Source organism: Vitis vinifera, chromosome 1, assembly GCF_030704535.1.
Source record: "Vitis vinifera cultivar Pinot Noir 40024 chromosome 1, ASM3070453v1".
NCBI lineage: Eukaryota > Viridiplantae > Streptophyta > Magnoliopsida > Vitales > Vitaceae > Vitis > Vitis vinifera.
Window position 1 is genome coordinate 25,882,843 of NC_081805.1, and position 58,751 is coordinate 25,941,593.

General features: G+C 32.6%; 6 protein-coding genes and 1 non-coding gene across 17 annotated transcripts in view; 4 read left to right on the forward strand and 3 right to left on the reverse strand.

Moving 5' to 3' along the window:
- The first annotated feature begins 1,853 nt into the window (after nucleotides 1-1,853).
- Nucleotides 1,854-8,696, forward strand: LOC100247122 (histidine kinase 3). 2 transcript variants are annotated; one of them, XR_786824.3, is made up of 11 exons: nucleotides 1,854-3,203; nucleotides 3,650-3,931; nucleotides 4,257-4,426; nucleotides 4,642-4,854; nucleotides 5,211-5,397; nucleotides 5,490-5,541; nucleotides 5,676-5,905; nucleotides 6,027-6,125; nucleotides 6,465-7,600; nucleotides 7,729-8,099; nucleotides 8,191-8,696. XR_786824.3 is itself a non-coding variant. In XM_002276925.4 (10 exons), the coding sequence occupies exons 1-10, from the start codon at nucleotides 2,718-2,720 to the stop codon at nucleotides 7,991-7,993; spliced, it is 3,120 nt and encodes a 1,039-aa protein (XP_002276961.1). In that variant the 5' UTR covers nucleotides 1,854-2,717; the 3' UTR covers nucleotides 7,994-8,696. The 2 variants fall into 2 exon arrangements, 1 of the variants encoding a protein (XP_002276961.1); XM_002276925.4 differs by having other exon boundaries at nucleotides 7,729-8,696.
- A 3,959-nt stretch (nucleotides 8,697-12,655) lies between these two features.
- On the forward strand, nucleotides 12,656-12,737 carry TRNAS-UGA (transfer RNA serine (anticodon UGA)). The gene has a single exon. It is a non-coding gene; the product is annotated as a tRNA-Ser (tRNA).
- A 5,007-nt stretch (nucleotides 12,738-17,744) lies between these two features.
- On the forward strand, nucleotides 17,745-21,586 carry LOC100252245 (nuclear transport factor 2-like). Its single transcript, XM_002276805.5, has 2 exons — nucleotides 17,745-18,260; nucleotides 21,222-21,586. The coding sequence occupies exons 1-2, from the start codon at nucleotides 17,964-17,966 to the stop codon at nucleotides 21,294-21,296; spliced, it is 372 nt and encodes a 123-aa protein (XP_002276841.1). The 5' UTR covers nucleotides 17,745-17,963; the 3' UTR covers nucleotides 21,297-21,586.
- Nucleotides 21,587-24,383: 2,797 nt separating this feature from the next.
- Nucleotides 24,384-26,927, reverse strand: LOC100245446 (uncharacterized). Its single transcript, XM_002276751.4, has 2 exons — nucleotides 26,591-26,927; nucleotides 24,384-25,075 (listed from the first exon to the last, which is right to left on the reverse strand). Exons 1-2 carry the CDS (start codon nucleotides 26,699-26,701, stop codon nucleotides 24,596-24,598), a joined length of 591 nt encoding a protein of 196 aa, XP_002276787.1. The 5' UTR covers nucleotides 26,702-26,927; the 3' UTR covers nucleotides 24,384-24,595.
- A 2,946-nt stretch (nucleotides 26,928-29,873) lies between these two features.
- On the forward strand, nucleotides 29,874-32,377 carry LOC100250573 (LRR receptor-like serine/threonine-protein kinase GSO1). The gene is made up of 3 exons (XM_059737076.1): nucleotides 29,874-29,943; nucleotides 30,199-31,896; nucleotides 32,016-32,377. Exons 1-3 carry the CDS (start codon nucleotides 29,874-29,876, stop codon nucleotides 32,375-32,377), a joined length of 2,130 nt encoding a protein of 709 aa, XP_059593059.1.
- Nucleotides 32,378-33,096: 719 nt separating this feature from the next.
- Nucleotides 33,097-38,927, reverse strand: LOC100257379 (uncharacterized). 2 transcript variants are annotated; one of them, XM_002276662.5, is made up of 5 exons: nucleotides 38,705-38,834; nucleotides 37,977-38,076; nucleotides 37,761-37,898; nucleotides 33,325-33,382; nucleotides 33,097-33,228 (listed from the first exon to the last, which is right to left on the reverse strand). In XM_002276662.5, exons 2-4 carry the CDS (start codon nucleotides 38,065-38,067, stop codon nucleotides 33,366-33,368), a joined length of 246 nt encoding a protein of 81 aa, XP_002276698.1. In that variant the 5' UTR covers nucleotides 38,068-38,076; nucleotides 38,705-38,834; the 3' UTR covers nucleotides 33,097-33,228; nucleotides 33,325-33,365. The 2 variants fall into 2 exon arrangements, with proteins under 2 accessions (XP_002276698.1, XP_019077791.1); XM_019222246.2 differs by having other exon boundaries at nucleotides 33,097-33,382; nucleotides 38,705-38,927.
- Nucleotides 38,928-47,374: 8,447 nt separating this feature from the next.
- The window catches only part of LOC100260828 (calmodulin-binding transcription activator 4), a 14,818-nt gene continuing 3,441 nt past the window's right edge, over nucleotides 47,375-58,751 (reverse strand). For 2 of the 9 annotated variants that reach the window (XM_002270829.5, XM_059735694.1), the window contains exons 4-13: nucleotides 57,922-58,010; nucleotides 57,604-57,649; nucleotides 56,486-56,984; nucleotides 55,220-55,353; nucleotides 54,866-54,956; nucleotides 54,555-54,772; nucleotides 51,592-52,274; nucleotides 50,009-50,570; nucleotides 49,036-49,329; nucleotides 47,375-47,750 (exon numbers count right to left, since the gene is read on the reverse strand). In XM_002270829.5, the coding sequence (XP_002270865.2) occupies nucleotides 47,628-47,750; nucleotides 49,036-49,329; nucleotides 50,009-50,570; nucleotides 51,592-52,274; nucleotides 54,555-54,772; nucleotides 54,866-54,956; nucleotides 55,220-55,353; nucleotides 56,486-56,984; nucleotides 57,604-57,649; nucleotides 57,922-58,010 (2,739 nt within the window). In that variant the 3' untranslated portion in view covers nucleotides 47,375-47,627. Of the gene's footprint in view, nucleotides 48,944-49,035; nucleotides 49,330-50,008; nucleotides 50,571-51,591; nucleotides 52,275-54,554; nucleotides 54,773-54,865; nucleotides 54,957-55,219; nucleotides 55,354-56,485; nucleotides 56,985-57,603; nucleotides 57,650-57,921; nucleotides 58,011-58,751 lie in introns of all 9 variants that reach the window. The other 7 variants (XM_010657741.3, XM_059735691.1, XM_059735710.1 and 4 more) reach the window with 5 other exon arrangements.

The following is a 58,751-nucleotide window of genomic DNA, read 5'->3' on the forward strand; positions in this document are numbered from 1 at the left end:
TATATTTATTTAAAATAAAATCGTATTAATAATTTTTAATTTTGAATAATTATTTTTAATTTTTAACAAAATAAATTAATTATGTTTATAAGATGTTAATATTCCTATTTTTATAATATTTATAAAAGTATATAGATAGTATTAGAAATTATTAATTTTAAATTATTTATTTTTAACCAAATAAATCAATTAATTTAATATCTATATTTTAATAATATTTATAAAAATATAATATTCATATTTTATTAAAAACTATTTATTTTAAATTTATTTTTAATTAAAAAACTATTTTTTATTTTTTATAATACGTGAATTAAATTTAGTTTATGTTATATAAATTATATAATTTGAATATACAATTTGTTTTTTTCTATAGAATCAAAATAAAAAATAATTTATCTAAAAATTTCTTTAGTTTTTTAATTTTTTTTTTAAATAACTTAATTAAGGAATCAAAATATCGAAGAAAATTGAAATCCCACTTATAGTAGGATTTTATTTTTATTTAAATAACTTCTAATTCTATTCCAAGTTTAAGTTATTCAAATATAAGAATGAAAAAAATAAATAAATGAGATGTCAATTCTCATTCCCAAGTACCAAATATGCCCTAAATGGTATCTAAGAGAAAAAAAAAATTATAGTTCATAGTATAAATTAAATTAATGATTGGAAATAAATAATTTGAATGATGTAAAGTTGGTCCACGAGCTATATGGGCATTCAAGAATAAGATTTATGGATCTAGATCCACTCTTTAATTGAACTTCACTACAAGACAAAACATATAAATATTTGACAATATTTTTTAAAAGCAACTATCAAAATTATTTTTTCAAAGCTATTTTGAAAAATAACTTTTTGTCAAATATATATTCTAATTTAGAAAAATAATTAAAAAAAAAAGGGATGAATATTAACCTTTAATGAAATTGAATTAAAGATATCGTTGATAGATGCATGAATAGATCTAGATCTACTCTTTGATCAAATTTTGCTACAAGACATAACATATAAATACTTTAAATTTCATAAAAGAATATATGATATATTTTAAAGTATGCTTTTTAATCATAGAATATTTGAAAATCATGTGATCCCATGTTGATGGGTATGTCAAATTTTTTTTTTTTAAATTATCAAATTTTAATTAAAAAATTATAGTAAAAATAATTATGTCTAATAAAAATAAAATTTTGAATATAGTTGAAGGTTGACATATATGGGCTATATATATATATATATATATATATATATATATATATATTTGAAAGTGATTATACCAAAAGAAAGGATCATGAAGGGAATCATGATATAAATTTCAAAGTAAATATACCATTTCTGTGGAACACCAAGAGGTGAGAGCATGGCAAGTAGCCACAGGCATTGAGATAGATTCCAGAAGAGAGAAAAAAATAATGATAATAAAAATGAAAAATAAAATAAAAAAGAGACATAATAACACCTTGAGAGGTATCAATCATGGGGCCTGATCTCCACCTACTCTGTGGCCCATCATCCTCTCGTGGCAATTTGGGAAAAAGCATGGGCATCTAATGCCATTAAGCATAAGAACAGAGAGGGAGAAGATAAATATGCAGCATATGAATGGGGTACTTTTGTCAACCAAACTACAAACTACACATCCATAAAAACAACACAGCTTAACGACTTAGCGTGTACAACTTGTCTACTACTGGTATTTGGATGGATAGGGATGTGAACACAAAGGAAAGTTGAAAAAAAAAAAAAAAAAGCAGTGATTTCTGCTCAGTGGGAGCATGCCCCCTTTTGCCCTTAATTAATAATTTTGCATAGTTGGGGATGTATATGTATGCGGGTGTAGAGAGAGAGATAAATATAAATTTGAATTTTAAAATGGGAAATATTTTTGGGGTGGAATGGATAGAGATAATGGGGTATGCTAGCAGACATTTCTACCACCATATTCTTCTCATCTCTCTTTCACAGATTCTTCTTTCTTAGTGTCCATGAATCCACTCTTTCAAACTTCTTTTTCTTCCTCTTCTTGGGCTGCTCTCTTGTGTAGTAGTTGTTCTTCTTGTGTTGCTTCTTTGTTGCCCATATCTCCACATGGGAGCTTGGTTGGGAGTCAAAGTTTAACAAACACATAGATTTATTTTCTCTTTTGGGGGGTTTTATGTTTGTTGATGTTTTGAGTTCAGGAATTTAAGGAGGCTTGTGAAGTAGATTTCGTGTCAGATTCTTTGCCGGGATGTTCTGATTTGATGAGTTAATTTGGAATCTGAGTTGGTGATGTTTGGCCCATTTCTTGTTCTGGGTTTTGGTTGGTAGCTGAGAGGATAATTAGCAAATTCTGTTTGGAATTGGAAGTTCAGAATCTGGGGATTCTTTGATTCTTTTTTGGGGCGTGGTGAATTTCTTTACTCAAATTTTTGGGACTTGTTTGCCATCTGATTTTGAGGCTCTTTTGGTGGATAAGATAGCATCTTGCTCACTCTGACCTCCCTTTTCATTCCCTTTGTTTGTAGTGATTTTGGAAGTGGGTTGGGTTTGGCTCTTCCTCTTCTCTTCCCTTCCCTTCCAAGTTTAGATTTTTTTTTCTTTTTTCTTTTGATGTTGGTTTTCAGTAGACAGTTTCTGTAGATTTGATAGTGGCTCTTTCTCTCTAGAAGAAGTCAGACCCACTTCTTCTTGTAAATGTTTCTTGTAGACGGTGTTGGACACTGTTGTGGATGAGTTTTCTCCATGTGTTGGGGTTTGGTCTGAAGGTGGGACATCTCCTTTTGATGCTATGTTGCTGGATTATATCTGTGATCCCTGTGAACTGGTTCATTAATGGTGGAGTCATGGAAACCAAGGCTGGTTTACTTAGTGATGGTGGAAAGATATGGATGAGATTGTGGGAGAAGATGTTTGGGAACAGTGGTAAGATCCCCCATCACTGGTACCAGAAGTTTTGGTCCAAGAAGGTTGGAAAGACATGGTGGAGAAAGCTTTTGTTTACATGGGTTCTGATGTGGATCATGGTGTCTTTGTGGATCTTCTCGTATCTGAGCCTACAAGCTTCTGAAAAGAGGAAGGAAACCCTTGGAAGCATGTGTGATGAGAGGGCTAGGATGTTGCAGGATCAGTTTAATGTGAGTATGAACCATGTTCAGGCCATGTCCATTTTGATCTCAACCTTCCACCATGGCAAGAACCCATCTGCAATTGATCAGGTAATATAATCGTCTCTCATCTCTGAGCTATATAGGGTCATAAATCAGGTTGAAATTCATCATGCTCCATTTTCAATTCTCAATTGTCTTACCCTGACCTTGTTCTTGACATGGGTGTTGAATCTAGAATGCTAATTTTGATAAATTAAGCTTAACCCAGAACTAGATTTGAGTTTTATGCCCTGTGAATTCATTAATTTTGGTAAATTAGGGTTCTAAATCTGGTACCTATCAGTGGTTTTTCAATTCCATTGCCTGGTTGAGTCATTCTGTTTCTGTCTTTCACGTGGATTCTAGTTCAGAATGCTGATTTGGTGCATTTATATGGGGTTTCAGTTCAGATGTTAATGTTAGTGCTTTTAGCTCAGTCCAGAACCAGATCTGAGTATTAATTTCTGAGCTTTTACTTCCAGTCAACCAAACAAGCTAACTTTCTGAACCTCTAGGGGACTTTTGCGAGGTACACTGAAAGAACTGCTTTCGAGAGGCCCCTCACAAGTGGCGTGGCATATGCGGTGAGGGTGCTCCACTCGGAAAGAGAACAATTCGAGAAGCAACAAGGGTGGACTATTAAGAGGATGGATACGCCTGAGCAAACGCCGGTTCACGAGGATAACCATGCCTCGGAGAACCTGGAGCCCTCCCCAGTTCAGGAAGAATATGCCCCTGTCATTTTTGCACAAGATACTGTCTCACATGTGATTTCGCTTGATATGCTGTCAGGAAAGGTAAATTCCTTTTTCTTTATCTCCCTGTCTGTTTATCTTGATTCCATAAATTATCAGCTTTTCATTAGATTTGACTAAAGCTTTTCCAATTTTGTAATAACTAGGATTTAGTGTATGTTTTAGAAACCGAAATTTGGTGAAGTGGGTTGAAAGATCACCTCTTTTTCTAGCAAGTTCGAAAATTTTGAGCTTGAGCTGCTTTTCAATAGTCCGAACAAAGCTCTATCTTAACATTGTATAAATCATACAGCTGCTCTATCTATAAAAAGTTTAATTTCATGAAACATGATTTAAAATGTTCTATCTTAAAACTTGTGTACAACAGGAAGATCGTGAAAATGTGTTGCGTGCAAGAGCATCAGGAAAAGCGGTTCTCACCGCTCCTTTCAGGCTATTCAAAACCAACAGCCTTGGAGTTATATTGACATTTGCTGTCTACAAGTCAGATCTCCTCTCAAATGCAACACCAAATGAGAGGATCCAAGCGACCCATGGGTATGCTTTTTTTTTCTCATCAGAATAGAAGTTGGTTCTGACATGGAATTGCTAAAAAGCTGTATTTATTACTGCTACCGTCTCTTTGTGATTAGCTGATCTTATGTGAGAAACGCAACACATAATTTGTGAATTGAACTAAAACAAAATTGGATGCTGTCAGTTGATAAGCTGTTCAACCGGCCCTTAATGTTTCTGCTGCTGCTGCCAAGCAGGTATCTTGGTGGAGTCTTTCATATTGAATCACTCGTGGAGAAGTTACTTCAACAGCTTGCAAGCAAGCAAACTATCCTTGTCAATGTGTATGACACAACTGATACTGACCACCCAATCAGCATGTATGGTTCAAATGTATCGGATGATGGCTTACAGCATGTTAGCGCCCTTAACTTTGGGGACCCATTCAGAAAGCATGAGATGCGCTGCAGGTGATCAATGAAACTCTTTCTTATTTATGTGTATTTTGGGTTGGGCTTGTGGCTGATACAAACCTTCCTCCTGGTTGTTATGTCTCTGATTATAGTGCCTTATGAATGCACACTGGCTTGATTCAGTCATGTCATGTAAAAGGAGGATAATCTTAGGAATTCCACTGTTTTTTTCTTTTCTTTTCCTTTTTCTTCCTGTCTATGAAATTGACTGGCGCATCTCCCCATATCTTGATGTGGTGTGGTGTAATCAGTACTTGGCATGGCCAACTAAGTCCATACCCAAGAGGAGTCAAATCCAACTCAATGTAAAGTAGTTGAAATCGGTGCTCAAACTGGATATTTTCATGGCGCAGATTCAAACAAAAAGCACCATGGCCATGGCTAGCAATAACAACTTCAACTGGCATACTTGTAATTGCATTGCTTGTTGGGCATATATTCCATGCGACAGTGAACAGAATTGCTAAAGTCGAGGAGGATTACCGGGACATGATGATGCTCAAAAAGCGAGCAGAGGCAGCTGATGTTGCAAAATCTCAGGTATTTGATGCTTTTAGTCAACTTACTGAAAGCTTGTTTTGGCTTAACCTATCACAGTGATTTAGTTCTAATGAAAGTTCAACGTTCTATAGTTCCTTGCCACTGTTTCTCATGAGATCAGAACCCCAATGAATGGTGTTCTCGGTGAGTTTTCTTAAATTTATGCTCTATTCACTTCAGTCATGTCTAGATATCGCCTCACCTTTGATCAGAAATAAATTATGGGAACACTGAAAAGATTTTGGAGCCATGACAGTCTAAATATGTTCATCTTGCAGGAATGTTACATATGCTTATAGACACGGATCTAGATGTAACTCAACAAGACTACGTGAGAACTGCACAGGCTAGTGGAAAAGCTCTAGTCTCACTTATAAATGAGGTTTTGGACCAGGCAAAGATTGAATCTGGTAAACTTGAGCTTGAGGAATTACAGTTTGATCTGCAGGCAATTTTGGATGATGTCTTGTCCCTCTTTTCTGGAAAATCTCAAGAAAAAGGAGTGGAGGTAATTAATTTTATAGCTTTGCATGATTCTCTCCATATGCCATGTTCAAATCCTTTATATTTTCTTCTGCTAATATCTGCACATTTGTAATTTGAATTTTCCAATTTTTGGGGGAGGGCAGTTGGCAGTTTATATTTCTGATCGAGTTCCCAAAATGCTAATCGGTGATCCGGGGAGGTTTCGCCAAATCATCACCAATCTCATGGGAAACTCAATCAAAGTAAGTATTTAGTAGATTCTCAAATTCAATTGAATAAATCAGAAGAGAGAAACATGATCAATTATGGAAATCTATTCAATCTAGATTCTATGTAAAGTGATTGACAATATATGAGTATCATGTCTTGAGGGTGAGATATTCTTTCTACCACTCAAGAGCGAGAGTAAAATAATGGGTTGGAATAGACTTCAAACGGTTGAGGTATTTAGAAAATTCCTATTCCTGTTGTTGTTAAATGACCTATAGGCATAAATAGGGTCATACGTTATCAAAGATTGTACACAAACTTCTATTTTAGGCACAAGAAGCGACCTGACCAAGAATTGATTCTTTTGGCAGTTTACAGAGAAAGGGCACATCTTTGTTACCATTCATCTTGTGGAGGAGTTGATGGATTCAATAGAAGTTGAGACAGAGTCATCATCTAAAAACACCTTAAGTGGTCTCCCTGTAGCAGATAGACGCTGCAGCTGGGAAGGATTCAGGACTTTCAATCAAGAGGGACTCACTAGTCCTTTCTCATCATCCTCCTCCGACCTCATCCATCTAATTGTATCAGTTGAGGATACAGGTGTAGGTATCCCTGAAGAAGCTCAATCTCGTGTTTTCACTCCCTTCATGCAGGTGGGTCCATCCATTTCTAGAATACATGGGGGCACAGGTATCGGGTTAAGCATAAGCAAATGTTTGGTTGGCCTTATGAATGGAGAAATCGGGTTTGTAAGTAGACCCAATGTTGGATCCACTTTCACTTTTACTGCTGTCTTCTCCGGTGGATGCTCCAAATCAAATGAGTACAAGTGCCAGCCAACTAACAACCAGTCTAATGCTGTCTCGTCAGAATTTCAGGGCATGGCAGCATTAGTTGTGGACCCCAACCCTGTACGGGCCAAGGTGTCAAGGTATCATATCCAGCGGCTGGGGATCCGTGTTGAAGTCACTTCAGATTTGAATCAAGTTTTCTCCAGCATAAGCAGTGGGAATACAGCTATCAACATGGTCCTAGTTGAACAGGACGTTTGGGATAAGGACTCAAACCTTTCTGCTCTCTTTGGTAATAAATTAAAGAAACTTGATCTGGAGGTTCCTCCTAAACTGTTTCTTCTAGCTAATTCCATCAGCTCTACCAGAAATAGTGCTGCAATTTCTGGGGTTTATAATCCAACTGTCATCATGAAGCCTCTGAGGGCCAGTATGCTGGCTGCATCTCTACAACGAGCCCTGGGTGTTGGGAACAAGGGGGTTTGCCAGAATGGAGAGCACCCCAGTTTGTCTCTCCGCAATCTTCTTCGTGGGAGAAAAATTCTAGTTGTGGATGACAATAATGTGAACCTCAGAGTAGCTGCTGGTGCATTGAAGAAGTACGGAGCTGATGTCGTCTGTGCAGACAGTGGGAAAAGTGCAATCCCACTGCTTAAACCTCCCCACGACTTTGATGCCTGTTTCATGGATATCCAGATGCCAGAAATGGACGGGTATGTATGTCGCCATGGTATTTGATGCGATTTGCTTACATCAAATTTTCTATCAAACTCCTCTCTACTGCATCTATCTATGATTTTCGTTTGAGCTTGTCTTTATAAATGTGAATCTCCTCCCACAGGTTTGAAGCTACTGGGATAATTAGGGAAATGGAACGGAACGTCAATAGTCGAATCCAACACGGAGAAGTTTCTGTGGAAGCTTATGCAAATATTTCGAACTGGCACCTACCCATTTTGGCCATGACTGCAGATGTCATCCAGGCCACACACGAGGAATGCCTGAGGTGCGGAATGGATGGATATGTATCAAAACCATTTGAAGCTGAACAACTTTATCGCGAGGTTTCACGCTTCTTTCAACCACCTCCAGAACAGAACCAATAGAGGATTTCCACAAGTCTACTACAGGCTTGCTGATGACATAAAGCTCAGGTGACCCATCTTCAGGATTCTTTTGAATTCTCAAATGGGATCAACTTTTTCCCCAAGAGTGAGTTCTCTTTCAACCAGAACTTCGTACATCTGTTTGTTTCAAGCCCTTCCCCGTTGCCTAACACTCGCTATGTTTGAAATTTTCCCAGGAAAATAACTTGTTTGGTTAACAAAGACTGTACATACAAGCCATGCCTGATGGGTGGAGATTGGATTTGGATTGATTGCTTGACAACCCAGATACCATAACAGATTCATTTTTTCTCAGAAAATATTGATCTCATCTTCCAAGCCTTCCATCAGGACCTTTACTCGGGAGCATGTGGAAGTAAAAGTTCTTCAAAGGGACTTCACCATCTGGAGGGATCAGAGGGACTCGGGTCTTTTCCCCGCAAGAATAATGAAGAAAGGCCTCCTCCTCACCCCTTCCCTATTTTTTTGTCCTTCACATAAATCACTGCTTGTATAGATATGAAAGGTAGCATAGCAGCCACAGGGGATGATGCTTCTTGTATATTACAATTTTCAATAAAGATGATGGGCATGGGCTCAAACTGGCCTTCTGATTCTACCAATGCCAATGGTTTGTTTTATTAGGAGTTGATGTAACCAAAACTACAATTCGAATTTTGAGTAATCCCATGTGATTTTTTTCCTTGTTTTGTACATTATTCACTGCTAGTTTGATTGTTATAATATTTGTCTTTTGCCCGTATTGGTAATTGTTTTTAAAAATAGTTTTTTGTTTTAAAAGGAAAAAAAAAAACAAAAAAGATGAATTTGATAATTTGAAAACGAAAAATAATTTTTTGTTTTTAAAAACAGTTTTTTTTTAGAAAAAAAAAACAGAAAATAAAATATTTTTAAATTATTTTAAGTTGTTTTTATTTTTTTTAATGATTGTTTTAAAAAATATTTATAAAAATATAAATAATTAAAATTAAAATATTATATATAAAAATTATTTTTAAAACATGAAAAATGGAATTAAAACATTTCAAGTTTCAAACATTTGTTCTATAACATATCACAAAACAATCTTAAAAAAATATTCTTAAAAGTTGCTTTTTAGAATTGTTATTCAAAACAATTACTCAACAAGACTTGAAATTTTTGAGATAAGTTGAAGTAACTTGTGGATAATTTTTCTGAAAATAAGTTAATATATAATACATTACCAAAATATTATCATTTTTTTTTGTTTATATTCAAAAATCAAGATTTTTTTTTTAATTTAAGTAGAATCATTCCCAAAAGGGTTAATTTTAGTAATCAAATTTTAGTATAACTTTTTCCCTTATTTTTTTCTTCTAGACTTTTACATTGGAGTTGGTGCTTCATATCACCAAAGGTTTCTATTTTTTAAGATTTTTTAATTATCATTTTAACTTGGTTACATTTCATCACAAGCATTGAAGGAAAATCTTGTTAATAATTAAGTTAATCTCAAAACTAAATCGAGTGTTTTACTTATCCATGTTGGACAAAATTTTGTAAAAATTATTTTTGTGTCATAAAATAAAGCATATAGATGATAATTAAGAGAATGAATGGATTTTTTCTCCTCTAATATCTCAATTGTCAAATCTAATCTCCCCGTCATAACATTAGTTATATTGTAAGGATTGTATAGTTTGCTTGATAAATATTCATGTGAAGTCTTATGTAAAAATGTTAAAGAAATAAGAAATCTTGTCTATGAAAATGAATGAGTTTTTTTTTTTTTTTTTTTGGGAAATTTTGATTTTACATGTTTGTGAAAGGAAAAGGATTATGGGGGCACTTAGATGGTTCTATTTCAAGGTCTCATGAGATGGTATGAAAATGGCATAATGACATCTAAACAATGCGAAAATAATTACCCAAATCTTAAGATCCATAGATGCTCGTATTATTCTTAGTTTATATCTTTTCATTGTGCCAAGGATATGTGAAATTATTTAAAGAAAGTTCATAAATAAGAAAACCCTACAAGACATTATAAACTTGAATTAGAGGTATCTAAATATTGTCAAGAAAACTTATTCATACAAGATTACTACTCTAGGTTTATGAATTTGTGGGTTGAATACAAAAAAATTGATTTATGCAAATATTTCCATGAGGGTTTATCAACTTTGCAAAAAAATGCATGAAATTTATCAAGGGGGTTGGTTTCTCATGAAATTGAGACATGAATTTGGACCTATTCATGCCCATTTGATGAGTAGAAGTTCTTTCCATCCTTGGATATGTGATTTGTTGAGCTCCTTTGTGAAAAACAACAACGTATCACTCAAAGTGTCATTGAATTGCATAATCAAGTATCTAATCCCTTGGAGGTAGTTCATGCAACTCAAGCTAAGTCCAAAGACAAAAGCAAAGTGCAATGTTATAGTGAACTAAAGTAAGAACAACTTCTACAACTGCTATAAGAAGCCTAGACATGTGCTTGCTAACTATTGACAATGACCTCAAAATTGAACATTTCAAACATTGCAAATTGCCAGCCTAACTCCTACTTGAGAACCTAGATCCACTAGTCTCATTTTTGAGGTTATGCAACAAATGATTCCTTCGCAACTATCTGCTCTGGTATTTCAGGTAAACATGCTTTTTTTTCTCTTTATTACATCGATTTCAATGCTTTTTTATCCTATACATACATAATTTATTGAGATCTCATTATTTTCAAGTATTCATATTCATTCAAGGTTATTTGTTAAATTCTAACCGACATATAATAATAAATGTTTAGAAATAATTTACTAGCATTATCGAGACATATTGTCTTAATTGGATAATCTATAAATTGTGTTCATAATTGAATTATTTGTGCATAGAATGTTGGGAATAGCTAGAATGCTCCATTTCTAGCCTTGGACTGATAGGGGGTGCACGCAAAAACATCATAAGACTCTAAATCTAACTAGTGGAAGTATAGACATGTTAAAATCTTAGGACTTAGAGGTTCAGAGTGCTTCTATTATGTAATCAACGGATATACTTTAACTCATGAGATATTATAGTATCTATTTTGAGTATACTTATTACCACTAGCCTTATGAATTGTGGCTCAATCATAGGGAATATATGACCACCATAAGGGTATGGTGGATGGATAGACTAGCATATGTCCTTATGTATTCTTTCTAAAGAAAATAAGTAATTCATATATGACTTTAGTAAAAGATAGTCTAACTATCAATCTACCTTGGAAGCAAAGAGTACATAAATATTCATTAGGTAAAAGAATCTTTTGGTTTTTTAAATGGATACCCATATGGGTGTTTTATCATTAGATGCATCATTGAGGACCCCAAGTGATCTGGTTGGGTATGCCAAAGTATAAAAGTATTTGGATCAATGAACTTCTGGTCTACGACAACCTATGATTCAATGAGCCCTATGGTTGTATGATACAAATCAAATGAGAAAGTCAGGTGTTTTTCCAATACATGTTTTTAGCCACAAATGATAGATGTAAAAACATTCTACACTTCATTCATAATTTCAATGTGACACCCATTTCTACAAATATCTTTTAAATGTTACCAAATTTCTTTTGGATTTTCTATAATATAAAGCATCATTTATATTGAATCTACTTTCACTCGATAACTTTATATTTATTCTTCCAAAGCCTTCAATCAAGTTTTAATATCTTATATGGCATTTACATTAACTTTTGTTAATGTCAAATTAAAGAATATCCTTTATCTTAAAGAACTATGTGTATGATTGTATTGTCTACAAGACATACATCTTCCCCGTTCATTTTGAGACCCAATAACATATGTATTTTAGATATAAATAATATCTAAGTTTTTAAATTTTACTAACCAAGAAAAAATGTCAACGGAGAAAAAGTGCAAACCCAATACAATAACCAAAAACAACTTGTACAAATTGCTGGAGTGACAATAAATTATTAGGGTTATAAACAAAGGGGAATGTCACAAAGAATGCTAAAATTCAATTTTTTTTTCCCAGATATTCTTGGTTACCAATAATCACATCAAGAATTTTACATGAAAAAAATTTAAAAACAACAATATATTACCTTTTATCTTGATCTCCATCTCTTGAATTGAAGGTGAAACCAAAAATAAAAAAAGTGTCCAAATAACCAGAGTCTTCGGAAATTAACCTCAACTTACCCTAACGAAAAAAATCTTTAAAAAGACATGAAAAAAAACCATAAACCTTATTTTTAGCAAAACTTAGACATGTTTTCTTTAATTATTATTCAAATATGTTTCAATATTAATAAAACAAAGTACAATCTTTTCAAGGTCAAATAATTTAGTTGAGATAACATTAAGCTTATTGTTACCAACATATCTTAGATACGTCTCTATGGCTTAAGTTGTACAAAACATTATAATATTAATGATAAAGGTCACAAGTACCAACTTAGAAAGCCATATATAAACGTTAATAAAATTATACAAAATCTACTCTATATTAACAACTATGAATCAAGGTCAGGAGAATTACCTTTGAAACAACTTGTAGTAATAACGTGTATTATAAAATGAGAAATAAACAAAGACTTTTCTTTTCGGTTAAGTAGGCAAGACTGAAAAATATTAAATTAGATTTTAATTAAAAAATTTCAAAATTATAACAAGCGTCGATATGTCCGAGTGGTTAAGGAGACAGACTTGAAATCTGTTGGGCTTCGCCCGCGCAGGTTCGAACCCTGCTGTCGACGATTTTCACTTTTGTGTTAGTGCTAACAACGACGTCGTTTTCGGTTTGTTTTGGAAACGGCATTTTGTAGGTGGTGACGATGACTTCCAGAATGACAGCTGTGATAATAATTGAAATAAAGAATATGATAGAAGCAATATCTGCAAATAAAATAATTATTAAATATGTCTTATAAAATGACACCCATCACTACACTCACACACAAAAACACAATGCTTGCAAACAAATATATCTAATCTTATATTAAATTAGAAAAAAAAAATCCAAAAATTAAGGATACCTTTGGTATTTCTGTTCTTCAGAATAAAAAATTATGCACTTTTATAATCAAAATTTATTTTCACAACAAAAAATAGTGTTTTTAAAAAATATTTTTTAGTTTATTTATACTGTTTTAATTTGGTTTCTAAGAATTATTTTAAAAAATAATTATATAAATATTAAAAATAAAACATTAGACATAAACATTATTTTTAAAATATATTTAAAAAAATCATCTAAACAAACTTTTATTCTACAAAATGCCAGAGAACAATTTTCAAAAACTGTTTTTTCATAACTGTTTTCAAAAACAGTTACCAAATGAACCTTAAGGCTGAAGGCAAAGAAGTGCTTTTAAAAAATAATTCTTAAAAAATAGTTTTTGAACATATTCTTTAATATTTTGTGGAACCAAATATGTATTTGGAAGCTAAAATGTTCTTTCTCTTTTTCTTTTTCTTTTTTCATGTTTTTAAATATATTTTAAAAATAAATTTTACATTTAGTACTTTATTTTTAATCATTATGCATATTTATATAATTATTATTTAAAATAATTTTTAAAAATAAATAAAAATAACTAAGAATGTTTTTAAAAAACAACATATGTTTTGCTTTTAATAACAAAAAAATAAAAAATAAAAAATCTATTTTCTAGTTATTAATGGTGTTTTCCCTTTTTTTTTTTCCCTTTTTTTAGAGAGTCAAAAACTATTTTAAGAATCAATTAGCTAACAAACTTAAACCATTTCTTACATTTATACAAAAAAAAATCTAATATATAAAATTATCTTAAATATTTTATTAGAAAAATGTTGGAGATGTGGATAGATACCATGACCCCTTAATAGAACATGGATATGCAAATTTTGAAGTAACCTTTTCTCTTGTCTGTTTGGTCGCCGAGAACATTGGGAAAAAAAAAAAATTTCTTCATTTTTTTTTAATCTTTTTCAAACAAAAACAATTTCTAGGTTGAGTTTTGCACGACAATACAACAATTTATAGGTTGAGTTTTGCATGGCAGTACAACATCAATCTAGTTAAACAATTTAAACACAAAGCATAAAATAACATGAAATAGTCGAGTAGAACATGTACATGCAATAGGATAAAGGTGAGACAAAAAACCAAGGTGATCTATTAAATATTAACTAAGGCTTGTATACGTATTTAGACTACATATCAAGATGGGACAGCTGCGACAACAACAATCCAACTTGTTAGCAAAGGAAGAATGACAATTTGGTATATAGTAAAAGAAAATAAAAAATAAAATAAAATTACAACTAGACCTCACATTTCGGTTTTTATAGTACAAACATATTATTTTATTCATTCGTATATATAGAAAAAAAAAACAACTATTTTGTGGAGGAATTCGTTCTTTTTTAAAAAAAATAGATATACAACTTTAGTAAAATATTCTAAAAGTTTGAGAACAAATTCTTTGAATATGCTCAATGATTGAAATGATTCTACCTCGACAATGAAATGCATGAAATTGATTCATTTATAACTTAAGAGTCGCCTTCAATCTACATCAACTTTCCATCCTTAAAACTATCAAAATCAAATCATCTTCCAAAAACAATCTTTAAGAGTTAGGATTGAAGTGTTATTTATAAATTTAAAGCTTGTATTGAAAACAATAAAACTCCGTTAAATACAATTAATTTGAATTTAGTTTGTATTAGATGGATTTAAGATTGTCGAACTAACAATTTTTTTAAAAGTTTAAGCTTATAGGATTTGAATTCAATATAATAGAGAAAGAGATGTAAGAAAACAAATATGCAAATTGGAAAAGGGGAAATGGTCCGAACCATGACCTTTCAAGTCAAATTTCGAGATCATGTTTGGCTACCAATTTTCTTAAAAGATTAGATTTAAAGGGTTTGGACTCAATATGCATATTATGTTTCTTAACAAAGATCACTTATATCGAGTCATCACTATATTTATAATTAGTAGATTTTTTTAAGGTCGAGAACCATAGAAAACATTATGATCCTTAGGGTGAAAAAAATACCAATAAATTAATTAATTAATTAATTAAAAAAATAAGAGGGCTTTTGCAAAAATATGAGGAATAAATGGGTGTTTTTTTTTTAAAAAAAAAGAAAGAGATAAACCAAATAAAAATAATGACAAAAAAGACGTATGAAATAATGAAAGTAAGAGAATTGCCTTAAAGTTTGTGGCCGACATTCTCAATGAAAAGGAATTCAACAACAACAAAGATATGCTTACAAAAAGCCCCCGAAAGGGACATTCGCTATTCCTCCTAAAAATGGTTTTATTTCAAGAGGAAAAGAATATTTAAAGCATAATAAACAATTTAATTTTTTTGAAATATAAATATTTATAAAAATATAAGTTTATCACACTTTATTAATCAATCGTTTTCATCAAATTTTGATAATAACAAAACAAATTATTAATATTTAATTATTTTTGCTAAATAGAAATAGTTCTTAAAATGAAATTCGCTATAACAAGAGAGAGAGCATTTATACATTTTAAAATTATTTAATCTATATATCGATGAGTTAAAATAAATAAAATGAGTTTAAAGTAATAAATAAAATAAAAATTTCTTTATTTTTTTTTCTTCTACTTTTCTTTTATTTATTTTTTCCTTACATTTTTCCTCAAAATTTATGAAAACCAAACATAGTCTTAATGTTTTTAAAAGTGTTAAGAATAAAAAATATATTAGTTAAACCTTTTTGGAACCTCAAAGGGTTGTGTTTTTGGAATACGACAACTTGGATAGTAAATTGGGTGGTAAATGGATTTATAACATTTCATTTCTCTTACAAAAGATGCTCATAATGAGTAGTAAATAAAAGTTTACGGTTTTTTCTGGTAATTATTTTTAAGAACAATTTTCTACTCAGTATAAGAGAAAAAAACAAAAAAACATTTTTATTTGCCAAAAATTTGTTTTCTTTTTTCTGTTATTAAGAATAGAAAGCTAAATGTTTTTAGAGAATATTTTTTAGTTGTTTTCAATTGTTTTTACTTGTTTTATGATGACTGTTTAAAAAAATAATTATACAAGCATGTAAAATAATTAAAAATAAAGCACTATAGATAAAAATTATTTTTTAAAATATATTTAAAAATATTAAAAACATGTTAAAAATATTTCATATTCACAAATAGACTTTTGTTCTACAAAACATTATAAAAATATTTTAAAAAATAGTACTCATAGACTGTTTTTCAGAATTGTTTTCGAAAATAATTACCAAATGGGGCCTAAGAGACTTAACAATTGAGACTAAAAACATTTATTGTAACTAATTAGGTGCCCAATTTTTAGAATTTATTTACGACATTGACTATACTTTTGTGGAGAGATAAACAAAATTTAGATTCATAAGAGACAACTCGAATCGAATCATGACCTTTTACAAAATCAAACTCTAATACCATGTTAAACTATCAATTTTTCTAAAAGCTTAACTTACAAGATTTGAGTTCAATATATATATCATACTCCTTTTAACACTTTTAACTATTTAGTTCAAATATACTCTTAAGGGAGAAGGATTTAAGCAAGTATTACTTTTGAGAAATAATAAAGGTTGAGTAAAGCTTAAGAACCAATTGTACTTAATATGAGCTTTACATTTGAAGGATCACGTGTTAGTGGAGCAACTTGATGGCTTAATATCATTTTTTCAAATTTTTTTAAAGTAGTTTTCATTCATTTTATTTATTATTAATCTTTTTTTTAAAATAAAAACAAATGATACATTGAAATTTTAGAGTGGGTTTGACAGTAATTTTATGAAGTATTTGATGTTTTTTTAACACTTAAAAATATCTATATTTCAAATATTAGAAAGGTTAAAAATAGTTAGTAAAATTACTATCAAATATATATTTAGAGTGTATTTGATAGTGATTTTAAAAAATATTTTAAATTTTTTTAATACTTGAATGATAAATTTTATTAAGTGTTAAAAAATTCAAGACGATCTCATAATCTATTATAAAACATATAATTGCGATGGGTTTTAGGAACCCACCCATGAAGTCTGCTTTTCGGAGCCCATGTTTTATACTTTATATTTTCGATGAATGATGGATTCCCAATCTTAAACAAATTTCGACATAGTGAAATTGTTTGAATACTTCAATTTTTTGAACCAAAGATAGCCTAAATGTCTTAATTTAAATTTAACTTAATTTAGGTTTCATCTAGATTTACTCTGTGTTTTTTATTTTAAAAATAAACACTTCTGTATAAAAATTTAAAATATATAAACTTATCTTATGTAATAAATAATTACTTTTAAATTTTTTAAAACTTTAAAATTTGAGGTAAAACTATTTTTTTAATGATTTTTTTTTAAAATATTATATTTTTATTATAAGTCTATAAAATTTTTTAGATTTTATATGGAAATTATTATTATTTTTAAAAATAAAAATAAAAATAGAAAATATATATATATTTAATATCTATGTGGGTATATTTCTTATTTTTTATTTTTAAAATAATAAAAAAAGTTATTATATTTTATATAAAAGTTACTATTATTTTTAAAATTTTAAAATTAAAAAATATATATCAAAATGGAAACTTAATTAATAAATTTATTAAAAATTATAATTTAGAGCCCAAAGAAAATTGAATCCTTGTGCCGAATTTTTAATAATAAATAGTAAATAAAGAAATATTGAAATTTAACAAAACTTTCCTAATTTCTCTCTCACCACTCACCAGTGGGGCGTAGTCTATACGCCAGGGGGAACTATAGATAGTAGGTGGGGTCTATAAAGAGTATATATAGGGAAGCGCACAGGGAAACGTAACCCAACCCTGGTAGGATTATATTTCCTTGACACTATAAAAATCGTTCCCTCTTCTTCTTCGTCCCTCCACAGGCTCTCTCTCGCGTGACTCTTAAGCCGAAAGGAGAAGAGAGAGAGAGAGAATCAGGTGCGGATGGATCCAGACGCCGTAGCAAAGGCCTTCGTGGAGCACTACTACTCCACCTTCGATGCCAATCGTGCCAACCTCGCTAACTTATATCAGGAGTCATCGATGTTGACTTTCGAAGGTCAGAAGATCCAAGGGTCACCTAACATCGTCGCTAAGCTCACCAGTCTTCCCTTCCAGCAGTGCCAGCACAGCATCACCACCGTCGATTGCCAGCCTTCCGGGCCCGCCGGTGGTATGCTCGTCTTCGTCTCCGGCAACCTCCAGCTGGCCGGCGAACAGCACGCCCTCAAGTTCAGCCAGGTAACGCTGTTTATTCCGATGCTTTCTGGATGCGTTTCATTTTTGTTTCGATTGGTGGTTGAATCGATCTGATGATGTGCGATCTGAGGATTTTTGGTGTGATTCGAAGTGTTCTTTTTCTAATGCGTGGAGGAGTGTGGATTCGTGTTGTAGAGAATTGTGATTGGCGCGGTGAATTAAAAAACGGGAATTTAGGGTTTTGGTGAGGGTTTATTCCATGATCTTCTCACAGCTAGGGTTTTGAATCGGATTGTGTATTAATATGGTTTTTTGAGGTTTTGATGTTTCGATCGTTTTGGTATTTTGATTTTGCTGATAGTTGGTGCCTGCGTTGTTAGTCTGTCCACTGTTTGATCCTTTCCTTGTCTCTGGTAGATCTAGGGTTTTCTATTTGTGCCTTTTCTTGTCTCGATTCAGATTTTTTTCATTCTTGAATTAAACAATTTCTTTTTTTATTCAAATCAGAATCTATTCTTTGTGATTGTATGTCAGAATCTCGACGTTGTGATGATTATTTGATTCTTTATAAGCTTTTCATGTTGTTACTCATAAGTACGGTCCCAATTATGGAGAAGGTGTTGAACTATTTATAAAACTGTCGACTTTAATTTCGTGAACATCACCCATGATCAGAAAATCAAATACTGTTGACACATTTGGCAGGTGCATTGAATAGTACAAAGGGGTTCTTGTCAAGTGAATTGGTTTCATGATTGTCATTTACTAAAATTGAAATAATGCTGCATTACAATCTGGTAGGTTCCAAATGAGAATAGAAAGTTTACTGTGTGATGAAAATTATATGAGCTATAAACTTGTGAATGATGAGCTTGGTATTTCTCATTTAATCTGTGTTTTCATCTTTTATAAGATTCCGTTTGTGGATAGATACAATGTAATGTTTGTTTTTTATGCTTGCTTGCTTGTGCATTAAATTTTGCACTTAGGAGCATTTTGATTTGATTGGGATATAACTAGAGTAGTTTATGTAGGTTTTGGAATGCCAAAAAAGATTGGTCATAAGCTCACAGACAAAACAATTAAAAGTCCATTTTTGTTGCTGTATGATTTAGACGAATTAGAGCCATAAGTTCTTGAATAAACTGAATATCAATCAATCCTTTTTATTTGCCCCTTGCATTTTTTTTCCTCTCTTTTTCCCCTCACATTGTCTTAAGCAAGTGAAACATGTAAGCTTGTAACATGGAGACACCCTAAAAAGGTTGGATTCACACTGTTGCTTGTAATGGGGGAGAGCAATATAACCTTTTGTGGGATCCTGGATATTGTCAAGTGAATTAGCAATGCGGTGTTTGAAGTTCTCACGCATGTTTATCAGCTTCACCATTTTTTTATTTCAAATGTATCAACTCAATATCTTGCTCATTTTTTCATTTTTTGAGACTGCAAGGAAAAGCCATCGATTTCTGCCAAGTCTGTTACTAAAGTTAGTTATGCATGCTGATAGTGGTGGTGTTTTTTATAATACATGTTCATGATTATGCTTTTTAACAATGGTATTTCATAATGCATGGGAGGAGTTGATATAACATTTTTTTTTGTATTTTTTCAGAAAATATCTGGAAATGTCCAGCACCATGTCTATTTGATAAGATGTTTGCCTGTTCGAGTGCTCAGTTTTGTGCTGAGTTCTTTGATGAAGGAATCTCTTGCAAGTTTGAAAAGGACATTTCCTTTGTTCCCTTGGATATCTCTACATTTCTATTGGTTTACTTTTCTCAAGAGAAGTTCTATGTTCTTCAATCTTTAGGCCTCGTTTGGGATAACTTCCTGTTTTTGGCTTTAGATGGAAGGCTGAAATTGAAACAAAAGTCACAATTTTTTAAAGGGTAACATTGGTATTATAAAGGTTTTATTAAACATAAAAGCATTACTTGCATAAACCAAAATAAAGTTTCTACAAGAAGCAACATTTTCTTGATTTCCATATCAAGCTCTTTTTAAAGTCATAAGCTCTTTGAACAAAATCAGCCAAATAGACAGCATAGAAGTTCTTATTGGGCTTAAAAAAAAGGCTTTTGGCTTTTTAGAAGTCAATTCCAACAAGACCTTAATCCTTGAAATTTGAAGTTTCTTTTGAATCTTTTCCTTTTATTCTTGCTTTAGGTTGCATGTCATTTCTTCCTGCTCTAGTTCCTCTTGTTCTGTGATAATACCAAAACCAAAATCATTGTTGCCTATTGTTTCTTGTAATTATCTTTTGTGGCATTGTGGTTTGGTGCCTATTGTTGTTTGGTTGTATTGTTTCATGCCCGTTTTATTGCCTATCAAAATGGTAATAATTACAACAACAAAACCAGTAAAACATTCTAGAACTGAAGACAAAGGAATTCACCAATAATAAAAACAAGGTGTACTTAATATATCATCAAGTTATCAAATTTCAAATGGAAGAGATGCCTACTTAAGAGAAGCTCCACTTTAAAAAAAAGTGCATCCTGAGTAAATGACAAATCATTTCTACGTGGTTGAAGCACGTCATGCTGTTTACTGTATGTATTATCAGACGTTGGTGCTTCCAATAGTTCAGCATTTAGCTTTCATCTTGGAATTTCTGTTTCCCTGGTTTCCCGCTAGCTCACTAACTATTCAATTTGAATAACTGAAAAGGGTATGTGCTCTTGTGAATTGATCTGCTATCCAGTAACTGGGAAGGGAACTTGCATATTTAGCATCTGAATATGTTTCTGAGTTTTCTTGTTGGAGGTGTATGGAAATCAAGTGCCATGTCCTTCTCATGTAAATGGCATGGGGCAGTGATTTGATTTTAGTCATCCCCTTCCATTATAGGCTGACTTATATGTGCTTTATGTGCTTCATTTTTTTATTCATGGTTTCAACTGTCTGATGCAGAAGTCATCAACTGCCTGGGTTTGGTTTTGGCTTCATCATTCTGCTTTTCTTATGCTATTTTCTTGTCTTGTTTTTTTGTTCTTTTAGATGTTCCATCTGATGCCAACACCACAGGGAAGCTTTTACGTGTTGAATGACATATTCCGCTTGAATTATGCATGAAGAAAAGAATGTCAGTCAGTTACCCACAAGGGGAGGAGCAGCAATGTGGCCAGAAGTCCAGGGCTAAATTCAGTTTGATTATGTTTTTTCAGATCCAGAACTTTTGAATGAGAAGTGGGGATTTTTTTTCTTGGTTGGTTATGTTTAAATATTAATTGTCTTTATTTTCTATTTCCATGATTCAGAGATTTACTTTGTTGTGGTTGGACGGATTGATGAAAGATGCTTTCTTAGATACCTGTTTTTCGGTTTCAATCAATGAATTGGGTGTTGGAGATTTGAAAACTTCAGTCAACAGCGTCTCTGTAAGATTTAAAGACCTACATCTCATGTTTGAGAACTCTTTTAATGCATATTGTTTAGCACCCCTCATGTTTAAAGAGTTATGGACAGAGACTCTGAAGATCTGGCTAGGTTACTATAAGTTGTACTAACAAGAATGGATTTTCCCCAAAGTCTACATTTGTCTCTTGCTTTATCAATCATTTGGCATTTTTTTTTCTCTCTTTTTTGAAATCACTCAAGATTGAGTTGAAATCTTGAAACGGAAAACTGAAATTGGATCTCCATATGAAATGCAATTAGGGAAGGTGGCTCTGAATAATATGCTGGAAATAGGGAAGATGTCTGAGGTTTACCATTTTTTGAATAAGACTACGCCAAATTCACTACATTCCTTTCTTTAAAGGCCGTCAAATAATTCTATTTATGATTTATCTGACTTTTTGGTGAAGGCTACTTCCCCTTTTCGGTTTTTGGGCTTGTGGTTGTGAGGTTGTTGGTGTTGGTGTTTGCGTGCAGAAGTATATGAGGTGGTTATGGTGTGCCCTATGACAGCGATTGAGAATTTTAGTGATGGCTATTGGTGGAGATCGGAGATGAACATACTTGACTCTTATCAAAAACACTTTCAATAGTGTTTATTTTCATTAAAATATATAAAATTTTATATTGCTAAAAAAACTAAAAATAATAATTTTTATGGTTACAAAGAAGTGTTGAAAAATATTTTTTTTTAAATGGATTAATAACAAATATTTGATTATATATTACATTAAAAATAATAATAGTTTTTTATCATGGAATGATGGGTGGTAGTTATCAATAATCAATAGCCTTCTTAAATTGTATTTATCTAAAATTAAAAGAGTCAAATGTTAATCTTTATTCTTTATTATATTTCTATCCCTATTGAGGGCTAGGTTGGTTTATAAAATATAATTGAAATTCTATCTATATAATTTTGATGCTTATAATATGTGTGTAATCTGTAGGTAATTTCCGATAGAATTTTTTTATTTTTTTATTTTTTTATTTTTTATTTTTAAATCTTGTACATGATTTGATTTACAAAACTTGTTCATTTAGGACCAAGAGTAATTTGAAGCAAAGTTTAATGGTATCAAATTATGAAGTCTCCACTTGACTGGAGAGTGAATGAGGAAGACCATTGAAAGGGAAAGGGAGGGGTATCGAAAAACACTTGAGGGTATTTTAGAAATATTTAAAAATCTTTAAAATGTTATTTTAAAGAAACATCAAACACTTGCAAAACTCCTAAGTGTTTTACTACATTTTCAATTTTTTTTTAAAATATTATCTAATACCTTTTTTTTTTTTACCTCAAAAACACTTTTAGGTGTTTTTAGGGCTAAAAATATTTTTAAGAAGCACTGTCAAATGGGCTCTTAAAGTGTTTGGTAATAATTCTTAAAAGTTTTTTTAGACTTTGTAACACTTTTTTCAAACATTAAAAATATTAAAAACATTTTTCAGAATCACTACCAAGTATATTCTTAATCATTTTAATTGATTTTATATTATATTATTTATAAGATGTTAATTTAAAACTTATAATTCAATGTGCCTAAATTAGAACATTGTAATAAATTTTATATAAAAAATATAACTTTTATATAAAAAGTATTAATCTATCTTATATTTTTAAAATTTTTTTTTTTTTTTAAATAGAGGTAGTAAAATATTTTTTATATCTTAGATTTTTTAGACAGTTTTTAAAACCATTACATTTTCAAGGAAAATATTTAAAAAGTTTACTATATTTTAATTTTAAAAACATAAAACATATAACTTAATTTTTTTTGTAAGTATTAAGATTATTAGATAAAATTGATTTAAATGTTTTTAAATTACTAAATCCAATATATTTATTCTTGTTAGTTTTAATTTATATTTTTCCTTATTTATTTTAACTCATAAATTTATCAATTAAATACCCATATTGAAAGTAAGTAAATGATGTTTAAGATTAAGAATATGTTAATTATTTTAATTTTATATTTAAAATTATTTTTAACTTTAAATTATAATATTAAATTATTTAATCCAAAATAGTTACTTAATGATTTAAACTAAATTATTAAGTGATATTAAATTATTAAATTTATTTACTAAATACCCACTTAATCATCACATTCTACCTTTGCAATGAGCCCTCTTATGCACCATGGTCCACCTTCTTGGACCGACCTTTAATCCTTGTGATGGTTTATACATATAACAAATTAAATCAAGAAAGTTAAAATCCAGTGTCCAAAAGAGGGGATATTAAGTCATCAAGAATATATGTGTATAAAAGGAATCCAAATGGTAAATAGCCTTCCCTTTTGTTGTAGGGTGTTTCGTCCCTTTAGAGTAGAAAATGGGTCATCACCAAATAAATTGGGTTGTGTTTAGTTACTGTTTTCGAAAACGGTTCTAAAAAACAGTTTTTTGAAACAGTTTTCAAAAACTGTTGAAAACTAAAAATGTTTTTAATTTTTTAAATATGTTTTAAAACTAATTTTTATATCTAGTGTTCTATTTTTAAACATTTTATTTAAAAATAAGTAAAAACAACTTAGAATAATTAAAAAATATTTTTTAAAAACACCCCATTTTCTATTTTTAAAAACAAAAAACAAAAAACAAAAAACAGTTTTCTAATTGCCAAACGTTTTTTTTTTTTTTCTAGAGAATAAAAAACTGTTATTGAAAATAATTGTAAAACAAATCTTTGATCTCTGATTCTCCATTTCATACCCTCTCAGACGACCTAAGAAGAAAGCAGAACCAACTTGCACATTATTTTAATGGACAATAATCAATATGAATTAATAACAAAAAAATAATTTACAATCACCTGGAAAATATTGCATACTCTGTTCTTCACAACATGTGACAGAAAAAGGAAATGAACAACATTGGATGAGGAAACATAAAACATGAATACGTTTGGTAGGATCAATAACTTGTTCCTCTCGTCTTGATTTTTGTGGATATCAAAGGCAGAGACTGGTTTAGTCTCCCTCACCATTCAACCCCAGTACTGGCAAATCCACATGGGGGAGCTCTGGAATTCTGAGAGGGAGTGGAGGTGTTTCAATCTGGGGTTTCTTTGTCGATGAGGATTGTTTTTCAGCATCCTGGCCATTGTTATCTGGGCCTTTTAGCAACCCTATAACCAAATTCCCAAAGGATCTAAATGGATGGTTTAATCCTTCTTTAACTTTCAAAATGAGGGAGAACTCCGACAATTGCCAGCCAAGAATGAGGACAATCATGGTCGAAAGAAGCCAGTGAGTTATGGAATTCTGCCTCTCCACCTTCTTTAGCTCTTTGATGATTTCTTCAGTTCCTATTTCAGCACTACCAGCATCCACCTCATTCGTAGCCATACTCTTCACCTCCATTTCACCAACAGCAGGCGAATGTAGCTCGTTCGGTTCAACAGATGATTTGGGTTGTTTGATTGCACCATCCTCTTTCAGTGATTCCAACTATTCACAGAAATGAACAATCCCACAAAAGTTATTTCTTTTTGGAATTATGAAACTTCAGTGTTACTACTAAAGCCTTCAAAAGCAATGCACATACATCCTTGCCTTTTCTGTTCTGGGCTAGCTAAATATAGAAAAAGTATACGAATTAGCCAATTTGGGAATGGAGTTGGGTGACAGCCCTACAGGAGGTCACCAATGATGGCTGCAGGTGAAGAGCTGGAGGTGATGGTAGAGGGAGTGGTTCTTGTGGATCTCAAAAATAGAGGCAATGGCAGCGGTCATGGGTGGTACTGCTAAGTAACATCTAGAGTTTTGGTGGTGAAGCTCGGTTGGGCATTTTATAAGCTCCCATGGGCTGCAGCATTAGTGTACTATTGATGGTAATGGCAGCTGCATACTTCCATATGTGAGTCAAATTGTACCCAAACACCAAAATTTGGACCAAAATAGTAACTGAATACGAGGCCACACAATATATTATGTCTTAGAATGAAGTTTCAGACCATAGATTCAAATCCCAACTAATGGTAGCTCAACTCAAAGATTTTCATCACTTAATAGGTTGAATCCATATGCCCATCAATTTTCCTTTCCAAACAAAATGTACAAATTAAACTCCTGATAACTAGTTATCAGTTGAATGTCATGCTAGCTCAGTTGCAAATTCCCCTTTATATATATAATGAGATATGAATTTTCCGAGTTCTAAAAACTGTTCTTCAATCTCTCAACTGGTGAATTCCATCCAAACCCTAGGAATTAAACTGAGGAACCTTCCATGGCTGAGCCCTTTGGACTCTTCATGGGACCCAAACCTCGGATGCTAACCGGCGCTATCCACAACCAACACCAGGTAATCCAGAGGATTAAACCCTAGAAATTAATCTTGGAACACATAGAATCCTCTGTTTAAGGCATGGGTTTAACTGTTTCTTCACACAATTTGCAAGAAATATTAAGGGAAACAATTAGGCCAGATAAACAAACTGTATACTGGAACAATGAAGTCATTAAATCAACTCAAAGGACAAACAAGAGATATTGAATCCAAGAACTGAGTGATATAGGCCTTACCACCTTTTGGAAAAACTAGAAATCAAAACTGAAATCCAAAAATCTACCTAAGAGACCGTCAATTGATGGTATTCCCTCCTTTTATGCTATCTCACAACCCCCAAAATTCAAGCTTCAAAAAATATTTACTCAATCATTTGAAATTTCCAGACACTAGATTTGATATTTTTTCTTTTTCAAATTCTGTTTCTCTATTCTCTAAATTTCTTCCTTTCCAAACAGTGTCTCATACGAAGGCAACAACAATGATCCAATATGGTTGAGAAAAACAATGAACTCTACAGTCTACACAGATTCAATTCCCTATCACTTTATACATATGATGGAAATTGTAACTCCATATAAAAAATTCCAGCAAAAAATGAAGAGAAAATCAAGTCTAATATGAACAATGGGCTAGAAATCGTGAAAACACAAAGAGATTTGAATGGACAAGACCTGAAAAATCAATCTGGAGAGGAGATCATCGTCGGCGACGGAGGCTCGGCCGTTTTTCTTTTCATCGGCGAGCCGGCGGATGGCGAGCTGTAAGAGCTCCACGTTGTCCATGGCTTCAAACAATTGACTAACGGATGGCTCGCTGATAGAGACCGACCACAAAATCAAATGCCAAACTTGCCATATTTGTTCGACACGTGGCAATCACCCATGTGCCGCTCTTTCCAGAATCATGAGCTTCTTGTCGTAAGACTATTTATCAGTTAGTACCATAATGGGCACGCAAAAGCAACTTTTGCTACTTTAATCTTCATTCCTTAATCTCTAGGGTATGTTTGGTCGGATAAAGTTTGGAGAAGAAAATAAAAAGGAAAAGTAGAAGAAAAAAAAATTAAGAAAAATGAAAAATAAATTTAAAATTAATAAATTATTATTATGTAATATTTAAATTTTATTTTATTTTATTTATTTAACTCTTTTATATAAAGATTAAATAATTTAAAAATATATAAATCCATTAATCATTTTATTTATATTTTACTTTCTTTCACATTTTCTATGATAAAATTAAACATGAGAAAATTGTTTTTTTAAACATTTTTTTCTTTCCTTAATGTTAGTACACAACCAACAATGTCTTCTCTAACTAGCTTCCTTCAAGCAAACGACGAGTGTACCTATAATAAGGTGTGTCTGAATGGCTTTATTGGACACTCTTCTCTAAAGCTTAAGTTAATTTATAGAAAAGACGAATAATAGTTTTTTTAAAGAACTTTTGTTGTTTGTTGTCTAGTTGGCTTTTATTTTGATAGAGTTGTAATGTTTCACGTGCCTTTTTAATGCTTTAAATGTTAATAATCAGTCTTATAAGTAGTAGCTTTTGGTATTGAAGTCAAACATTTATACTCACGATTACTTTTGATGTAACGATTCACTGCATTTATCACTTATGTAATAAATATGAATGTCATTCTAATAGCAATGCTCCCATTTAATTTCTATACAAAAGAGTTTTTTGTCTAGGCAAACATGGGGACCCACACTTAGTACTTTTCGAGAACTAAACGTAACCTTAATCTTTAGGTTTGAAATGACTGAGTGTAGAGTTTTTACTACCCATCTAATTTCATTTATTCATACTCGTGATGTTATTTATTTGTACCCTTATTTATCGATTTAAATCTTAACATACATATTGAATAGTATAGATTTGAACTTTGATGCATAACAATTATTAACATATATCTATTTATTAAAATATTTATCTCTTGAAACCCCTTATTTATTAAAATAAATAAATAAAATAAATATGGATTGATATGATACCTTTTAGTACTTTAGAGATTAGGTAGAATGTCACACAACATGAAACGTGGGATGTATCTAAAATATGATAAAAATTTACATATGAAATATGATTAAAATATTGATTCCTATATGAATTATAGAATTAAGATAAAAATTCAATAGATTACAAAAATTTAGTGTGTTTGATAATAATTTTAGGAAATATTTCTAGTTTTTTTAACACTTTTATCATTTAATTGTTAAAAATGTTAGAAATACATCCTAAAATCACTATTTAATGAGCTCTTAGTATGATACCTTTTGGTACTTTAAAATTGTTCGTGACCCATTAAAATGGGTAAAGAGTGTTAGAAACGTAATATAAATATTTGAATCCAAGTGACTTGTTTATAAAAAGACTTTATTTTTTTAAAATTATTTTAGCCTGCTTAGCCCTATCCAATAATATTTTTTGGTTCAAGTAAGGTGACTTACATATATGGTTAACCCATTACTTAATATATATATATATATATATATATATATATATATATATATATATTTAATAGTTTAAACTTTGACATTAAGTAATAACTTGTTTTAGCTTATGGGTCTGGATGTGTTTAGCCACTTTATACCATTCATAGTGTTTTAATTTAAAATTTCAATTCTTCCATGTCTCAGTAGTAACATATTATTTTATGAAGCTAAGGTCCAAAATATGGAGAAAAACAAGTGTTTCCATGACTCTGTCACACAGTCAATTTTGTTCCACCTAATCCTTATTTCATAAACACATCTTTCTCTTGTTACATGAAACCAATTTTCAAAAAAAAATATATATTAAGAAAAATAATTTTTTTGGTTAAAAATTGAAAATCAAATGTAGTTAAAAACTAGTTACAAACTTATATATTTTCAAATTATGTAATTTTTATATTCAAAACTTAAGATAAGTTAAATAAGTTTGTAATATCTTATAAAAATAATTTATAAGATATTAGGATCAAGATAATAAGTCGCCTTCTGGCAATAACTACTATGAAAAGTCATTAGGATCAAGTCATATTATCTTTCTTACTGCCTGATGAATTGAAGCAATTTCGGTTTGTCGGGTTTTCCAAATAACAATAAGAGCATGCACTAGACTTTTAATGTAACACATTCATTAGGATTTTTTACTTCTACTGGACAGATAAAAGCATGCAATGTTGGTGCAAAGAAAAGATGAGCTGCCATGCAATGGGTTCAAGTGTACAAAGATGATATTTTATTAAATGAATTTAGTATTTAATTTCTGAAAGTTCTGACAGAAGAATATCTAAAATAGATGGTTAAAACTCCTTACACAGAGCAGAACTTTAAGTCTGCTCTGATATTTTAATTAGGAGGAGATCAAACAGCTCTAGTCTTTTTACTCAAGCGATGTGTAGTGAGAACCTATCAAATAAAACTTGAACCGTAGTCCTGACCTATAGAAGAGGCTTTCTACAAGTAAGAAGAACATTCATGAAGTCCGTATACCTTCATGACAACAGAACTAGTCTTCATCAAGTCATTAAAATCACATGACTTGCACAGAATCATACTTTATTAGAGGGATCATGTGCTTAGTCCTCGACTTCGTTTTTGAGATACTACAAATTATTATTGATTCACTTGATGTAGAGGTATGAGGGCTTCAACCTTCCAACACCAAATGAAAACTCATGCGTGGAGGAAAAAAGTGTCAAGATTAGAGGGGCCAGAACACAGGGATCAAGAAGGTGATCACTAGCCTAACATTGAAAGTCTCAGGGGGGGAGTGGCTGTAGACATCTCCCCTAGAGACTTGCGACTGAATTCTATCTTCACCGGGGTTGGAGGTAGTGTTCATGGCTGCCTTTGGACCAGAGGAAAAAGGAAAGAATAAAGGGACACTAATGCTAGTGTCATATAAGTTATCTAGTAGATGCAAAATAGGGTCACCTACAGTTGTAATCAAGACAACTTTGCCATGAATGATCTATATGCTAATCCGCCTCAAATGCTGAATCATGTCCGAAATGTGATTGCTGCAAGAACAGGTACAATGTTGCCACATTCAATAGAAAGCTGTCATGAACTGCATAATCAGCTGACATGCAGATGAAAGCTTCAAGCCTAAGTTCAGAATTCATAAATTAATTTACTGAAGTTGGAACTGGCTACACACATTGTTCGAGTTACCTTAGCTTGATGGAATCTTTCAAGCACGCGGTGATATTGTTCACGTACTTCGGGAGACTCCACCATTCATCACTACCTTCACAACTAAATTTCGTAAGTTCAATCTAATTTAGTAAATTGCTATGGTAGCATTGCTGCATTGTGTAGCTCTCATTCCTTTCTTCTTTCTTTTGATGTCACAAACAACGCATTTGATGGCCAGATTCCAAGAGAGTTGGGATTTTCACCTTCTCTTCAAAGGCTTCGGCTAGGGATCAACCATTTCACAGGGGCAATCCTCAGGACCCTGGGAGAAATCTACCAACTTTCACTTGTGGATTTCTCAGGCAATTCGCTCACTGGATCAGTACCAGCTGAGCTTTCATTGTGCAAGAAACTGACCCATATTGATCTCAATAACAACTTTCTTTCTGGGCCAATCCCATCCTGGCTTGGAAGTTTGCCCAATTTAGGAGAGCTCAAACTCTCCTTCACTTTATTTTCTGGGCCCCTTCCTCACGAACTATTTAAGTGCTCCAATCTGCTGGTTCTTTCACTTGATAACAATCTCCTTAATGGGACTCTGCCTCTGGAAACCGGTAATCTTGCATCCCTTAATGTTCTCAACCTCAACCAAAACCAATTTTATGGACCAATTCCTCCTGCCATAGGTAACTTAAGCAAGCTTTATGAACTTCGTCTCTCAAGAAACAGCTTTAATGGTGAAATACCTATTGAGCTTAGAGAACTCCAGAATCTTCGAAGTGTTTTAGACCTCAGTTACAACAATCTTACTGGGGAAATCCCACCTTCTATTGGAACACTGTCCAAACTGGAGGCGCTTGATCTATCTCACAATCAACTTGGTGAAATCCTATTCCAAGTGGGTGCGATGAGTAGCTTGGGCAAGCTTAACTTCTCCTATAACAACCTTGAGGGCAAATTGGACAAGGAATTCTTGCACTGGCCAGCAGAGACGTTCATGGGAAACCTGCGTCTTTGTGGAGGGCCTCTCGGCCGCTGCAACAGTGAGGAATCCAGTCATCATAACTCAGGCCTAAAGTTATCATCTGTGGTGATAATATCAGCATTTTCAACCATTGCTGCAATTGTTCTACTGATGATTGGAGTTGCCCTGTTTCTTAAAGGCAAGCGGGAGTCCCTCAACGAAGTGAAGTGTGTTTACTCTTCCAGTTCTTCCATAGTACACCGAAGACCACTCCTCCCCAACGCTGCTGGGAAGCGAGATTTCAAATGGGGAGACATTATGCAAGCTACAAACAATCTGAGTGACAATTTTATAATTGGCTCAGGAGGGTCTGGAACGATCTACAAGGCTGAGTTATCCAGTGAAGAAACAGTGGCAGTGAAGAAGATACTGAGGAAAGATGATCTCCTGCTGAATAAAAGCTTTGAAAGAGAAATTAGGACCCTGGAAAGGGTTAGGCATAGGCACCTAGCAAAGTTGCTGGGTTGTTGTGTCAACAAAGAAGCAGGCTTTAATCTGTTGGTATACGAGTACATGGAGAATGGAAGCTTATGGGATTGGCTGCACCCAGAATCAGTGAGTAGCAAGAAAAGGAAGAGCCTTGACTGGGAGGCGAGGTTAAGGGTTGCAGCGGGATTAGCTAAGGGAGTGGAGTATCTCCACCATGACTGTGTCCTCAGGATCATTCACAGGGACATCAAGTCCAGCAATGTGTTGCTTGACTCTAATATGGAGGCACATTTGGGGGATTTTGAGCTGGCAAAGACTCTGGTTGAGAATCACAACTCCTTCAACACCGACTCAAACTCATGGTTCGCTGGGTCTTACGGTTATATTGCTCCAGGTATGTCAAGTGAACTAATTTCTGCTTAATTTATATTAGTATTGATTTTTGTCTTGTCGAGTGATTCTATTTATTAGGCTATTACCAACACTAACAAAAAAACAATTGAATGCTATCAGAATATGCTTATTCATTGAAGGCAACGGAGAAGAGTGATGTTTATAGTATGGGTATCGTGCTGGTTGAGCTAGTGAGTGGAAAGATGCCAACAGACGAAATTTTTGGGACGGATAAAATGGTGAGGTGGGTTGAGTCGCACATTGAAATGGGAGAATCGAGCCGAACGGAGTTGATTGATTCAGCATTGAAGCCAATTCTACCAGATGAAGAATGCGCAGCATTCGGAGTGCTTGAGATCGCACCGCAATGCACAAAAACTACCCCAGCAGAAAGGCCGTCTTCTCGCCAAGTTTGCGATTCCCTAGTCCATTTGTCCAACAATAGAAATAGAATGGTGGGCTGCTATAAGAACCCCCATTGACTCTTCCATACTTGCTTGTATAGCTGAATGGAGCGTTGGGATGATCAAACCGTATAAAGACAAACAACCTCCCCTCCCAACCTCATTCCAATTTTATGCTGATTTGTTCTCAGCCATGTCGTTCAATGAACCAGCTACAGTGGGCTCCCAACCTCATTCCATTCTATGCTGATTTGTTCTCAGCCATGTTGTTCAATGACGCAGCTACAGGCATCCACGGGAGATGGAGTGGAAAAATGTGATGAAAGTGATGAGAAATAACATTAGAATTCGAGATGAAATGCTATATATTTAAATATATATAGTTAGAAAAATGATTTTCTTGTATGTTTTATTTATCATGAAAAATATGAAAAAAAGAAACAAAGAGTTATATATAATTAAAATTTTACATACATATAGAAAAATAAATAAATAAAATAAACTTACAAAAAACATATAAAAAATAGGGGCTCACAATTCAGGTCAGTAATAAGCTTATCATAAATTCATAAAATCTTTTGTGGTATCAATTTAAGCATCATGCATGTAAAACTAGCGCAGAGCAGAATGATTATATCCAATACAGCAAACTGGTACTCGTCTCATGAAGACAAAAGGTTTCGATAGGTTCCATCTCAAACTGACCGAAGCCTCACCCCAACCTTAAAAGCTTCAAAACCTAGAGCCTGATAAAAGTTATACAAACACCTTGCATGGCATACCCCATAATAAGGCTGTTGGTTGAAATAGTTTTGCAGCCATTAAAATTATTAATTAATTCCAATTATCACTCGCAGTCTTACATTCGCCAAAATGTCATCATAACTGCACTTCAACAAGCTGCCAGATTGCAGAGAAGTGCCAACAGCCTTACCAAAAAAGAGCAACAAGAAATAAAAGCAAATAAGTGCGTCCAGGGCAACCCACAAGAACTGGTTTGGAAGCCACATTTTTTACAAGCTTACCGCCATTGGAAAATATCTTATAGTCCTAGCCAACCTGACTGCTAATCTTCGTCAGCATCTGCAATTGAAAGTCAAAAAAACAATAAGGAAAGAACAGCAACTAAAATAATGATATAATACACTGTCACAACCACTTGCAAACTATAATACAAAGTATTTTATTTACTATTTTAATTTTAAGAAACATGGTAAAGTTCATGAGGAGCATTGGGAAGTTTGAAAAAAAAAAAAAAAAGGGTTGGTTTCCGTAATTTTCTCTTGGGAAACAACAACCAAAATTCTGGCAAAAAGTAAACCCAAGAAAGGTGCATGTCAATGCAGGTCTGCATCAGATATAAAAGGGTACCAAGTGTTTTTTCTCAGCAGATCTAACCTCAAGCAATTTTGCATAAGTGCCAAAATTTTCTTTTTCCCACTTTTTCTCTTTATTTGCTTCAAAAAGGAGTTTGGAGGGGTGGACTGATAGCATAACCTTCAGCAATTTTGTATGAAGCCCTTATGTTGAGTGGACCCAGAAAATGAAGAAAGGACACCAAGTGTTTCTTTCTCAACAAAAGAGAGATGGATTCCACACCCAAAAACTTAAGAAAGAAAGCAGGCCAAGTGTCTTTTCCCAATAGAAGAGAGACTAATCCACACTACCCTAAGTTTTCTCCCTTCCCATCTCACATGTACAAAGAAGCAGGTCAGGTGCTTTTTTTCCCCTTCAATGGAAGATTAATTTATTTTTGGCTGAGAGAATACCTGAGAAAAAACATTTGAGCCACTTCTCTGAAGTTTTTGTTTTCACTATCTCTTTCAATTTGCATAAACAAAAAAATTAGAAAAGTGACTCAAATGTTTTTTCTCAGGTACTCTCTCAGCCAAAAAATAAATAAATAAAGGAAATCAGGCTAAATATTCTTTCCCCATGGGAGAGCCCTCCCTCCCTCCCATCTGGCATGAGCATATATTGGGTTAGCAAACCAAATGTTTTTCTCAAGAGCTCTTCCTCTCGCTGAAGAAGCAGACAGTATTTTTCTTCACTGTCTCTTAGACTCCCATGGAAAAAAAAAAAAAAACTCCCTCTCTTCTTCCCTCTCCTCTCAGGCATGGGCATGAGGCAAAAGGTTAGCTCCCAAACCAAGTTCATTTTTTCTTAAGAGCTGAAGAAAAGAAAATCAAATGCTTTGTCCACCAGCTCTCCCTCTCTTTTCTCCCAATCAATGTTTTTAAAAGTCTAAAGTCGGTCTTGAGGCGTTTCACCCAAATGAGGTGAAGCGTAATCCTCAAGGCAGAACAAGGCTTAAGCCTCAACTTTAATAACAATAAAAAGAAAAAAATCTTGAAATAAAAAAATACTGATAAAATCACATGAAAATTAAATAATATGAAAATCATAAAATGTATAATAATCAAATTAATTGTCATTTTCAATAGCTTCTAATTTAGTTTTTTTTTTTTTTTTTTTTTTTTTTCTGTCTCTTCTAAGATCCAACTATCTCTCATGCATTTATCAAATTATCTTCAAAACTACCATCACTATCACTAGTAGGATCCTCTAATGAATTATAATTATATCCAATTGTTCTATTATCCTCTCCATCAATGTTAATGTTAATGTTAATCCATTTGTCTTCTTTATCCATTAATTATAGTGATCTTTTTTCCTTTATCCATCAATAATAAGATATTGAATCAGTGATTATACATAAACTCGATCAGTACAGTGACCAACAATTCTTTTATTTCCCCTTCCCAATCTCTTCCTTTCATTTTCATTTGAAGGATTAATTAGTAGTCAATTAAGCCCTTATTTTCTAAAAGGTTTAACCCTAATCTCGGATTCAAGAAAAAACTTATAAATCTAAATCATAATACTGTAAAAGCACAAGTCACTACAACTAATAAATATTGAGGCTTAAACCTCCTAACAAATGTATACAAAAAGTTGATAAAGGCCTCAAACTCATTAAAACCTTTTGATTATTTGAGGGCCTCGAGCTTATAGCCTCGAGGCTATAAGCTCAAGGCTATAAGTCTCAATCAAGTGAGGCTTAAGCTTTGATTACCCTCTATTGAAGCTATAACCTCAAGGCTAATTTGCATAGCCTTAAAGCGAGCCTCAAGGCATAAGCCTCAATAAACACTGCTCCCAATTAGCCCAAGGCTTCTTAAAACTGCATTTTGATGCTAACAAAACATAGAGGTTGTCATTTAATAAATTTTCTTTAAGTCAATATAAGTTCAAAAGATCAGAGTGGTACCTAAAGTGGTAATCAAGCCAAGGATATGGAGCTTCTAGAAGACAAGGTGGAAGATCTTGTCTCTTAATGAAAGTTTTTTTTATTTTTATTTTTATTTTTTATAAGGATTTAAACCTACTATGGTTTCTTTGTGACTAGTCTATGTGCACTCATTTGAGAAATTTTGCATCCATTAACCCTAGTATTGACATAGACTTTGGACCTATGACGAATTGTCAACCAAGGCTTGTAAAAGCCTAAATCAATTTTTGACCAATTTTTTCTGCACATTGTCACCTTGGCTTTATGGTCTTCACCTTGAACTTGAATTCAACAAATGTTTGCTTTGGATCTTCCCCAACTTTGGCTCTAGATCTTCTTCAACCTAGCTTTGATACAACTTGTGCGCTAGTGGAAGCTTTCATACTATGCAAGTTTAAAGTAAAGATCAATCACAAACTACACAAGAGACTCCATATTTACATGGTTTGAACAAGATGTACTTCCATGGGTGATCCATTGATATGAGGATTCCATTATAAACCAAATGAATGGTTATATAAATAAAACAAAAATTGAACTTTGCTTTTATACCTATACCTATACCTAACCTAAAACTTGAATAAAACATATGTACGTTTCTATGCTCCTCATGAGTCATGAAACAAATCAATGTTTCCACCCTCATTCAAGCCATGAAATGAATCCATGTTTCCATACTTTATGATGTATCCCTTCTGTTTCTCATATCTATCTCACCTTATGATTTTTCTCTTAAAGACCTAAAATATATATATAGGTTCACAGGTTGCATCCAGGATTGATTTTAGACCATTCATAATCACTTTTGTAATGAATTTTTACAACTAATTTGTTTGGTAAACTAAAAATAATAATCTGACTCACTTTGGCAATAAGTTTTGAGAAATATGTAAAAAGTAACTTTTCAAAAGTAATTTTCCAAGAATCTGGATTTTTTATTTTAAAATACTTATTATATCTTCAAACAATATCTTTTCATGATTTCTTTGCACCTTTTTTGTTCTTTCATCCTTTTATACTCCAAAACCTTACCTTTTGGGATTTATATTTTATACAGCTCATTGTGAACTGGTAAAAATAAAAAAAATAAAATCATTCGTATAAATATATTCTTCAATTCCATTAAAAATAACAAAATAAGAGTATTTAAAATATATATATATACTAAGAATTGGTTTTAAATAATACAATGATTTATTCCATTAAATGTTAATTTTATGTCAAAATAAAAAATGTTGATTTAATTATTTAATTAAAAACATTAAAAATTTGTTTTTAAATCTTGTTTAAGTTTCTAATATAAATATCCCTATTTTGGTCATTACACATGTTTACAATAATTTAATAATCTAGTTTATTAAACACTTAAATAATACTTTTGAGACTCATTGCACTTTTGATATTATAACTTTGTCTCAACTGATTTTTCTTTCAACACAACTAAAAGTTATTTTCTTAAAAGCAACAATAATACCAAATTAGCCCCAAAAGTGATTCCTTGTCCAATAAATAATCCTCTCTCTACAAAGATTTCTATTCTTATAAGAAAATCTCAAAACAATTTCTCCTATTACAAAAGAAAAACCTCTAAAGTAGCGCTTGTCCATGAACATTCTGAGAAAGTTCTCCATGAGGAGCAAGGAAGGTGGTAGTTGCTGGTTCGCTATGGAATTGAAGTCTTTCAAGATTTCGATCAACAATGTTGGGGGAAAGCTACATAACAAATTATAATAACATAAATTAAGGTTCCAAACCCATATTCTTTTCCCTCTGCATTCTTATTTTGCTGCTAAGGCAACTTATCAACAGGATGATTCCGATTGTAGTTGGAGTATAAATTTCAGTAAGGTAGTTTAAAAATTACCAATACAATGCACATTATTCCATTCAAATAAAAGTTTTTTAGGAGAGTCTAATCTTAACAACATGTACAAAATTTCGTCAAACTAGTAGATTCCCCGTTTTAGATGAAGAGAAAAAGGAAATTTGAGAAAAAAAAAAAAAGGCCCCAAATCAGATAAATGTTTGGATCAGGATTCAAGTCAATAAATAATAAAAGAGAAAACCAGATCTAGCATAGGATATGGCTTAATCAATCTTTAGCTAAAGCCGAAGGAGTGAGAAAATAAGAAGAATAGAGATTAGCAGCATAGAAGATAGAAAGAGTACCAATATAACGGCGCTCATTGGCGGCTTTGGCCTTTTCGAGCAACTTATCGAGATCTTCTTCAACCTTAGCCTCCCATTTGACCAACTGATTCCCAAAAACAGCCCCAATTCCAATCGCCAACACGTGCTCCCATGGATCTGAAATCAAAAACAAATTTTGTAAAATAAAATAGAATCAAATCAAATCAAATAATCAAAGAGTTGAAGACAACTCACGCCTCATGAGAGGGAGTTTCCGAAGAGCATTGGAGTGCAACTGGACTGAGAGTCCCAACACGGCCCCAACCACCGTTGCACTGAGAGGCATCTCTCCTTCCTGTATTCCCCGAATCATCGTCAATTCAAAATTTTAATTACTTTTTTTTTTTTTCCATATTTTCTCCGTATCAAAACTAAATATGTTTTTATACAAGAAAAATTCCCAACTAACAAAGACTGTTAATCTAACAAAAATTTCAATGTGAGCTGTAATCCAAAATGGCAATAGTTCCACGGATGTTCAAAGAGAAACCCTAGAATTCAAAACTCACAGCAAAAGCAATGATCTCGACATGTACCCTGAATCAGAAGCTATTAAGCAAAATTATGAGTTGCAAATGATCAAACAAATGACCAGACAAGGATCCCTAATTTTTCCTGCAGCCAAAACACCAAAAGAGAAAATGGAAGGAAAATATTCCAAATATTCCTAATCTTCTCATCCTTTCCTCATATTTCCTGACAATCAAATCAGAGATTGAAAAAAAAAACCAACTTGACGTACCTTGAGAAAACTAGATCAAGAGAGAAAATAGAGAAGAAATGTATCTCAGACAGTTGGAAATGCTTTCTCATACTTTCCTCCTAACCAAACAATCCTAAAACCCAAAACCCTAACTAACATTTCAAGACAATCAGACATTAAAAAAAAGGAAAAGAAAAATAACAAAAGAACAGAGGGTTACCTTCGATCCGATCAACGATGTCGAATGAAAGTGGAGCGTCTTTCCTAGTGTGTAGTCTCCGATGGAGAGCGATGGAAAAGGAGAATGAAGGAGAGAGGTACGAGTGAAAGGGAAGGAAAATATCGAGAATCACTTGGGGGCATTTTTGGAATATTTCAAAATTTTTGAAGTTTTTTATTTTTATTTTTAAACACCTGTTAAGTGATTCTATGAAAAATCACTTTAATTGTTTTTCCATATTTTTAAAAGCATTTTTTTAAAATGCCGTAGTACAAGAACAACTATGCCATTTAATAAAAGTCTTCAAGTGAATTTGGGGAAAACAAATTATTTATTTGATAAGTATTTTCTAAAATAATTCAGAAAAATAATTTTTAAAAACAATTTTTTAAAATTATTTTATAAAATAAAAATTTATTTAAAAATTTAAAATATTTTTAATTTATTTTTAAATATATTTTAAAAATAATATCTATATCCACAATTTTAATTTTAATTATTATATATATTTGTATAATTATTTTTATAAATATATTTTAAAAAATAAATAAAAATAATTGAAAATAATTAAAAAATATTATCTAAAAACATTGTATTTTTTATATTATGAGAATAAAAAAATAGAAAATAGTTTATAGTACCAAACGTATTTTGTATTTTTTATTTTTTTTAGAAAATAAAAAACTGTTCTTGAAACCGGTTGCCCAATGGGCTCTTTGAGTTGTTTCATTTCTTACTCTCTGCCCAATCATTTGAGCACACGTCATCAACCGCAGAACAACAAGAGTAGAACGGGGGCACCAGATAAATATGTAATTTCTTACATGTAAACACACTCTTAGATTTCAAAAGACTTAAATCACTTTTTTTATAATTTTTGTAATGCTAATTTTAAAAAAAAAAAAAAATTCACATGTGCTTTAGAAAACCTCAAGTTTTTTTCTTTATTGAAAGTTCATTTCAATATATTTCATATTTTCTCTTTTTAAAATTAAAAAAGTAGTATAGACATTTATATAAGTTATAAGAATTTTTAGAATTTTATATTGAAAATGTAATGATTTTAAAAACTATTAAAAAAGATTGAGGTATCAAGAAAAAATTCATTACCTCAAATTTTAAAATTTTAAAAAATTTGTTTTTAAAGAGATAAGATAAATCTATATTTTTTGTTTAAGAGATTTTCTTATATAAAAATATTATGAAATAAAATAATGAGAAAAAGAAAGGAAAGAGAGAATAAATAAAAATGCTCAAATAAAAATAAAATTGTATTTCATTGGCCAGTTCCCTCATTTCATAGAGATTCAAGAAGAGATTTATATCAATATGGATGATCATCCACAAGTTCTCACAATCCAATAAATTCTCATATTTTATAACACTCCCCTTTAAATAATCATAAAAATATGTCTCGTTAAAACCTTATTAGGAAAAAACCCTATAGGAAAAACCCTAGTAAAGGAAAAAGAGTACAATATTATTTTGGACTACTATAATTATCTTGTTAAAAACCTTACCAATAAAACCTAATGGGACAAGACTTGGACAAAGGGAAAAAAAAGTATAGTATAGTGATATTCTTATCAATTAATTCCCTCCTCATGTTGACATGATTATATTTTCTCTAGTAGCGTAGCATGAAGATCTTTGAGTTGATGTATTCCAATGAGCTTCTTAATTATTGCAGTTGACAATGCCTTTGCGAATAAATTTGTTAAATTGTTACTTGATTTTACTTGTTGAACAACAATTTCATTACTCTTTTGGAGTTGATGAATGTAAAAGAACTTGGGCGATAAATACTTAATTTTATCACCCTTAATGCATCCTTCTTTAATTTGTGTGAGTTGTAATCTAAAATGGCAATAGTTCCATGGATGTTCAAAGAGAAACCCTATAATTCAAAACTCACAACAATAGCATTCTCAATTTATAAAGCACTAGGAGTCAAATCCAAGCCCTTTTTGGATCACCAAGAAAATAAAGAAAAAAATAAAAAATAAATAAAAATAAGAACATATTTTGATTAGTGCCTAGAGCCCTAGATGGTGAAAAATTTAGAATTTAATTTTTCTTTCATTTTCTCATTATTCCCTCACTACCCAAATGATTGTCCATAATCTAGAAGGTCATTAAACTAATTGGGAATACAGATTGGAAGAGTACCTTGAACTCAGAGATCGACCAAAAGGTTGCATTTGGAGAAAGGAAAGCTCGAATGCTTTCGAGTAAAGAAAGATGGGAGATTCTTCTACTGCCTGGAAAGCCCTGATAAGTGTAGCACGTTAGTTGGGTCGAGTGATAGTGGGTCGAGCCTCAGTCGGGCCAATTTTTGGACCATCATTGTGCCGCTCATGTCTAATACATTGTAAGCCTCTTTCCGATAATTTAGTCCCAATGGAATAAAGCTAGAGATTTCAATCCACATTTAATTTAAGGAGAATTCTACATTGCCTCCGAAGGTATCATGCCCCCGTTTTGTTTCAGTTGTTGGATGAAATAGATTTAATCTCAGCCATCCAAATGAAAAGGTAAAAAAAAACCTGGTTGAAACCAGGTACTTCCTCCTCTTATTCTCTCCCCATTTTCCCGTTTTCCCCCCCTAATTTGCTCTCTTCTCCTCCATAGCTGACCGTCTAGTTGCTCCCCCTCCTATTCTCTCACTCTTTTCCCGTTCTCCCCTTTCCCTTAATTTGCTCTCTTCTCCACTCATTCTCCATAGTCGACCGTGTAGCAGTCCCCCCTCCTATTCTCTCACCCATTTCCTGTTTTCCCCCAGCCTAATTTGCTATCTTCTTCACTCATCCTCCATAGCTGGACCGGGTAGTTATTCCCCCTGTTGTTCTCTCCCCTTTTTCCCGTTTTCTCCCCCCTAATTTGCTCTCTTCTCCACTCATCCTCCACACCCAAGTCGAGTAGTTGTTCTCTCCCCCTTTTGCCGAGTTTCCCCATATTTTCCTATCTTCTCCATACTCAACTCTTCTCTGGGTACAATATTGTATCCATTATATTTCATGTTTTTTGTTAGCTTTATGGATTGATCACATTAATGAAAAATAATGTGGTTAGATCCATAATTGAACATTAAAAATAATTTATATGTTAATTTTGTCACCATTTAAACTATAGAAAGATTTAGGGAGGTTTTTGTAATGGTAATGATATTTGTATTTTATTTGACATTTGATTGATTGTGGTAAGATATGAATATAAAATTTATTGAAATGTGAAAAAAAAACTTATGTTGAGATAATGTGGTGGTGGAAGTATATTTGATTTATTATATCTGAAATTATATTATAAAAATTGACTTAAATGATTTGATTTAATTTAATTTTTAGGAGCAAACGCGATGGTGTTAAAGTTGCTAGAAATCCAAAGAGGCCTATTGGAGCTTAGATACATTACTAGTAAGGGAAAATAGAAATATGTAAAAGAATATGTTTTTTTGTTTATTTTTCGTGGTTTTTATAGTTATATTTGTTTAAAATTGTTTTGTAGTAAAAATCAATTAGCCATGATCAAAGAAAATGATAAATGAGTGAAGATAAATGATAATGTAAAAAGTAATATTGTTGTGGCTAATATAATTAAATTTTAAAATTAGAATTTAAAGTAAGTGACCAATTAATGTAGTTGAGGAAAAAATTGAGCAAGAAGCGGAATGCACTTTCAAAAGTAGAAAAAGAAGATTCCATGGCAAAGTCAAAAGAAAGTTCAAAACAATATTCGCTTTAAAAGGGTGTGGGTCCAAAGGTAATTTTTTTTTAATGAATAAAAAGAATTCATTACTTATGTATTTGTTGCAAATTATATTAATGTAAACATGTTTGATGTTTGTGTATCTTTTCAGTTATATCTTCAGACTCGATGCTTACCCGAGCGAATGATTAGAGTTATTGAAGAATTAGAATCAAAGCAAAAGCAATCATAGAAGAAATAGGATTTGGTAGCTTCTTACAACTTCGATGTAGGAAATTTGATCATGGGTTATGTCTTTGGTTGATAAATAATTTCAATTTGAACACTTATATGTTAGAGTTGTATAATACTTGTATCAAATTATCCTCCATTGATGTTGAATTTATCATGGAATTGAGGGCAAGAGGGTTGAAGATTGACATGAACAAAGATGTTAGCCATAAGAATGATTTATGTAAAAAATATTGTGATAAAAAAAGGGCGATCGTCATTAGTGTTGTTAGAAAATCTAATTAGGGAGGATAAAGAAGGTGGAAATGATTTCAAAGTTCGTTTTGTATTATTTGTGTTGGGTGCATTATTGTGCCCAACAATGAGCTTTTTGTGAAATGTTCTTTTTTACGTCTTGTGGAAGACATCGATTCAATAAAGAAGATGAATTGGACTAAGTTTGTGTTGTCTTATCTTGTGCACAGGATCGAAGAGTTTAAGAGGAAACAACAAAGTGGGGTTTCCGGTTACTTATTGTTTTTAATGGTGATGTCCTTGTACATAATTTACATCATAGCTAATTTCGAATTTGTTATAATAAAATTTGTGAACTAACTATATATCTATGTAAAATATAATTGCAGTTATTCTACGACGAGCATATATCGTTTGAAGAGAAATTTCTACCGCTATATACTTGACCTTCTCCTCGGACTACTGCTTGAGGAGATGATGAAGTACTGGATATGAAACGAAAATTGAAAAAACTCAGTGGATATGTAAATGACAATATAAATTATAGTTTTGAAAGTCATTTAATATTGGTTTAAGTTTTTAGTCATTTTAAATATGATATGTGTTATATTTTGATGAATATACTGTAGGTGAAAATATGGGTGATACAAAATGACATAAGGGATTGCATTGATGAAAATGAGATGACAATGGAGGGGGAAAATGAGGAAGATGAGAAATTTGAAATCAATCCAAACAAAGATGTTATTAAACGAGTAAGTTTTACAATATTCATCGTGAGTATCAATATTAGTAGTGAACCCTTGTATTATGATGTTATTAATCAAGTTCCTATATATCACTAGGTTGATGGTGGGAGCTTAATGGAGATGAATAAAACCTTTCAACAATTAAAGACACATCTAATTAATTTGTGTTATGCTGAAAGTAGTAGTAGTTGTGAAAAAGTTTTTACTGAATTTGAGGAGAAATATACTATATTGAAAGGTCTCTTCCTTGGGTCAAGCGAAAAACCTTTGAGAGAGCACGAGGAGGGAACGAAGAATGACATTCTCTCATGCGAGAGAAGTTCGGAAGATAAAGACAATAAGAAAGGAAATGAACATTATGTTCACACTTTGTCAATTGACAAGTTATGCATTGAGGACTTGAATGGAAAGAATGAAGATGGATGTGCTACATCAATTGAAGTGCATATTATTCCCAACGAAAATGTAGATATTTTACTACTTCCAATCAAAAGAACTAGAAAAGATTATGGAAAGGTATATATCATATAAAAAAAATTAATTTTCTTTACAACTACTTAACCATTACATGGTAAATAGATGTATATTAATGACATTTTCCATATTAGGAACCATTACGAGCACTATGTGGTTTTCTCGAGCATGTCATGAAAACACGTACATCGAGGGAGACGAAACCAAGTAAATTCAAGGTCTCCTCGTTTGTACACAATTTAAGGAAGATGGAAAAACGTCAAGTATCAAAGGTATAATACAAATAGTTTAATATCATCTTCTTATTTTTTATACTCAACATATATAGCTAATAATTATGTCTTGTTTTCGATTTAGTCAATCCCCATGTCCATTCGTGAAGACGTGGTGGATGCTCAATCGTTTGATGTACTTCAATCTCTTGTTGCTAATTATGTTTTCAATAAATCATTGTCAGAAAGGTTAGTGTCTAGAACATTCATAGATGTGTTGTTACAATTTTAGCCTTCATATTTTTCCAATTCTGTAAAGAATGGTTTAACATATTGTTGTTGTAGTGAGCTTCTTGTTGACTTTGATCATGAACATGGAGTTCGTGGAGATTTTGAGTGTTTACGTCACAAGCAAAATTTGTTGGATGTTGTAAGTATCTACTTGATTTATATCAAATGAGTGTTTTATTAATGAAATAAATTTACTAAAGTTATTGTTTAACAACAGGTAATAAATCTAGAAGAATCAAAGCTAAATTATTTTAAGAGGCAATTCATAGGCATACGAAGTATAAGATGCTATCTTCCCACAACATTTTCAATAAGCTCAGATTTCTCTTGTTGTTTAGTTACATATTAAGTATAATATACTAATGTTCGTATTATGTTGTATTATTAGCAAATGATTTTGTGCGAGAGTCCTCAATCTTTTTTTGATAGAAAAACAGTCATCGTGAGTAAGTACATTAGCAAATTGGATGATTGCAAAAAATGTTAGTAATTATTTATAATGTTTAATGGCATATATCAAAGTTAGAGTAAACATTGTTTTCACCTACAATAGAGTAGATATTTTGTGCTCCAACTCATAGATATTATTTTTCTAACTTTACAGTTATTTATTCCAATGCATGACGATTGTCCGGTCATTGGTATCTTTGCGTCATTGACTTTAAAAACTCTCATATCCAAATTTTGGATTCATTGCGATCAAGGAGTCGGGATGAGTTTCGGTTTAAGAGTGTCAAAACAGTGGTATGCTTTCAGCTATTTTTTTTCCTTTTAATTAATTTTATTTTCTCTTGCACAATTATTAACACTTTCAAAATAAATTAGGTTGAATTTTGTCAAACATTCTTCAAATTGTATGACATAGGGAAAGATGTCTTCCAATTCTCCATTGATTGGGCTCCTTCGATTCCGACCCAAGATAATGGGTTAGTATCAATACATAACTCACATTAATATTGTTTATTTGAGTTATAATTATACATCCATTTAATAAGTTGTTTTGTTTTTCTTTTATTTTTCTTAGGTGGGATTGTGGAGTGCATGTCATTAAACATATGCAGACATTCGAAAATGGTGATTGCATGAAGGCCTCTAACTTATGTAATTATGTTAAAATACGTCGGGAAATAGCAAGAGATTTAGTTTTACACGAGGGAAATAGAGAAAAACAAACCATTTTGGCTATTGTTTATACAAATACATCCACAAGAGCAATGAAAAGATTATTATTATGACATTTGTTGTTTTTCTAATATTTATCATTTTCATCTCCACGTATGGTCATGTTGTGACCTTGGATGAGCATACATGGTTCATGATTAAGTCCGTTTTATTTGAATATGTTATACTCTTTTTGGAATATGGTAGGCAAAATGAAATTGTAATATATAGCATCATTCATTTTCGACATGTACGATTTTCTACGATCTATTAGGTATTTAGATGTTTTTTTCTCCTTATATACTTTGGGTTGTTTTTCAAATATATATATATATATATATATAATTATTTAATAGTTTAAACTTTGACATTAAGTAATAACTTGTCTTAGCTTATGGGTATGGATGTGTTTAGGCACTCTATACCATATATACATAGTGTTTTGATCTAAAATTTCAATTCTTCCATGTCTCAGTAGTAACATATTGTTTCATGGAGCTAAGGTCCAAAATATGAAAGAAACAAGTGTTTTCATGACTCTATCACACAATCAATTTTATTCCACTTAATCCCTATTTCATGGACATATATATCTTTCTCTTGGTACATAAATCCAATTTTCAAAAAAAAAAAATGTTAAAAAAATTGTTTTTTTTTTGTTGCAAATAAAAAAGAAAATAAAATATAGTTAAAAACTAGTTACAAACTTATATATTTTCAAATTATGTAATTTTTATATTCAAAAGTTAAAATAAATTAAATGAGCTTGTAATATCTTATAAAAATAATTTATTGACTTTATTTTTTTTTCTATTTTCCTCTCCATTTTTTTCTCTTATATTTTTTCTCAAATTTGCTAGAACCAAACATGGCCTTAATTTTCCAGCTATTATGAGTTTAAACATAAAAATAAATAAAAACACCAATCAAAGAGATTTTAATTGCATTTATTGGTGAATTAATTGCTTGAAATCAAAACCATGCACCCCTTAGCAATAGGAGTCATAATGGGGTTTGTCATGTTTGGTTACTAAAAGGTACTAGGAAAAAAAAAAGTTGTAAAAATAATAATTTTTTTATATTTGATTTTATCAAGGGTAAGAAAAAGTCAAATATAATAAAAATTAATAAGAAGTTATATATTTTAAAATTATTTAATCTTTATAATAAATAAAATAAATTTAAAATAAAATATAAAAATAATTTATTAACTTTTAATATTTTTTATTTTCTTTTACTTTTGTTTCCTTAATTTTTTTTTTCTCTTTTCCTCCTACTTTCCTTCAAATTTTACAAGAATCAAACATAATCAAGGTAAAAAAAAAAAATCATAAAATCCTATCAATTTAAACATAACTCATTTAATAGTTATGTGAGATTTCTTTCACATGAACACATCCGTATAAACTATTTAATAAACATATTAAATGAGCAAGAAAAATGACACGAATAGTCCATTAACACACCATAATAAATTAAAATAATTAGAGCATATATACGTAATAAGATATGGAAGTTGATGGATCTGGGTTCACTACGCCATTGTTTCAACCAGTTTACCTGCAGAAAACCAAGGGAGTGGGAGTAGGGCTAATAGAAGAAGAGGAGAAAAATGAAACAAATGTACAGACACTAATTTAGCTCAAACAACCCATCAAAGACCATTTACATCAATTACAAGAAGCAATTTACAAGATAGATAGATGGGAGGCACATATATGACTAGGTATGATCATCAAGTAAAATCATAAATACTGTAAGATCCAACCCATTATGTACAGAGACCAACCCTAAAACCACCTGGTAGGTGTAGTTAAAAACTGGACCAGAAAAGAGTGCAAGGTTAGAAAATATTAGAAATCGCTTCTAGGGGAACTGGAATATATCATCCTCGTCCATATCAAAAACATCGCCAATAGACTTTGATGTCTTTAGAACATCGCCAATAGATGATGTTTCACTCCCTGTGCCACCAATGCCAAGCTCAGACTGCAAAAACTAATCAAATAAATCAGAGGGGACTCAAGAGCCCCATAATGTCAATACTTTTAGTAGGGATTGATCCCCGTTACTGTAACAAGATAATAAGTCGTCTTCTGGCAATAACTACTATGAAAAGTCATTAGGATCAAGTCATATTATCTTTCTTACTGCCTGATGAATTGAAGCAATTTCGGTTTGTCGGGTTTTCCAAATAACAATAAGAGCATGCACTAGACTTTTAATGTAACACATTCATTAGGTTTTTTATTTCTACTGGACAGATAAAAGCATGCAATGTTGGTGCAAAGAAAAGATGAGCTGCCATGCAATGGGTTCAAGTGTACAAAGATGATATTTTATTAAATGAATTTAGTATTTAATTTCTGAAAGTTCTGACAGAAGAATATCTAAAATAGATGGTTAAAACTCCTTACACAGAGCAGAACTTTAAGTCTGCTCTGATATTTTAATTAGGAGGAGATCAAACAGCTCTAGTCTTTTTACTCAAGCGATGTGTAGTGAGCACCTAACAAATAAAACTTGAACCGTAGTCCTGACCTATAGAAGAGACTTTCTACAAGTAAGAAGAACATTCATGAAGTCCGTATACCTTCATGACAACAGAACTAGTCTTCATCAAGTCATTAAAATCACATGACTTGCACAGAATCATACTTTATTAGAGGGATCATGTGCTTAGTCCTCGACTTCGTTTTTGAGATACTACAAATTATTATTGATTCATTTGATGTAGAGGTATGAGGGCTTCAACCTTCCAACACCAAATGAAAACTCATGCGTGGAGGAAAAAAGTGTCAAGATTAGAGGGGCCAGAACACAGGGATCAAGAAGATGATCACTAGCCTAACATTGAAAGTCTCAGGGGAGTGGCTGTAGACATCTCCCCTAGAGACTTGCGATTGAATTCTATCTTCACTGGGGTTGGAGGTAGAGTTCATGGTTGCCTTTGGACCAGAGGAAAAAGGAAAGAATAAAGGGACACTAATGCTAGTGTCATATAAGTTATCTAGTAGATGCAAAATAGGGTCACCTACAGTTGTAATCAAGACAACTTTGCCATGAATGATCTATATGCTAATCCGCCTCAAATGCTGAATCATGTCTGAAATGTGATTGCTGCAAGAACAGGTACAATGTTGTTACATTCAATAGAAAGCTGTCATGAACTGCACAATCAGCTGACATGCAGATGAAAGCTTCAAGCCTAAGTTCAGAATTCATAAATTAATTTACTGAAGTTGGAACTGGCTACACAAATTGTACGAGTTACCTTAGCTTGATGGAATCTTTCAAGCACGCGGTGATATTGTTCACGTGCTTCGGGAGACTCCACCATGGACAGCACCCTTGATACAGCCTCATTAATGGCTCCATCCACTTTCTGCCTGCGGAACGCCTTACGAATGTCTTCATCCTCATTTTCATCAATGGGCTCTGATTCAGGCCGAAAACCTCGCAAACCAGCTCCTCTTCGGCGCCACCGCAGTATAACCTTGTCTAGAATGCCAACAGCCCAACAGATCACCTTGTAATTCTTCCTAACGTGATATCCTCTCACATGAGCCTGCCAAAACAAGAGAAGTGAATAATAGTGCAAAATATTCTAGCCCTTAAAACTATTAATTGAAAAGGTTCTAGTACTTAAAGTTGGTATGAATATGTTTCATCTTTAGATACAGTCATCCCAAAGCTTTCATGTACCCAGTTTACATGTTGTGTGAGCCAATGTATTTATTATTTATGTCTAAGATGTATATATGCTTATTGCTCTATGTAAGCATATTTGTTGTGTGAGCCAATGTATTTATTATTTATGTCTAAGATGTATATATGCTTATTGCTCTATGTAAGTATATTTGTTGTGTGAGTCAATGTATTTATGACTTGATATGAAAAGTATCCACATGTTTATTTGTTGTGTAAATAGATATATTTACTTTGTAAGATGTATTTACAAGAATAAGACAAATAGCATAAGCTCCATTTTGAGTTTTTTTTTTTCCTTGTTGCAGGTAGCTTGTGAATATTTTGCAAACCTTCAATCCTGCTGCAGTGTTTTTTTTTAATTATACAATGTCAGAGCTTTTGAACTAAAAAAATAATAATAATTAACAGTTGTAATCACCAAGAATTGATTTGTTCATAAGTGAGCAATCTTCTTTTGAATAATAAGGATTCACCAATATCAACATGTACTCAGAAATACTACCAATATATGAAGTTTTGATAGAATGAACTGGTACCTGTATCTTTACAACTTTCTGACGTAGTGTTAGGAAATCCTTACGACCTTTCCAACCTCGATATTTTTTCTGGATAGATAAAGCAGCTGAATTGCGAAAGGCCAGCTTTGACATTGCTGAAAGTTCCTGAATGTCATCTGAACTGATACCATACTCATCTACATAAGGAGCATCAGCTTCTCTCTGCTGCTTCTGCCTGAAAGAATGTGCGCGGAAAGCAGCTTGTATGCGTGCAGCTGCCTGAGTTGTATTCCGAACTGCAGCCAAGGCATCTTTAAGCGGAATCTGATCCTCACTAGCAGCAAGGCCCCCTTTTGAGATATTATTTACAGTAATTTCTGCTTCCACCTCAGCAGACCCTTTTGAAAGCTCACTTTCTTCCAGAGTGAGGGATGACAGATGACTAGTTACTGCCACCTCAGAAAGATAACCAGCAAGTCCCTTATGCCCGCTTGTGGAAGCAATGGATGCTGCAGTTTTACCAGTGGGATCTTGTGGACTGGGATCTGTCACTGCCCCAGCTGATGCACCGGAAGCTATAAGTGCAGCAACCATTTTTTCCCTGCTATTAGAGAACAACATTTCAGTGTAGTCCACATAAGCTGTTCACAAACAATATTTTGACTTAAAAATCAATTCTTAACTGCAATGATAGATTAAAGGTGGATGCAGACTTCAATTCACACAGTTCAATTATGACAACCCAAAGATTGACTATAAATATGTTACAACTGTTTAACCTGAAGTTTTTCGGTCAAATAATTACCAAACTCGAACAAAAAAACCAATTCTCTGAAACACAATCAACAGCATTATACTCTTTTCAGTTTATCTCTCTTTTCTTCTCTCTGAACGATTTTTTCTTTTGGTCTCAAAGAGGAATATTCAGCAACTGAGATGGATGTGTTTCATGTTTATTTGATGCTGACAGATACCATCTAGTTTTGTTATGGACAAAATAAGGACACCAAAAGAGAGGGAGAGACAGCATGAAATACAGCAAATTCCTGGTCCCCAGTCCAGTATGGGAAGGAAAGTAGGAGATAAATTTTTATCCTTTAAAAATGGATTCAATGATAACCTTAAAAAAAAAACTAACTGTAATCCATACCAGACTCACTTGACAAGTTCATAAACCTTAATACAGCTCTTGGATTTTAGTAGTAGATTTTCAGGAAAAAAGAAAAACATGCTCCCACTAACCTCAAGCTATAATAGCTTAACAAGAAATCATCAATACACTATGCTATAGGGACAGGCAGCCATAAGGTAAAATGACAAACACTGAAGCAACCCTATCAATACAATTTGTCCTTAGCCATTTGAGTTACAAAGCAATTGGTTATGATTGCAAACAGCTTGACAACAATATGGCTCACTGTATTTCTTTTGTGTTTATAGACATTGGGACAAAGTCCAAATCATGAACATCCATTTCCAAATCTTAAAAACGAACAAAGATAATAATGAAGTGATTCTCCTTGCTATCTATTTTTCTTGCCTTGCTATGTGCATTATAAATGTGTCAAATCAAGCTCTGTGAATCTTTTAGATCTGTTGTAGGAAAAGACATTTTTCATTACCTTCCAAAACGTGCTGCCCAATGAAGGGCAGTCCACCCATTAATGTCACGGAAATTTATGCTGACTCCAGTGTTAAGAATTGGGTTTAAGGCCCACTCAAAGCCTAACCCAGCAATCATGTGTATCATCCCTTGCTCTTTTTTGGACAAGGAACATCCAAATGACTCGCATCCTTCCCGGGATCGGGAAGAAAGCCACTGATGCAACTTGTCTTTCAGAAGCTCTTGCAGAAGCCAATCCACAGTACTAGATGAAGTCCCACTGCCAAATAAAAGTGCCTCTATAATACAATCCCATGAATCTTCATCAGCTTTTGATTTTATCAATAGATCAATTCCAGATTCAATACCATCTCTTCTGTGCATCAATGGATCAAACAGAAGCATCTGCACAAATCTGGCAAGTAACAACAGTTCTTCTGGACTCTTAGTTGCTTCTGTTTGGGATAAATTACAGTGAGTACAACTACTTGTCTTAGCATGGTACTCAAACTCTCTAACCTCACTGCAGGACTCTCGATTTCCAGAAGTAATGCAGAGAGTGACCTTTCCAGGAGGGTGAGGAGGAGCCTGGCAACAGATGACACCTTCCTGAATGATCTGAACAGGAACTTCAATGTCACCAAACATACAAGTCCATGCACACTCTGATGGATGACAGAGAAAAGACCCTGCAATGATTACCTGCATTGAGTAACTTGACCTTTAGACTATGAAATGTTCTTCAAAAAACTAAAGCTGCATGTGAAAATAAAAAGTTCTAAAAGGAAAAAAGTGATACCTACCACAAAACATCTAATGACTGTGGGCATGATTCAATTCAAACTGTTAAGTGTATTTTGTTTAGTTGGCAATTCTTATTGATTGGATATTATCTGTCTCAAGGCAACTTCAGACTTCATCAAAGTGTATTTTGTTTAGTTGACAAGTTTGTTCCATTTCCTATTCATTGGATGTGACTTTCTTAAGTTTTATCTGTCGACAAACTTCAAACTTCATCATATTTAGATTCAAGTTGGTTTAGAGACGTAAAAGTCAAGATAAGTATACATTTATAGTTGGTAAACCTTTTGGAATTACTAATACAAGAAATTAGAATGGAAATAACTTTGTATTTCCTAATTCAGTTTCTACTCTATTTTAAATTTTGAAAATTGTTTTTGGAAATTTTTTAAATTGTGTTTATCTCTAAAATTGGTATTTTTAATCTTAAAAATGATTTTTGGAATGTTTTAAAATTAGAAAACTCTTCATAATTAAATACTAGGATTTTACAAGTATAAATAGAGATGTTTTATTGAAAAGTTAAAAGACTTTAATAAACCCCAAGAGAGGGTAACCATTTATCAGAAGCTTGAGTCTCCATCTCTCAAACTTTTCAAGTTCTGTCTTGAAAGTACATTCACTTCAACAAAGGTCAAAGATCTCATGAAACTTCGATAAGGGTTCCGAGGAATCCACTAAGAAGAGCAGGGAAGTACTGTATCAGGGACATAAAAAATAAGTGTAGGAGCTAGTGGTATAAGACCATAGGGAGCAAGTGCATCCTGTCGGGTAAATCTGTGTACCCTTTTTCTCACAATTAGTGGATTATTTAGTAGTCGAGAGACCACCCGTTGTTTTACACTTAATCCTACTAGGTGATTTTTTTTCCACTTTATACCATATGTACTGTGTGCAAATCAATTTTATTTATCTGTGCATGGTATTGTTTGCTCTTAGTAAAGAATTAATCTAAATGGACAGACCAAAAGTTGGTAATAAAGAATTTAATATGGGATTAATTCAAGGATTACCCATTCACCCTCCTCTAGGTAGACAAAATTTCTTTCACAAAACAAAGCCAACGATTGGACCAATGAATATGTTTTATATACACTGTCCATAGAAATGCACATTAAGATGATGATCCTTTGAATATTCGTAAAGTTCAGAAAATGTTTCCACCCAATGACATTCTAGACCTAGTCAATTCATTTGGGAGGTAAAAATTTTACTCCCAAAGTCCAACTATAGGATCAACAAAGAGAATTCATTCTGTTTGTATGGAGAATAAAGGCATAGAACCATGATAGATAGGGGCAAGATTTACTTGCTAGGCTATTTTCTGTTCCTAAATGCTTGATTTATTTGAACAGACTTCCTAGTTTGGATTCTAAAATTACATCAATTCAACATGTACATTTATTTGAAGATTTAATCCATTCAATTCCTTCAGCCACCAGAAAAATCTTCACAATAAGGTAAGTACACATGAATATATACAATGCTCTAATCCAATGATTGCATTCATCCAATCATATTTATTTGGAATACTTGCTTTCTTATAAAGGATCCATCAAATAGTAGGTAGAGCACATGGATGGAAAAAGGAGGAAAAAAAAAAAAGGAAGGAAGGTCCTTTTTATAGTTGAGATGAGAACTCTTGTGGATAATAACCTCAATCATCATAGGGGTTTTTGGCCATCCTATCTGTTGATGCAAACCAATTTGGAAGAACTAAAGTAAATGTCCTGCTTCTCTGTGTTCTTCCTTTAGTTTATCTTCATCATTCCTTTATCTTTTATTTATTTTTTCCCTGTTGCTATTTAATGTGAAAGGTAGTCTTTGAGAACAAGATAATCCATCTTTAAGCAAAAATCCCAAAGGATTTTTTTTTTTTTTTGATAGGCATCTTTAAGAAAAATCCCAAAGATCGTGAGTGCTCATCAATTTTTCCATTGTGAATCATCCCACAAACCACAGCAATGGAACAACCTGATTTTAGAATGCTCTGAGACCACTAGGTAGATTTATTTAAAAGGCTGAACAAAAAGTCCACACATCTCTCTATATAAACCCAACAAAGAAGATTGAGAATCAATTAACCATTGCCTCAGAAAATACTATCATCACAAAGTAACAAACATAGATAGATAGTCTTTTTAAAAGAGCACCTCCAAGAGGTAAATTTCATGAAATTACCTTTGTAGTCTCACTGGAAAAACCCCATTCTGGTGATATTTCACAGATCGTAAATCGCTGTTTTTGTGCAAGAGTCAAACTTGGACCTGATTCTAGAGGCACTTCAATCTGACCTTCGTCAAACAACATTCTGTAGTAGTCTGAGTTGACAGCATGAGTATTTGTCTTATATTCAGGAAAGTTCAAATTTTCAACTTCTGAAGGTAACAATATAGAAGCTGGAAATGCAAGAGTGGTTAGAATTTGATAAACATTCACTGGATGATAAACATGGGAGAGTAAATTACTATTATGAGTTACAAAGTCCTTACAACTTTCAGAATTAGTCCCATCAACATTTAGCCAATGAGAGTTTTGCTGCTTCTCAGCTGCTCCCCTCCCTGAAGAAGAAAGTGGTCTTTCCTGTTTTGAGTATGAATGTGTTACCATTATGAAAGAACCACCAATATTGTATTCATTATATTTTAATAATAGAACAGTTCTATTAAGAACTAAATTTATGAGTATTTTTTTGAGAACTAGAATGAATTAAATAATAAATTAATACATAGAGATTGCTGTCTCTGTGTGTGGTTTTACCACAAGGAATCCAAATAGATGTTTAATTCAAGTAAGAATTATAAAGGCAAACAAAGGAATATCATATTAGTCTTTGTGATTCTCACATTTCCATAAGATTTGTGTTTCTCTTTTGAGTCCACACCGGATGAACTCTTGCAGAACTCCATTATCTCTTCCCATGATAAGGTGTCTCTCCCTTCAACTGTAGATTGATGATGATAATGTTCCCTGTTGTCACCTAAAGAAAATGATCCCATTAGCAGGTTTTTCTTGCTTCATTCCAACTTTGTATCATGTTTGAAAAGCAATTCACAGAGAACAGAAAATAGACAAGATTTTAAAAGAAAAAAAAAATATAGTAGACATGCAGTATGATAGATATGCATTAATGCTTACATAAACTAAGTGCATTTGAAAAAAAGCCTGTTGCACATACAGAGGCTCTCGCAGAAAATTACTAAGACATGGGGGGTTGGAACAGAAAAATATAATTTTTTTTTTTTTAATACAGAAACAGAGATCAAATTCAAGGCAGCAAAAGAATATGGGAATATCACATGGTCTGATCCTCCAACCCTTAAAATTTTCATAGTGAAAACATGACTGTTTTCATGTGTGTAATCGATGCTAGAGTTTGGAAATGTCTGCCAAACATGTCAAGAAGAATTGCCAAGTGTCAGGGAGCCCACAGATTTAAGATTAGGATCATCTCAATACTAATTCTGAATAATTCTACAAGTACTAGCAACGTTTCTGAAGACAAATATCTGAATACCTGACTAAGTGCACCGGGACAGATACCTTTTTCTTGGGCTAACCAACACTAGATTCAATGCACCTAGGGAGAGGATTTGTGGTTTTATTATTTTTAATCTTAGACCCATGCAAAGAAACCAATATATTTTTCAATACATGGTTTCTAACCCAAATAAGCAAGAGAAGCTAGCAGGCAACTGTTAGAGAAGAATCTCAGCCTCCTAAAGAAGTGCATAAATCATCTCGATCTCCAGCAATAACAGCAAATCAGTGCACAATCCTTTCCAATACAAACAGCAAGTCCAGCAATTTACAGCACAATCTGACTCATAAACCTTTCCATACAAAATTTCAGAAAATAAATCAAATAAAACTCATTACACCCAAACAATTAGCAGCTAATAGCCGTGATTCTCTCCCTCTCTCAGAGGCACACAGTAGTGTTACAAGGGAACCAGATGTGAAATTCCAGAAAATAAATCAAACAAAATGACTAAAACTTATTACACCCAAACAATTAGTAGTTCTAACTGATAAGAATGAACCAGATGTCATGAGGCTATGCAAGTGCAGTGTATAATTCTAAATTCTGAAGCCAAACAAATAACACTGACCTGCATCTTGTGGCAGCATAAGATCATCTGTACTACAACCAGCATATCCAGTGTAATGTTGATCATGTACAGTATATTCTGGTCCACTAAGTAAAACTGCATGCTGATCCTGTTTAGACATCTTCCTTTCATATTCTAGAGTTTCCAAGCCATTCATATTCTCATTCTGACTCTGAAATGCATCAATTGCTTCCAAGCTGTCATCATTCAAACTTAACTGCTCCTCAAGCCTTCGCAATGCTTGACTAACCTCAAGCTCAGATGAATTACCAAAATCTCCTATGCCATTTATCCGGTCCAAGTGTTCTCTGACATTACTCTTCATTACTACCTCAGAACTAACTTCTACAGACCCTGGACTGCAAACATTTTGGGGTGAATCATATAATTCACTAACTGCAGACGTAGAGCCTGGAATTTGAGAATTATAAGAGCTGGGACTCTGAGTTTGAGTGGATCCTGATGACAACAGTGAATTGGATCCAGGACTGTGCCTTCCCTGCAACACATGAATATAACTGCAAATATCAGATTGAAACAAGAAACCGTACACCACTAGCTGGGCCTGAAATGGTGACAATAACAATCATGCTGAGGACTTCAAAAATTCTTTCCAAAAAAAAAATATATTGTGCCACTATTTAGAAGAATTTGAAATGTTGAAAACAAGAAAACAAGAATATTCTGATGGGTAACCCAGAACTAAGTTACTGTAAGTCCACATCATGTGTAGCCTACCACAACAAAAGTTTAAAGGGGATAATCAATATGTATTGGGTTTACAATATTGATGGTTTAGTAAGAGTTCACCACAAAAACTTCACAGGTGAAGATGCTCCTTGTGAAGGGTGTGATTGTAGGCTGAACCAGATGTTAGACTGGCCTGGGCCTATTCAATTAAATCATAATAGCAACATCTGTCTGGAAAATGTTGAATACAAAGCAAAAGGAATAAAAAGCAAATAGATTAAAAAATATCAAATGCTTTATATAAGACATGGATAGTGACACAAGGATAAAAAGGTTACATCTTGGTTGATGAAAGGCTATTTTCAGAGATATCAGCAAGTATAAGTGTGATGAGATTTGTCTTGCCTACAATCAGGTCTTAAACTTACCTCACTTATCTCTCTATAATGAACTAGAACAATGTGCTCATATGCCCTGAAAGAAAAAGAAGTAACATGTAAGCAATAAGTTCCAAAATATGTAAAGTGTATCCATGTTTATAGTTCATTACACATAGGAAGGCATAAAGCAAAGGAAAATTATATTGGATGGTACACTTGCTTAATTTAAGTTTCTTTTTGTCTTTTGCAATATTTCAATAACTTTATGAAATGCTTTGGGATAAGAACCATAGGTCATGGCATAAGAACTGAATGTACTGAGTATACAGTCATCTAATAAACTAAGAGATAGAAGTAGATACTCACGGATCCAGCATCCAATAGCTACGCCTTTGAAAACTGGGATTCTGTTCTCCATGTGCATAATAACAATTTATAGTTTCAACAGTTCCAACCTAGCCATGGAGAAAAATAATGGTAAACATCATCTCTTAACATGAAGATACATGTTCTATCTCATTCAAAACAAACTAACTGCATTACCATAGTCTAGAATTATTAGCATATCATGATAGAGAAAAAAAAATTTGTGCATTAGACAAATAGGCACTGATTTCTTATCAAATGGCGAACTCTAACGTAACAGGCTCACCCCATTTCTTTTTTTTCTTTTTTTTCTTTTTTTTTTTTATAGGCAAATAAGAGTATGTAAAACAGGCTCACTCCATTTCTTAATGCATAGTAGGACACTAAAAGTTATAATTGAAACATCTAGAGTCCAACTCTTGTACCTGATCAACTCATGGTTTTATCAAGGTTCCACTCTCATTTAGCATGCACAGGACAATTGTTTCGTTAGGCAAAAGGAGGGATATTATGACTATTCACCAAGCATGGAACCAACCTAGACAAAATTTATGAGAAGTAGTATTCCCAGATCCAAGTTCTGGATCTGGATGAGAAAACTGATTAAAGTATCAAGTTTGGATTCAACAAGCTGAAAGGATTGAAGCTTACCTATCAACAAAAAAAAAAGAGGACTGATTTCTATTGGGCAAGTCTGAACCCGTTCAGACAAAAGTTGTCAACCCTACTCACGTGAAACTATTTGATGCAACTAATCTGCTCCATATAATGTGAGAACAATTCTCAGTCAGTGAATACTATATTAGTCCTCTCATAAATCGTACTGGAAC

Coding starts and splice junctions, on each gene's coding strand:
- LOC100247122 (XM_002276925.4), top strand. CDS start 2,718: ATGAGTTTTCTCCATGTGTTGGGGTTTGGTCTGAAGGTGGGACATCTC. Junction 3,204..3,649: donor ACCCATCTGCAATTGATCAG/GTAATATAATCG, acceptor CTGAACCTCTAG/GGGACTTTTGCGAGGTACAC. Junction 3,932..4,256: donor TTGATATGCTGTCAGGAAAG/GTAAATTCCTTT, acceptor TGTGTACAACAG/GAAGATCGTGAAAATGTGTT.
- LOC100252245 (XM_002276805.5), top strand. CDS start 17,964: ATGGATCCAGACGCCGTAGCAAAGGCCTTCGTGGAGCACTACTACTCC. Junction 18,261..21,221: donor ACGCCCTCAAGTTCAGCCAG/GTAACGCTGTTT, acceptor TTGTTCTTTTAG/ATGTTCCATCTGATGCCAAC.
- LOC100245446 (XM_002276751.4), bottom strand. CDS start 26,701: ATGGACAACGTGGAGCTCTTACAGCTCGCCATCCGCCGGCTCGCCGAT. Junction 25,076..26,590: donor TCTCCAGATTGATTTTTCAG/GTCTTGTCCATT, acceptor TTCTGTGAATAG/TTGGAATCACTGAAAGAGGA.
- LOC100250573 (XM_059737076.1), top strand. CDS start 29,874: ATGAATGATCTATATGCTAATCCGCCTCAAATGCTGAATCATGTCCGA. Junction 29,944..30,198: donor TGTGATTGCTGCAAGAACAG/GTACAATGTTGC, acceptor AATCTAATTTAG/TAAATTGCTATGGTAGCATT. Junction 31,897..32,015: donor TTACGGTTATATTGCTCCAG/GTATGTCAAGTG, acceptor GAATGCTATCAG/AATATGCTTATTCATTGAAG.
- LOC100257379 (XM_019222246.2), bottom strand. CDS start 38,067: ATGCCTCTCAGTGCAACGGTGGTTGGGGCCGTGTTGGGACTCTCAGTC. Junction 37,899..37,976: donor GAAACTCCCTCTCATGAGGC/GTGAGTTGTCTT, acceptor TTTTGATTTCAG/ATCCATGGGAGCACGTGTTG.